The sequence below is a fragment of the Ceratotherium simum genome, chromosome 39 (genome assembly GCF_057802395.1).
Source record: "Ceratotherium simum simum isolate JZ-2026a chromosome 39, ASM5780239v1, whole genome shotgun sequence".
Taxonomy (NCBI): Eukaryota; Metazoa; Chordata; class Mammalia; order Perissodactyla; family Rhinocerotidae; genus Ceratotherium; species Ceratotherium simum.
In genome coordinates, this window is record NC_141938.1 from 4,892,430 (window position 1) to 4,964,518 (window position 72,089).

At 41.5% G+C, this 72,089-nt stretch overlaps 1 protein-coding gene and 2 pseudogenes across 1 annotated transcript; 1 reads left to right on the forward strand and 2 right to left on the reverse strand.

The window, feature by feature from the left end:
- Positions 1-3,959: 3,959 nt before the first annotated feature.
- Positions 3,960-43,452, reverse strand: LOC147912121 (uncharacterized). The gene is made up of 4 exons (XM_087425275.1): positions 43,386-43,452; positions 41,893-42,092; positions 33,529-33,652; positions 3,960-4,795 (listed from the first exon to the last, which is right to left on the reverse strand). The coding sequence occupies exons 1-4, from the start codon at positions 43,450-43,452 to the stop codon at positions 4,785-4,787; spliced, it is 402 nt and encodes a 133-aa protein (XP_087281401.1). The 3' UTR covers positions 3,960-4,784.
- Positions 31,118-32,608, reverse strand: LOC147912122 (uncharacterized; annotated as a pseudogene).
- On the forward strand, positions 36,132-37,152 carry LOC106800221 (single-stranded DNA-binding protein, mitochondrial pseudogene; annotated as a pseudogene).
- Positions 43,453-72,089: the final 28,637 nt, after the last annotated feature.

Here is a 72,089-nt window from a genome sequence, read left to right on the forward strand (position 1 = left end):
AGAAATAGGCCACCAGCCTAGAGGCTGGTCCAATTGTTGAGTTAATTCTCCCAGACTTATGCCTTGTCTCCCATGCACACGGAGGCTAAAGGGCTTGTCCAGGTTGACAGTCCTAAGGCCGGGGCTGGGGTCAGCTTGGCCTTAATAGTGTCAAATGCCAGCTGGCACTCTGTAGTCCAGTCCAAAGGTTCTGAATCTAAACCTTTCAGAGCCTCATACAGGAGTTTTACCGTGAGCCCATAATTAGGAGTCCAAAGTCAACAGAAGCCTGCCATTCCTGAAAAGCCTCGCAATTGTTGGTGAGTTTTGGGAGGACTCAGGCAGGCTATTGCCTTCTTCCAATCTGGCAGCAACTCTCTTTGTCCCTTGGAAATGGTAAATCCCAGCTGTGTGACCTTTTGTTTATAAATCTGGGCTATCTTCTGGGAGACCTTATATCCACATTCTGCTAAGAAATTCAAAATTTTAATTGTGTTGGCCATACACTGTTCATAAGTGGGGCCTGCTATCAGCAAGTCATCCACATATTGTAACAGTCCCTCCTGTAGTCTTAGGTGACTTAAATCTCTGGCCAATGCTTCCCCAAATAAAGTGGGGGAGCTCTTAAACCCCTTGGGGAGGACAGTCCAACAATATTGTTGAGTCGTCTGAGTGTCTGGATTATGCCATTCAAAGGCAAACAACTCTTGGGCCTCTTCTGCTAACGGTCTGCAAAAAAACACACCCTTTAAGTCCAATACTGAAAACCAACCATATTCTCCTGGTATATTTCTTAATATGGTGTAAGGACTGGGCCCCACAGGGTGCAAATCTTGAACCACCTCATTTATGGCACACAGATTTTTTGTGTGTGTGAGGAAGATTGGCCCTGAGCTAACATCCATTGCCAATCTTCCTCTTTTCCTGAGGGAGGTTGGCCCTGAGCTAACACCTGTGCCCATCTTCCTCTATGTTGTATGTGGGATGCAGCCACAGCATGGCTTGATGAGTGGTGCGTAGGTCCATGACTGGGATTCAAAACTGTGAACCCCAGGCTGCAAAGTGGAGCACGTGAACTTAACCACTATGCCACTGGGCTGGCCCCTATGGCACGCAGATCTTGAATGAAGTGATACTCATTAGAATTTGGCTTCTTCACTGGGAGAATAGGGGTGTCATATGGAGGCTGACAGGGTGTGATTAATCCTGCCTCTGAAAACCTTTTGAAGATAGGCTGTATGCCCTTTTGAGCCTCCTGTTTTAGCAGATACTGTTTCAGATGGGCTTTATTTTCTTTTCCTCTAAGGGTATCCGTACTGGCGGGGCATTCCTTGCTTTCCCCTGGGTCCCGTTTGCCCACACGTCGGGCCTTACCTTCTCGTAGATTTCAGTGGTAACAGTTCCAGTTCTGACTCCGAGGTCCCAGCGAAGCATCTGCAAACTCAGGGACTGCTCCGGAGAGGCTTGTGCACCACGTTGTCCTGGAGCGAAGGTTATTGTGCGTTCAGTTTACAGAGGTCTCGACCCAGAAGTGGGGTGGGGCATTCTGGCAAATACAGAAAACTGCTGCAGGGTTAAATCCCCCACCTGGCACTCTAGGGGTTCTAGAAATGAACGATCTTGGATTTCACCAGATACTCCACTGACTGGGGTCAATCTTGTCATTTTCTTTGCTAATTTAGTGTTCAGAACAGAATAGGTGGCACCAGCATCAAGAAGTCAATCAGCTCATTCCCCACTGTCGTTTGTACCCAGGGCTCCTGTGGGGAAATCAGGATGGAGTGTTTTAAGTCTGGAGGAGCCCCTGGGCCTCTTCAACCCTCATCAGAATAGTGCCCCCTCTCGACCATCTGGGCTACTTTTCTTGTACTGTTAGTACTTTCCTTTCCTTTCTTGGGCCATTCTTTTTTCTAGTGTGCTTTCTCTTTGCAATAAGCACATTGGTGTTTCCCCAGGGGATGCTTAGCTCCCAAAACCAAAGCCTGGTTTTGCTTTGAATTCCACCCACTCAAGGTGGCAGCCAGGAAAGCCGCATTCCTTTTGGCATCTTCTTGCTTCGTCCGACGTTCACTGTTGTTGTACACCTTAAAGGCAATATCTCTAAGCTGGGAAGGAGTCATCCCTAATGCTTTGCCGAGTTTTTGTAACTTTTTTTGATATCTGGAGCACTTTTTCTTATACGAGTCATGTTAACCATTCTAAGATTTTCAGGGTCTTCCAGATCTGCATCCGTATAGCGCCTATAAGCTTGATAAATCCTCTCCAAGAACTAAGAGGGGTCTTCAACTGATTTTTGCTGAATTTCTTGTATTTTATTTAGGCTCTTTTGCTTAGGGACCCCGGTTCTCAGGCCTGTGAAGATACATCGCTGTAGTGTTCTAGTCTGACTCTCCCTGCAGCCTCGCTAGGATCCTAGGCTGGTTCAAATATCGGGACAGCTGTGTTAGCCTCATGTACCAGCAGGGTCCTCTAGATGCAGCCAGTGAGCTTCTTCTCTGCTTTGTCTATTATCAATCTCTTTCCATGTCCTGTTAGGAGAATATTCATTAAAATATGAACATCTGTCCATGACAGGTGAGAGGTGGCACAAATGGAAGAGAACAGTTCTGTCATCCACAGGGGACCCTCCTGGTAAGGAGGATTATTATTTTTCCAATTAAATAAATCAGAGGTAGAGACGGGGCTGTGCATCCATATGAATCTGGCAGGTTGTCCCTGGGCATTAACCCCCACTGGCCACTGTCATAACGGATATCGCCCTGCTCCAGCGGGGGGTCCCTGGCCAAACTGGGTTCCCTGTCTAGTCAGGGAGGGTGAAATATAACCCAAGACTCTGCGGCCCATTTCAGTTCTCCCCTCATAGGAGGGGGGAGCATCTGCCTCAGGTACTGAGGGCGCCTCCAGGTGTGGTGGCACCAGGGGGGCGGCTGCAAGGGCTGATCCTGTGCAACGGAGGGGTTAAGGGTTTGTAACACATTACATCATCGTCTTCTCTAATGTCCTGTATAACAGACCCCTTTTGTTCCTTCCCTGCTCTAGTGTCCTGTATAACAGACCCTTTTTATTCCTCCTCTGCTCTCTGTACCATAAGGAAATCCTTCCCTTCCCTTGCCATTGGAGGAGAGGGTCAAGAAGGTTGTCCATCTGGCACCATAGACGGGGGGTCGCTACATTTCTAAGGAACTCAACACAGTTACTGTCTAATCGCAGCTGGGAGGTATAAAGCTAAGCAGGGGTCATAAGTCATAACGCATGCAGTTATATTTATGATTCAGTTATTATCTAGCTTACATGTAAGCCAGAGTACGTCCAGCTGGGTTAATTACTTAGAGGTTTTCCATAGTTACAATGTGGCTCCCTTTCTACAAAAATGGCTTCCCGTATGTCAAGCTCGTGTTGAGCCAGTATCAAAACCAATGACCCCCAAACAAGAGACTGATAGAGAAAAACCACTTACCCAGAATGGAAGCCACTGGAGCCGGCAACATCTAGGAACACATAAACTGTAATATGTGAATTGCTGGAGACACAGTATAAATTATCTTGAGAGTTAAATGCTCTTGGGGGGCCAGCCTTAGGGGGCCCCCACAATTCATGAACGTTTCCTTCAGCAGCCCAACCTGGTTCTCATAGTGAAGATGGGAATACATTGCCTCCTGCTTCATGGGGGAAATTGGGGGAAAACATTTTGAATATGCACACAAAGCATTTTCTTCTTTGTAACTTGGACCTTCCCTCAAAGGAAATTAATGTGTCAAAGTCTTATCTGATGGGCAAAGTGCAGACAGACACCTGCAACACCTGTAACACCATTACATTAACATTTAGGTTCATTTAGGTTTACAACATCATTACATCATTTAGGTTCCTCTCTGACAAAAGTGGAGGAAATATAAATGCTAAGAACCTGTTCTTGTCACCCCCCAACGTGGGGCCTTCTGCTCGCCGCAAGACATGCCAATAGTCAAGAGGCAAGGTGGTAGGAGAAAAACGACTTTATTATTACAGCTTGCCAGCAAGAGGGAAGATGGCTGACTCATGTCCAAAAGAACCATCTTAAGGGGGCACAAAATCTTACAGCAGTTATATATATATATATATAGCTATATATAATATAGCAGTTATTGGGGAGGGGGTTAGGAATGTCGACCTTCTGGTGTTACAGACTGGGAGTGCCACACCAGGTCTTTCAGTTTTCATTGATGATGGCTATCAGCATAGACTCTCTGTTCGGGCGTCATCACATTCCTAAGGAACTCAAAAAAGCAGTTATCATTTTACCGCAGCTGGGAGGCACATGGGCAAGCAGGGGTCATAAAATCTACAGAGCAGTTAGATCTCCTGGAGGGCACACATCCAGCTGGGTTAGTTTGTCAGAGGTCATTCAGAGTTACAATAGGGTTTTTCTTTTCTACAGTATGGCTTCTCTTATGTCAACCTTGTCTTGAGCCGGTATCATTCTGAAGTTCATAGTTGAGGAACTCTTTATCACCAAACATTGCAGGTTTCATCATAACAAAAGAGGACATTTTCCCTTCCAAATACCTGACACCATATCAGCAGGGTCCGAGGATAAAAACAGTGGATTAAAACAGAGAGCTGCAAGACACAGACTCTACTTAATAATGAGCTTCTAGGAAATCCAAACACACCAGGGAAATAAGTACAAGGACACTACAGACTATGAAGCCCCTGACACCTCCAGCTGCAGCAAACATTAAACATAGTCTGATACCCGTTCAAGAAATAACACTTCACTCTAAAGGCCTATTTACCTGAAATTCTTCATACATCATATCTGGGTTTCAATCAAAAACTAGAGGGCATATGAAAAGGAAAGAAAAAAACATTTTAAAGAGACAAAGCAATCATCAACACAAGATTCAGTACAACAGAGATTTTTGAATGACCAGACTGAATTTAAAATATTAATTTTACACAAAGCAGACTTCAGAACAAGGAATATATCTGAAAAGGCACATGTATTGAAAATATATAAAGACCTATTGTAACTAATAATAAAATGTCAAATAATTCAATTTAAAAATTGGAAAGGATCTGCATACACATTTTTCCGAGGAAGGTAGACAAATGACCAAAAGAATAAGAAAAAAAGCTGAACGTCATTAGTCATCAAGGAAAGGCAAATCAAAACCCCAATGAGATACCACTTCACAACCACTAGGATGGCTAGAATAAAAAAGTGAGATAATATCAAATCATGCTGAGGATACATGGAGAAATTGGTACGAATATAAAATGGTACAGACACTAGAAAACAGTCTGGCAGTTCCTCAAAACTTAAACCTATAATTCCCATATGACCCATCAATTCCTCTCCTAGGTATATGCCCAAGAGAAATGAAAACACATATTCTGACAAAAACTTGTACATGAATTTTTAGCAACTTTATGTATGGAAGCCAAAAGGTGAAAACAAATCCAAATATCCTTTAAAACATGAATAAACAAATGTGTTTTAGCCATACACTGGAATTATTCAGCCATAAAAATGAAGCAAGTATCGATACATCCTACAACATGGATGTGCTTTGAAAAATTGTGCTGTGATTGAAATCAATCACAAAGACCATATATTATATAATTCCATTCATGTGTAGGACCTGACTAGGGAAAACTATAGACAGAAAGTAGATGAGTGATTGTCTAGGGCTGGGATTGGAGGAGGAAGATGGGAAGATTGGGAGTGATGCCAAAGGGCAGAGGAGTTTTTTTCTTTCTTTCTTTTTCTTTTTTTTGTGAGGAAGATCGGCCCTGAGCTAACATCTGCCAATCCTCCTCTTTTTGCTGAGGAAGACTGGCCCTGGGCTAACAACCTACCCATCTTCCTCTACTTTATATGGGACGCCGCCACAGCATGGCTCGGACAAGCAGTGCGCCGGTGTGCCCGGATCCGAACTGGGAACCCCGGGCCAGGGCAGCGGAGCACGCGCACGCACTTAACCACTTGCGCCACCATGCCCGCCCCTGAAGTTTCTTTTCGAAGTGACAAAAATGTTTAAAAATTGCTGTGATGATGATCGCACATATCTGTGAACATACTGAAAACCATTGAACTGTACACTTTAACGGGCTGCACTGTACAGTACGTGCATTACATCTCAACAAAGCTGTTGAAGTAAATCAATAAATGCATTCAAGTTCTGCAATCCAGGCTTTTAGGCATATAAGAATTTCCAGGTTTATGAACACATCCCATTACCTCACAGTTACCTTGTGTGTGTATGTGCGTGTGTGTGTCTGTTGAGAATGACTGAGACATCCTCTTAGCTAATTTCAATTATACAGTACAGAATAAGTATATCAAATCACTCCGTTGTAATCTCTAAATACGGACACTAATACAGACGCTGTTAGTCAATTATACCTCATTAAAGCTGGGGGGAGAAGAGTTTCCAGTTGCATCCCATATTTACATAACAATATAGTAGTGAAAATGGGAATCAGCTGCCATAGGGATATTATACCATTTACATTTCAAACCTCTAGGGACGCACGAAAAAACTGATCCGAAATCAATCTCCTTCCAGTGTAAAACGTACACTTGAGAATTTGGTGAACACATCTCATTGCTTGTGGTTGGTGAGAAGAGACCCTGTACCCAGCTAGGGCTGTGAGGTTCCAACTTCCCACGCGAGTCAAGTGCCCCGGGATTCTTGATCTTGAGAACCAAATGAGTGGGGGTGGTGCAGGGACGGGTGGAAGGCTGAACGCTGGCAAGGAGGAAAGATCAAAATGGAGCCAGAGTCTTTGTTATAGATGGTAAGGTCACACTTAAGTGTCTGCGTTTCTAAACAAGGGTCAGTGTTCCACGAGTGGCCTCGCAGCCTTACCCCAAGCCCTTGACCCCTAGAGGACATAAGAGCCTCTTTTCCAGTCTGTCCTGGCCCGGGCACCGTCTTGTCTGCACTTGCTCCTTCTTGAAACTGAATCAGAAATTCCCAGTGCACACCTGTGACCACTTGTTTTGCAGAAGCTGCGGGAAGAGCGGAGTCAGCCCCAGGCCGGGAAGGTGTGACCCAGATGGGGGCAGATTCCGGCCCTCCTGGGGAAGGTGGTTCCCTGGAGCCGAGCGTCCTCGCTGTGTGATGTCACTCAGCGGCGAGGGGGCGCGGCCTTGGGAGCTGTCCAACTAGGGGCGGTGCTGGCGCTGTGGGCGGGGCGACGCAACGCACCTGCGTGGACGTCCGTATTCCGGCCTCGCTCACAGTCGCGCGTCGCCTGCCTTTCACAGTCCCTGGTGGCTCTGCTGCGGCCCCTGTCACGCTGTGATCTGCACTGGCCGTGGACGACATAGGAAGGACTCGGGGGACCCAGGAGACTAGAAATGGCGCGTGCGCGGCCCCGGTTGAGGAGACGGGGAGGAGGGCTGGGCGGGACCGGCTTCCCCGCGGTCACCTCCGAGTCTGCGGACCCGAGTCCGCGGGGGCGCCGCTCGGACCTCAGTCCCCTCCGGCCGCAGCGTGGGGGCCGGGCCAGCGGCCGGGAGCCCGGGCGTCCTGTGGTCACTGCGCGCGGCGACTTCGGCCCCGGAGCCTCTCTGGGCAGCTCTGCGCCCGCAGCCCCGCGTGTCCCCAGATGGTGCGGTGACCACGGGGAGGGTCATCGGGGACAGTCATGACTCGGTCTCCGGGGCTCCTGCGTGGGAGGAGCTGTGGTCCGTGGGGAGGGACCCAGTCCCTCCTTTCTCCCCAGGGGGAACCTTTTTCCCCTGAATTTTCCATATATTTTGAGAGTACAGTCTCAAATCCACGACCGTGTCCCCCAGTCCAGGTCTTCCTAGGGCTGACAACAAATGCCTAAATTTCCAGTCTCTCACCGCGTTCCCAAAGCCAATTTCCCGTCTCCAGTTCACAGCATCGTTATCGATTATTTGTCCTTCTTGGTGCATTTCGAACAGGCACAGTATTTTGTTTATCCTTTTCCCCCAGAGCCATGGCTGGCTCTTTTGTAAAGATAATGTTTGTGGATATTTTACACGAGAGAAAAGCAGCCTATAACCACCTGGAACTACGTTGTGTGAAACCCTTGTGCCCCTCCCCCCAGGGTCTTTCTGGGCGCAGACAGCCTCTGGGAAGTCCTTGGAGTGGAGGTTCCTTTTTGAAACTTTCCTGGGTGGTCTGCCCGGTCAGCCCTGCCCCTCCCTGGGTTTGTCATCTTGAAAAGATTTATTCACTTATTTAAGTCTCCGTTTTTCAATATGGGTAAAATGTATTTAATTGAGCTTGAAAGACAGTGTAAAATATTTCCAAACTGGCAAGAAAGAGGTGAATTTCAGAAAAAGTAAAATATTCCATTCCATTTGTTGAGAATTCTGCTTTCAGTCTTTCCTCGCTTGAGCGTATGTAGTTTCTGAGTTCTGTTCTTTACTTTTTGGTGTTTTAAAATGAAATTTCAGGGCTGGCCCCCTGGCTTAGCGGTTAAGTGCGCGCGCTCGGCTGTTTGCGGCCCAGGTTCGGATCCCGGGCGCGCACCAATGCACCGCTTGTCTGGCTATGCTGAGGCCGCGTCCCTCATACAGCAACTAGAAGGATGTGCAGCTATGACATACAACTATCTACTGGGGCTTTGGAGGAAAAATAAATAAATAAAATTATAAAAAAAAATAAAATAAAATGAAATTTCAGGGCTTAGATTTGCAGACCAGAAGTGTTCAAGTGATTAATATTTACAAAACTGCCTTGCCATGGAAATAATAATTAAAACTGACATCTTTTTTCCTGAAAGGAACAGATATTTGGGATTTTCTGGTTGAACTAGTGAAAGTGTGTTACAGTTTTCTTCCCTCCTTCCACATAAACAATGAGTTTGAGAGGTTTTGCTGGATTGCTCAAACACTAGGTTTGTATCATTTAAACAACAATGATGTTCCAAAGCATCTCCAGGGAGAGCAGAAGCTTGTGGTGGGTGACCCAAACTAAGGCCCCTTGGGCCTGCAAAGGGAAGGACTGGAAGGCCCAGTTGTTCTTCCTGGGGAGCCCCCCCTGCAGGTGTCCTACTGCTCACACCCCCCATGGAAGGAGCCTCTATACTGAGAGGAGCTGCAGAGCCCTGGAAAGCTGGGGGTGCACGTGCTCATGGAGAGGAGATGGATGCCCTTTCTGAGGTTGAGGTTTTCTTAGGCCTGAACATTTTTATTTTTTCTTCAGTTATTTTATTGAAATCATAAAGGTTGATAACTTTGTATAATTTTGAATGTACATTATTTATCAATTCCTTTATAAACTGTGTCGTGCTCACCACCATTAGTCTAATTTTTATCCATCACCATACATAGGTGCCCCTTTTCCCCTTTCACCCTCCCCCCAGCCCCCTTCCCCTCTGGTAACCACTAATCTGTTCTCTTTACCCATGTGTTTGTTTATCTTCCACATATGAGTGCAATTATGCAGTATTTGTCTTTCTCTGGCTTATTTTGCATAATATCATACCCTCAGGGTCCATTCATGTTGTTGCAAATGGGACAATTTTATCTTTTTATATAGCTGAGTAGTATTGCATTGTATATATACATACCACATCTTCTTTATCCATTCATTTGTAGCAGGGCACTTGGGTTGCTTCCACGTCTTGCCTATTTTGAATAATGCTGCAATGAATATATAGGTGCATAAGTCTCTTTTGATAAACACCTAGTAGTGGGATAGCTGGATCATATCATATTTCTATTTTTAATTATTTTTATGTGTGAGGAAGATTGCCCCTGAGCTAACAGCTGTGCCAGTCTTCCTCTGCTTTGTATGTGGGATGCTGCCAGAGTATGGATTGATGAGTGGTGTGTAAGCCCGTGCCTGTGATCCAAATCTGTGAACCCCGGGCTGCTGAAGTAGAGCACATGAATTTAACCACTATGCCACTGGGCTGGCCCTATTTTTAATTTTTTGAGGAATCTCCATACTGTTTTCCATAGAGGCTGCACCAGTTTGCCTTCCCACCAGCAGTGTATGAGGGTTCCCTTTTCTCCACATCCTCTCCAACATTTGTTATTTTTTATTTTGGTAATTAATCCATTCTGACAGGTGCAAGGTGGTATCTCATTCTAGTTTTGATTTGCATTTCCCTAGTAATTAGTGACGTTGAACATTTTTTCATGTGTGTCTTGGCCGTCTGTGAATCTTCTTTGGAGAACTGTCTGTTCATATCCTCTGCCCATTTTTTGATCAGGTTGTTTGTTTTTCTGTTGTTGAGTTGTATGGCTTCTTTTTACCTTTTAGAAATTAACCCCTTGTCAGATATATGATGTACAAATATTTTCTGCCAGTTGGTGGGTTGCCTTTTTTGTTGTTGTTCATGGTTTCCTTTGCCTTGCAGAAGCTTTTTAGTCTGATATATCCCATTTGTTAATTTTTTCTTTTGTTTCCCTTGCCTGAGTAGACATGATATTCAAAAAGATGCTGCTAAGACCGATATCAGAGAGTGTACTGCCCATATTTTCTTCTAGGAGTTTTATGGTTTCAGGCCTTACCTTGAAGTCTTTAATCCATTTTGAGAAAATTTTTGTGTATGTTGCATGATAATGGTCTACTTTCATTCTTTTGCATGTGGCTGTCCAGTTTTCCCAGCACCATTTATTGAAGAGACTTTCCTTTCTCCATTGTGTGTTCTTGGCTCCTTTGTCGAAGATTAGCTGTTGATAGATGTGTGGTTTTATTTCTGTGCTTTCAATTCTGTTCCATTGGTCCATTTGTCTATTTTTGTGCCAGTACCATGCTGTTTTGATTACTATAACTTTGTAGTACATTTTGAAGTCTGCGGTTGTGGTACCTCCAGCTTTGTTGTTTTTTCTCAGGATTGGTTTGGCTATTTGAGGTCTTTTGTTGTTCCATGTAAATTTTAGGATTCTTTGTTCTATTTCTGTGAAGAATGTCATTGGGATTCTGATTGGGATTGCATTGAATCTGTAGATTGCTTTAGGTAATATGGGCAATTTAACTGTTTATTCTTCCAATCTGTGATCATGGAATGTCTTTCCATTTCTTTATATCTTATTCAATTTCTTTCAATAATGTCTTATAGTTTTCAATGTATAGATATTTCACCTATGTGCTTTGGTTAAATTTATTCCTAGATATTTTATTCTTTTAGTTGTGATTATAAATGGGATTGTATCCTTGACTTCTCTTTCTGCTAGTTCATTATTAATTAATGTATAGAAATGCTACTGATTTTTGTAAGTAGATTTTGTACCCTGCATCTTTGTCGTAGTTGTGGATTATTTCTAATCATTTTCTGATGGGTTCTTTAGGGTTTTCTCTATATAAAATCATGTCTTCTTCCAACAGTGAGAGTTTCACTTCTTCCTTGCCAATTTTGATACTTTTTATTTCTTTTTCCTGCCTAATTGCTCTGGCCAAAACTTCCAGTACTTTGTTGAGTAAGAGTGGTGAAAGTGGGCATACTTGTCTTGTTCTTGTTCTCAAAGGGATGGCTTTTAGTTTTTCCCCATTAAGTATGATGTTGGCTGTGGGTTTGTCATATATGACCTTTATTAAGTTGAGGTACTTTCCTTCTATACCCGTTTTATTGAGAGTTTTTATCATAAATGGATGTTGGATCTTGTCATGCTTTCTCTGCATCTATTGAGATGATTATGTGGTTTTTATTAATGTGGTATATCACATTGATTGATTTGTGGATGTTGAACCACCCCTGTGACCCTGGGATAAATCCCACTTGGTCATGGTGTATGATCTTTTTAATGTATTGCTGTATTTGGTTTGCCAATATTTTGTTGAGGGTTTTTGTATTTATGTTTATCATCAATATTGGTCTGTAATTTTCCTTCTTTGTGCTGCCCTTGCCTGGTTTTGGTATCAGGGTAATGTTGGTCTCTTAGAATGAGTTAGGAAGTGTTCCATCTTCAATTTTTTAGAATAATTTGAGCAGGATAGGTATTAAATCTTCCTTAATTGTTTGGTAGAATTCTCCAGAGAAGCCATCTGGTCCTGGACTTTTGTTTTTTGGGAGGTTTTTGATTACTGTTTTGATCTCTTTACTTGTGATTGGTCTATTCAGATTCTCTATTTCTTGATTCAGTTTTGGGACGTTGTATGAGTCTAAGAATTTATCCATTTCTTCTAGGTTGTCCAATTTCTGGGCATACAGTTTTTCATAGTATTCTCTTATAATCCTTTGTATTTCTGCAATATCCATTGTAATTGCTCCTCTTTCATTTCTGATTTTATTTATTTGAGCCTTCTCTCTCTCTCTGTTTTTTAGTGGGTCTGGCTAAGGGTTTGACAATTTTGTTTATCTTTTCAAAGAACCAGCTCTCAGTTTCCTTGACCCTTTCTACTGTTTTTATGTTTCAATTTCATTTATTTCTGCTCTAATGTTTATTATTTCCCTCCTTCTGCTGACTTTGGGCTTTGTTCTTCTTTTTCTAATTCTGTTAGATGTAGTTTAAGATTATGTATTTGAGATTTTTCTTTTTTGTTGAGATGGGCCTGTTTTGCTATGAATTTCTCTCATAACTGCTTTTGCAGCATTCCACAATACTTTTTTTTTTTAATAATTTTATTTATTTTTCCCCCAAAGCCCCAGTAGATAGTTGTATGTCATAGCTGCACATCCTTCTAGTTGCTGTATGTGGGACGCGGCCTCAGCATGGCCAGACAAGCAGTGCGTCGGTGCGTGCCCGGGATCTGAACCCGGGCCGCCAGCAGTGGAGCACGGGTACCCAACCGCCAAGCCACGGGGCCGGCCCCATTCCACAATACTTGGTATGTTGTGTTTTCATTTGTCTCTGGATATTTTTTAATTTCTCGTTGGATTTCCTCATTGATTGAATGGTTGTTCAGTAGCATGGTATTTGGTCTCCACATATTTGTAAGTTTCTCACCTTTTTCTTGTAGTCGATTTGTAGTTTCACAGCATTGTAGTTGGAAAAGAGGATTGATATAATTTCAATCTTCTTAAATTTATTGAGGCTTGCCTTGTTTCCCAACCTATGGTCTATCTTTGAGCATGTTCCGTGTGCACTTGAAGAGAATGTATATTCCGCTGTTTTTGGATGGAATGCCTTATACAAAGTGCATCTGATCAAGTGTTTTATTTAACTCCACTATTTCCGTGTTGATTTTCTGTCTGGATGATCTATCCATTGATGTAAGTAGGGTGTTGAGGTCCCCTACTATTATTGTGCTGCTGTTAATTTCTCCCTTTAGGTCTGTTAATAGTTGCTTTATATGCTTTGGTGTTCCTATGTTAGGTGGCTATATATTTATAAGTGTTATGTCCTCTTGCTGAGAAGTCCCTTTTATTAACACATACTGCCCCTCTTTGTCTCCCATTGTCTTTTTTATCTTGAAGTCTGCTTTGTCTGATATAAGTTTGGCAACACCTGCTTTATTTTGTTTGCTATTAGCTTGAAGTATCATCTTCCATCCCTTCCCTCTGAGCCTATGTTTGTCTTTAGAGCTGAGATGTGTTTCCTGGAGGCAGCATATTGTTGGCTCTTGTTTTCTAATCCATCCAGCTACTCTGTGTCTTTTGATTGGAGAATTCAATCCATTTACATTTAGAGTGATTATTGAGATATGAGGGCTTAATATTGCCATCTTATCTCTCATTTTCTGGTTATTCTATATTTCCTTTGTTTCTTTTCCTTTGTATTTCTGACTGCCATTTCATTTTGGTGGTTTTCTGTGGAACTTTTCTCAGTTTTCTCTTTTTTATGAATTGTGGCTCTGCTCTGATTTTGGTTTAGTGGTTACCATCCAGTTTGTATAGAAGATCTCATAAATAGTACATTTTCTGATAGACTCTTATCTCCATTAGCCTAAGCAGTTTCCGTCCCTTTTCTCTTCCCCTTCTGAATTATTGTTGTCACAAAGTATTCTGGTTTGTGTTGTGAGTTGGTGACTAAGTTGAAGTATTTACAGTTACTTTTGATTCTTCCCTTCCCTTTATCTTTTAAGTTATAATTAAGTACTTACTACCCTTTTCTTAAAGAGAGCTGCAGTTTTCTTATTTTATCTATTTATCTCCTTGCTCAAAGCTTTGTAGACCTTTGCCTTTTTTTTCGGGTATGAGGGCATCCTTCATCATTTCTTGTAGGGGAGATCTAGTGGCAGTGACCTCCCTCAGCTTTTGTTTGTCTGGGAAAGCTTTTATTTCTCCCTCGTATCTGAAGGATAGTTTCTCTGGATAGAGTATTCTTGGCTGAAAGTTTCTGTCTTCTAGCATTTTGAATATGTCGTTCGATTCTCTCCTAGCCTGTAAGGTTTCTACCAAGAAATCCACTGAAAGTCTGATAGAGGTTCCTTTGTAGGTTATTTTCTTCTGCCTTGCTGCCCTTAATATTTTTTCTTTGTTGTTGACTTTTGCCAGTTTTGCTATTATATGTCTTGGAGAAGGTCTTTTAGCATTGATGTAATTAGGAGTTCTGTTGGCTTCATGAATATGTAAGTCTGGTTCTTTCCCCAGGTTTGGGGAGTTTTCAGCTATTATTTCTTTGAACAAGCTCTCTGCTCCTTTCTGCCTCACTTCTCGCTCTGGAATAGATATAATCCTTATGTTGCTTTTCCTAATTGAGTCAGATATTTCTCAAAGAATTCCTTCATTTTTTTTTTAATTAGTAGTTTTCTGTTCTCTGCGACCTGAAGCATTTCTATATTTCTATCCTCTAATTCACTAATTCTTTCCTCCATAACCTCAGCTCTATTTTTGAAGGATTCTAGATTATTTTTTATTTCATTAATTGTGTTTCTCACATCCAGAATTTCTGCTTGTTTTATTTTATAGTTTACATCTCTTTGGTGAAGTATTCCTTCTCATTAATTTTTTTCCAGAGCTCATTGAACTGTCTTTCTGAGTTTGCTTGTAACTTGTTGAGTTTCTTTATGACAGCTATTTTGAATTCTCTGTCGTTTACATTGTAAATTTCTGTGACTTTGGGGTTGGTTTCTGGAGATTTGTCCTTCTTCAGCTTGAATTGTTGCTGTAGTTTCTCATTGTGTTTGATGAATTAAACTTTTGCGGGGGAATCTATTGCAGTATCAGGTTACAGATTCCACCTGCAACCACTGGGGGGCGGCATTTGGAGCTGTGTTTCTGATTCCACTCTGTCTGCTGGAAGTTGTGCTGGTACGGTGGATGGTTCCACCAGCCAGTAAAGCATTCACATACAGGCGCAGGGCTTCCTCATGTCAAGGTACATTCCCACTTGTGGGGCCGCAGTAGAACTATGAGTGCTTGTGCCAGCTAGAAAAACTTTTGTGTGCATGTGTATTTGCTGCTGCTGCTCCTTACTGTCATGCCAGCCATTGTGCTTGGTGGGTGGGGCTTCTTCACAGGGTCTGAGCCCGGGCCACTTCTTGGGACTACAGCAGCAAGGCAGGCTCTCCCACCAACTAGGAAAGTGCTTGTAGGCTCTAGGCTGCCATCACCCCTTCCCACAGTCACGCCAAGGTGCACTCCCACTTTTGGGGCAGCAGCAGTAATATGGACGCTCGTGCCAGCTGGGAACGTATTCAGGCACATGCACAGGGCTGCTGAGGAAGGGAGGGCTGTGCTTACATCTCTCCACCACTTCCTGGAGGGACAGTCAATCCATCTTCGGATGTATAGCTGCCTGGGTCTCTCAGGTGTCCTGTTGTGCTGTGTGGGTATGCTCCATTGGTCAATGAATGTCCCTTTAGTTGTAATTCAAAGGGGGAGAGAAGAAGGGAACAGCTCACTCTGCCATGCCTCTCATGTCACTCCTAGGCCTGGACATTTTTAGATGTTATATTTGAGTTTTGCATCCACAGTGTAGGTGACTCAGAGCATGATTTGTGGACATTGAGGTCTATGAAGATCAGGTGTTCTGTCTCCTGGACAAAGGGTTAATGAACTTGGGAGTTCATTTGGATCAGAACCTGAAACTGAATCCAGCTGAGAGTTTCCTCACTTGTGAGAATGGAAGCCTGGGGGGAGGCAGTGCTTCCATGCTCACAGGAGAGGGGAGGGCGTGTGGAGCTCCCAGAGTTCACTCCTGTGGCTACTCAGGTGCCCCACCCTCCTTCACCATGGACTGACCCACTGCAGGGGTTCTTTCTCAACCAGGAGTGTGTATACTGCAAGTTTGGGAATATGTTCAACTTTCTGAATTTGGGTTTTCCTGTTCAACTGAGGAGAAGCTCGCTGATTATCCATTTTTATTCTAATATTTGTGTTTCATTCTTTTGGATTCCTTTACCAATTGAACATTGCAGCCCTTCGAATCTAATTTCTGTTAGCACTTGGGCCTTGAAACTGTAAGTTGTTTGAGAGATATGGTGTAAGGCAGGAATATTGTGGAACCAAGTAGCATTTTTGTTCCATTTAGGCAAGAGAACCTCAAGATGTGAGATGGGTGTATTTAAGCTCTTGGTGTTGGGCCAGCCCCGTGGCTTAGCTGTTGGGTGCGCACGCTCTGCTGCTGGCAGCCCGGGTTCGGATCTTGGGCGCGCACCGACGCACCGCTTCTCTGGCCATGCTGAGGCCACGTCCCACATACAGCAACTAGAAGGATGTGCAACTATGACATACAACTATCTACTGGGGCTTTGGGGAAAAAAAAGGAGGAGGATTGGCAATAGATGTTAGCTCAGAGCCGGTCTTCCTCAGCAAAAAGAGGAGGATTAGCATGGATGTTAGCTCAGGGCTGATCTTCCTCACACACACACAAAAAGAAAACTTATAAAAAAACTTATAAGCTCTTGGTGCATTTTCCATTGTTAGGTCCCTATTTGTATGTCCATGTCTCTAGAGATAGTTGACATTTTAATGGCTATACTGTCTCTAAGGCAAATGAATTTCTATTTTAATGGATATGAAGGAAAAACAATTGAGTTTCCATTTTAGTTGATGTGAAGAAAACACTGCAAAGCGTGTGTAAATCTCTCAAATTCCTATATATTTCAGGGCTTAATTTGCAAAACTCCTAATGTGCTACCCATTCCTGAAAATACCCAATTGTGAAATATAGTGGAGGGACAAACTGTAATACCCCTTGTCCTTTTAGTCAGAAAGGATTCGTGAATTTTTTATGGTTTACAGTTTTATGTCCGTTGGTGTTTAAAGGATTAAATCTTGGAGTGGTTTCCTATGTAGAACAGTGTAAATGAAGTTTGTTAATAATGCAAAAGTTAATTAAAAATAAAAACCATGCATAGAAAAACAAATGTATATGAATTTGTCTCATTTTAAATAATGCATGGGAAGGTTAAAAAATATTCCAGAGAGGAAACTAACTTAAGAAGATTCCCTGCCTGCATATCCTACCCCAGTCCTCTGCTCTCACTCCAGCCCCCCTCAAATGACCAGTTTTGATCACTGCTTCATCAATGTTTCTTTATGTAAAAACAAGCTGGTGCAAATGCCAATTTTTCTTACCTATGTCTGTTGTTGTAATGAGTGGCCAGGGTCCACATATTTGGTGTTTGGCTTCTGAAAACTTAAGCCTCACCCCTCCCTTCTCCCCTAGGCCTTCTTATCTGGACAGGCTGATGAGAAAGCCTGGAGGCTCCTGCACTGTGAGCTGCTGCTAGCTGGGCAGCTCCTCTTGTGAGCTGTGCTGCCCTGTGTTGCATTGGTGACCTACCAAGCCTGGTTCTATTATGTACAGAGGACTCTGAGTTGGCAGTTTCATTCCTTTGGGAGCAGGAGTCTGGGAATGGGGCCCTCCTTAATGTGACCCTGGGATATGTCTTGAGTTGAAACAATCTGTGTGTTTAGAGTGAAGGGGAGGCTGAGGTTGGGGTTGGCTTGACAATAGGGAGAGTGTGGGGATTTGAGAAGACTATATCCTGTGAAGGAGCTGAGCCCACCAGATGGACACTGGTTAAAGAGCAATTATTTCAGAGAGAAAGAAGAGAATGGAAAATGCAGCCAGTAGGTGGTGAGGCTACAGAGGGCTCACCAGGACCCCTAAGTAACTCCACTGCTGGTGCCCCTGCATCTATTACAACAAAGATCCTGACCCTCTGGGTTGTAGCGGACAACATCCTCAATCTGAGTTTGGCATAACAAATGAATTAGTTTAAACCCCACCTGAGCCGGGTACCTTAAACTCAGTAAAGCAAACACTTGTTATGGAGGAGGCCTCTAACATTGCTGATATGATTTTAGGCTCTCTGGAGGAGGGCCTTAAGTTATCCATAGGCTTCTGATGCAAGAAACTGCCCTAGCCCCACACTGTGAGCCCTTAGAGCTGTTTTTATCACCATGTATGAGACCTCTTGCAAATAGGGGCTCTCACAAGCACTAAGCATGTGACCCTCTACTGAGGTGACTGTTTTGCCTTTGGCTATGGAAACAGCCTCCCAGCAGCTCAGCCACTAACACCTACTTGTAATATGATGGAGCCTAACCTTGGCCCTGTAGCCTGAAGGGGAGGAAGACTATCCTCTGTTCACTCTGGGTCCTTTCTGGCTGGGCTACAAATGAAATTGACATGAGACTGAATAGCAGGAGAAAATCAAAGCTTTGTAACATATATACATGGGATAAACCAGAGAAACTGAGTTTCTCAACAAATGGCGGAGGTTTTTCACCTTAAATAGCATATTCATGTAGACAAAGGAGGATGTTGTGGGTAAGGGAGTCAGCTATGGGAGATTACCAGAAAGCACAGTAATCAAGTGTATGCAGATTTAAGTCCTCACCTTCCACACTGATAAGAGTTTCTAGAGATAAGGTCATCCCCCCTTCCTGGTACAGAGAGGAAAATACCTTTACGAGTGGAGATTTACCTTAAACAGAACTTTGATAAGAATGGGCTTAGCAAGGACCCTCCCAGTCTATCACTTTTAGGCAGTTTGAGGGAAGGTGGGAAGGTCAAATGTCCTTCAGAGAAAATAATCAAGGTGAAGAGACATATTTTGAGGTGGCCAATTCTGATCTCCCACAAGCCCATGCCACCTGTAGGAGGGGCATGGCCTTTCTTTTTTCAGTCCCTTTAAAGATGCTAGGTTGGTGGAGGAGGTCACCCCTCTCTCAGACACTTTGATTCCCTGGGTAGTTCCTTGGTATTGACTGAATGTACAGCACTGGGGAGTGCATAGACTTTAAGGACAGTACACATTTGTACATGAAGGAGCTCAGTGAAGAGTTGCTGGTCTTCATCCCTTCATTGGAATGTCCCTGGTGAAGAACCAAACCCAAGTGTCACTAGAGCTAACCAAACATCACACAGTCTTCTTACTACTGGCCTAAAACTGGCTCAACTGCGTATGTTCACAAACTCTTGGATGATTGTCTAAGAGATGCCCTTTGTGGTAAAGGAACTCTAGGAATCTCTTGACTCAGAGATAGCCAAAATAGAAATCAAAGTAACACTTGTCTGTACATTACTAGGTCTACAATACAAGGACTCAACAGGATGCTCATTATTCACCTTGGAGTTCTGACACTACTGAGTGTAACTGTACACTTCTCAGATTGTATAGTGGGCTGTTCTCCAGAAAGGCATTTGATGGAAGTTTCACCTCCCTTATGGGTCTCAGGCTCATAGAGCACCATACTGGCTTATTGGAATCTGTCGAATGAGATGTCCTGTTTCAGTCATCAGGGGTGAATTGTAATGAGTCTGTCTTCATCATGTTTTTGAAAGACTTCAGTGTTTTTAGAGCAGTTTTTGGTTTACAGAAAAATTGATCAGAATTGACAGTTCCCACATAAACCTTCCCTCTCCATCTATGTAGTTTCCATTCTTTTTCACATTTTGTAGTAATGTGGTAGATTTTTTACAATTTGCAAACCCATATTGATACATTACGGTGCACAGTGTACATTAGCATTAACTCTTTGTATTATATAATGTTTGGGTTTGGCAAATGTCTAATGACATGTATCCATCTTTTCTGTATCATAGAGAGTTGTTTCACTTCCCTAAAAGTCCTGTGTGCTCCACCTATTGATTAATTCCCCCCTCCAACCCTCAAATCTTTCACAACCAAAGATCTCTTTAGTAGCTCATACTTTTGTCTTTTCCAAAATGTCATATACTTGGAATCATACATTACGTAGCCTTGTCACATTGGCTTTTTTCCCTTAGCAATTTACCTTTAAGGTTCCTCCATATGTTTCATGGCTAGATACCTCATTCCTTTTATCACTGAACAGTATGTCCTTGTACGGATACCCCACTGTTTGTTTTTGTCTTTTGACTCTTGAAGGACATCTTGCTTAAAACTCTTAACTCTTGCCAATTATGAATAAAGTGCCTATAAACATTCGTGTGTAGTTTTGTGTGAACATAAGGTTTCAATTCATTTGGAAAAATACCAAGGAGTGTGATTGCTGGATCTCACTCTATGTAGTAACGGTGTATTTTGTTTAAAGAAAGTTCCTGTCTTCCATTGTAGGCATACCAAATTTCATTTCCACCAGCAATGAATGAGGATTACCTGTAGCTTTGCTTCTTCACCAATATTAGTGTTCTGAGTGTTTTGAGTTTTATCCATTTAATAAGTTTTTAATGATACCTCATTGTTTTATTTACAATTTCCCAATGATATTTGATGTGGAGCCTGTTTTCATATTGCTTATTTCCCATCTGTATATCTTCTTCAGTGAGCTGTCTGTTCAGATCTTTTGCCCATTTTTTAATTTAGTGGTTTGTCTTCTGACTGTTGAATTTTAAGTGTTTCTTGGATATTTCTGATACCACTCATTTATCAGACAAGATTTTCTCTTACTCTGTAACTTATGTTTTTATTCTCTTAATACTGTCTTCCTCAGAGCAGAAGTTTTTCATTTTAAGTAAATTTTTTTTTCTTTTGTGAACTTCACATTTTGATTTTGTATGTAAACACTCAACTGCAAACCAATGGTCATCTAGATTTTCTCCTCCGTTATCTTCTAGGAATTTAGTCCTTTGTCATTTTACATGTAGATCTGTGATGTGTTTTGACTTAATTTTTGTGAATGGTGTAAGGCCTGTGTCTACATTTGTTTTGTCTTGGTGTGTGTTTGCATGTGGATATTCATTATTTCTACCACTATTTGTTTAAAAGACTTTATTTTTCAATTTAATTGCCTTTCCTTCTTTGTTAAAGATCACTTGAGTATATTTGTGTGTGTCTATATATAAAGCAGTTGACTCATGCATCTTCAACCTTGCTACACTCTCCTGTTAATTCCAGGAGTTATTTCTGTTGTGAATTCTTTCAGAGGTTTCACAGAGACAATCATGTCATGTGGAACAAATGTTATAAATTTTGCTGCAGCATTCATAAAGATGTCCTTAAGATATGGAAGTTCCCCTCTATTACTGGTTGATTATCATAAATGGATGTTGTATTTTATTTATTTATAAATTTATCTATAAATTATTTATTAAATTCTTATTTATTTTCATTTCCTGCTCCTTTCTTTTTGGTAGTAGTAATTTCTGTCTTTACTGTTTTCTTTATTATCTTGACTAGAAGTTTACTGTTTTCTTTATTATCTTGACTAGAAGTTTATCAATTTTATTAGTCTTGTCAAAGAACCAGGCTTTTTTGTTTTAATATTCCCCATTGATTTCCACAATGACATTGATTTCTCTTCTGACTTTTATTATTTCTTTTATTGTGCTTACCTTGGGTTTAATTTGCTCTTCTTTTTATTGTTTTCTAAGGTAGATGCTTACGTTATTGATTATAGATCTTTGGTTTTTCCAGTGTATTTGTTCGATGGCATAAATTTCACTCTAGGCACTGCTTTTGTTGCATCCAAGAACCTTTTGTATGTTGTGGTTTTATTTCCTTTAGTTCAAAATAATTTTTAGTTCTATTGAGACTTTTTCTTTGATCTGATGTATTATTTAGAAATGTGTTGTTTAATCTCCACATATTTTGGGGTTTTCCAAATATCATGCTGTTCTTGACTTCTAGATGAATGCCTGTAAGTCTGAGAGCATACTTGGTGTAATTTCTGTTCTTTCAAATTTGTTAAGGTGTGCTTTATGTCCCAGAATGTGGTTTGTCCAGGTGAATGTTCCGTGTGAACATGAGAAGAATGTATATTCTGCTGTTGTGTATGAAGTATTCCATAGACTACAATGAAATCTAGTTGTTTCATGGTGCTGTTCAGTTCACCTCTGTCCTTTCTCATCTCCTGCCTACTGGAATTTATAATTCATGATAACAGGATGTTGAGTTATACAGGTGTGGTACTGGATTCATCTGTTTCTCTCGGCATTGTATCAGTTCTAGCCTCCTGTATTTTGTCCCTCTGTTGTTATGCAGGTACAGGTGAAGGATTGCTGTGCCTTCTTGGAGAATGGACCTCTTTAGCAGTATCTAATGCCGCTCTCTATCTCTGAATTTTCCTTGGTTTGAAATCTGCATTGTCTGGAGTGGCATAATATCTGACTTTGCCTGCTACTAAAACATTGGGGAATACCCCCAGAAAAGCTGGTTCACAAAGAAATGAAAACCAGTTCTTAAAGGGCCCACACGCAAACTCACCCGTTTCAGAAAGCAACCTAAAATCACCAGAAAGAAAGGTGCACAGTGCTTTGGTGAAAAGAGACTCACCTAATACGCCCCGTGTGCATCTCGGTGAGAGGTGAGACCTCTCCAGGGACTGGGACATTGGCAGCGGCCACTGTTGTGGCCTGGTGTGGGTGTGCTGACACAGATGCCATTGGAGTTCTCCCTGAGGCCTGCTAGCCCAGGGTCTGCCCCACCCGCTAGAGCACTGATTTAATCCAGTTCAGCCAGGGCAGGCAGCCCACCCTAGAGACTGGCCCCACCCAACAACAAGCCCTCAGGCAACTTGTGGGCTTGCATTGTGACTGGATTCTCTGCAGCCTGGCAAATGAGCCCACTTCAGTGGGGCAGGGCATGCACAAGGAGTGGGTGGAGAGTGTGGGGCGGTGGTGGAGTGTGTGGGGCTCCCGCCGTGGAGAGACTGGGTCCACTTCGTGAGGTCGGGGCGCACACCTGGGGCAGGACTGTGTTAACTATGTGTGTGGACCTGTGGGCGGCAGGGCTTGTCAGCTGCAGAAGACTTGTGCTTCTCAAAGACCCACATAGGGGGTTTACTCCACCTTCCAAAGCCTGAAACAATTGGGTGCTCCCGTGCCTGAGGCCAGCCCCACCCAGCTGCAATCCTCAGAGAGCTGACAAGAGACCTAAAGGCTGGAGGCTTATAGCAATTGTAAGGCCCTGAGCCTAACAACCTGCCACACTGGGGGCCTACTCACTTAAAAGAAATACTGCAACACAAATGTGGTATTAGAACTTGCAGCCAACTGTGCTGGGGCTCCCCACACCTGATAAAGAGACTAAAGGGCCCACAACAACTACAAGCAGCTGAGCATTACAACAGCTGGCTAGGAACATAACTTGGCCAACCTGGGCACCTACAGGGAGAGCAAACAGGCCACAACAGAAGGACACACGTAGCCCACATAGGGGTCACCCCTGGAACATTGAGAACTGAGGGAAGCACACGGCAGGCCTCCTAAGCCATCGCTTACATAAGGTCACCTATCCAAGAGCAGGAGACGTAGCTGACCTACCTAATACATAGTCACAAGCACAGGGAAAGAGGCAAAATGAGGAGGCAAAGGAATACATTCCAAGTAAGGGAACAGGACAAAACTCCAGAAAAGGAACTAAGTGAAACAGAAATGAGCAACCTACCTGACAGAGAGTTCAAACTAAGAGCGTTAAGGATGCTCACTGATGTGGGGAGAAGAATAGATGAACTCAGTGAGAATGTCAACAAAGAAATGGAAGATATAAAAAAGAACCAATCAGGGCCGGCCCCGTGGCTTAGCGGTTAAGTGCGTGCACTCCGCTGCTGGTGACCCGGGTTCAGATCCCAGGCGAGCACCTACGCACCGCTTCTCCGGCCATGCTGAGGCCGCATCTCACATACAGCAACTAGAAGGATGTGCAGCTATGACATACAACTATCTACTGGGGCTTTGGGGGAAAAAAATAAATAAATCAAAATCAAAAAAAAAAAAGAACCAATCAGAAATGAAGGATACAATACTGGAAATGAAAAATTCACTAGAGGGACTCAAAAGCAGAGTAGAGGATACAGAAGAACAGATCTGTGAGCTGGATGAAAGACTAGAAGAAATTACCCAAGCTGAACAGGTAAAAGAGAAAAGAATTAAAAAGAGTGAGGACAGTCTAAGGGACCTCTGGGACAACATCAAGCACGCTAACATCCGTGTTATAGGTGTCCCGGAAGGAGAAGAGCAAGACAAAGGGGCAGAGAATCTATTTCAAGAAATAATAGCTGAAAACTTCCCTAACCTAAGGAAGGAAACAGACATCCAGGTACAGGAATCACAGAGAGCCCCAAACAAGATAAACCCAAAGAGGCCCACACCAAGACACATCATAATCAAAATGTCCAGAATTAAAGATAAAGAGAGAATCCTAAAAGCTGCAAGATAAAGTCAAGTTACATACAAAGGAAACCCCATAAGGCTATCAGCTGACTTCTCAGCAGAAACCTTACAGGCTAGAAGAGAATAGCATGATATATTTAAGTGCTAAAAGGAAAAAACTTACAGCCAAGAATACTCTACCCAGCAAGGTTATCATTCAAAATGGAAGGAGAGATCAAAAATTTCCCAGACAAGCAAAAATTAAAGGAGTTTGTCACCATGAAACCAGTGCTACAAGAAATGTTAAACGGACTGATTTAAGGGGAAAAGAGAAGACCACAAATAGGAAAAATTATCTATTTCCATGATAAGAGGGTAATGGATACAAATGCACAAAAATGAGGTTAGATATGATATCAAAAACATAAAATGAGGGAGGAGGGGAGTTAAAGAGTAGAGCTTTCAGACAGAGGTCAAACTAAAGAGACAATCGATTCTGTATAGAAGAAGAAAGGAACAGAGAAGGACTACTAAAACACTGAGAAAAACAAAAGTTAAAAAATGGCAGTAAGTACATACTTATCAATAGCTACTTTAAATGTCAATGGACTAAAAGCTCCAATTAAAAGGCATAAGTTGGCTGATTGGATAAACAAACAAGAACCATATATATGCTGCATACAAGAGACACACTTCAGACCTAAAGACACTCACAAAGTGAAAGTGAAGGGATGGAAAAAGATACTCCATGCAAATGGCAATGAAAAGAAAACTGGGGTAGCAGTACTCATATCAGACAAAATAGACTTTAAAACAAAAACTGTAAAAAGAGACAAAGAAGGGCATTACATAATGATCAAGGGAACAATCCAACAAGAGGATATAACACTTGTAAATATCTATGCACCCAATGTAGGTGCACCTAAATATATAAAGCAATTATTAACAGACATAAAAAGAGAAATAGACAGTAACACAATAATAGTTGGGGACTTTAACACTCCACTTACACCAAGTGATAGATCATCCAAACAGAAGATCAATAAGGAAACATTGGCCTTAAATGATACACTAGAACAGATGGACCTAGTAGATATATACAGAGCATTCCATTCAAAAACCGAAGAATACACGTTCTTTTCAAATGCACATGGAACATTCTCCAGGATTGATCACATATTAGGCCACAAAACAAGTCTCCATAAATTTAAGAAGATTGAAATAATACCAAGCATCTTTTCTGATCACAACGGTATGAAACTAGAAATCAACTATAGGAAGAAAATCAGGGCCGGCCCTGTGGCTTGGTGGTTAAGTGCGCGCGCTGCGATGCTGGTGGTCCGGGTTCGGATCCCGGGTGCGCATCGAGGCACCACTTCTCCGTTCATCCTGAGCCCGAGTCCCGCATACAGCAACTAGAAGGATGTGCAGCTACGACATACAACTATCCACTGGGGCTTTGGGGGAAAAAATAAAATAAATAAAATCTTTAAAAAAAAAAAAAAAAAGAAAATCAGAAAAGCCACAAATACGCGGAGATTAAACAAAATGCTACTGAACAACGACTGGGTCAACGAAGAAATCAAAGAAGAAATCAAAAAATACCTGGAGACAAATGAAAATGAAAATACGACATGCCAGAATTTATGGGATACAGCAAAAGCGGTTCTAAGAGGGAAGTTTATAGCAATACAGGCCTATCTCAACAAACAAGAAAAATCTCAAATAAACAATCTAACAATGCACCTAAAGGAACTGGGAAAATAAGAACAAACCAAGCCCAAAATCAGTAGAAGAAGAGAAATAATAAAAACCAGAGCAGAAATCAATAGAAACCAAAAAATCAATAGAAAAAATTAATAAAACCAAGATCTGGTTCTTTGAAAAGATAAATAAAATTGACAAAACTTTAGCTAGACTCACCAAGAAAAAAAGAGAGAAGGCTCAAATAAGTAAAATCAGAAATGAAAGAGAAGAAATTACAACCGACACCTCAGAAATACAGAAATTATAAGAGAATACTATGAAAAGCTATATGCCAACCAATTGGACAATCTGGAAGAAATGGATAAATTCTTAGAATCATACAACCTTCCAAAACTGGATCAAGAAGAAGTAGAGAATTTGAATAGACCAATCACCAGTAAGGAGCTCAAAACAGTAATCAAAAACCTCCCCCAAAATAAAAGTCCAGGACCAGACGGCTTCCCTGGTGAATTCTACCAAACATTCAAAGAAGACTTAATACCTATCCTTCTCAAACTCTTCCAAAAAATGGAGGAGGGGAGGAAGCTCCCTAACTCATTCTATGAAGCCGACATTACCCTGATACCAAAACCAGACAAGGACAGCACAAAAAAAGAAAACTACAGGCCAATATCACTGATGAACATCAATGCTAAAATCCTCAACAAAATACTAGCAAATCGCATACGACAATACGTTAAAAAGATTATACACCATGATCAAGTGGGATTTATTCCAGGTATGCAGGGATGGTTTAACATTCGCAAATCAATCAACATGATACACCACATTAATAAAATGAAGAATAAAAATCGCATGATCATCTCAATAGATGCAGAGAAAGCATTTGACAAGATACAGCATCCATTTATGATAAAATCTCTGAGTAAAATGGGTATAGAAGGAAAGTACCTCAACATAATAAAGGCCATATATGAGAAACCCACAGCTAATATCATCCTCAATTGTGAAAAACTGAAAGCTATCCCTCTAAGAACAGAAACCAGACAAGGATGCCCACTGTCACCACTCCTATTTAACATAGTACTGGAAGTTCTAGCCAGAGTAATCAGGCAAGAAAAAGAAATAAAAGGGATCCAAACTGGAAAGGAAGAAGTGAAACTCTCACTATTTGCAAATGACATGATTTTATATATAGAAAACCCTAAAGAATCCACCAGAAAACTTTTAGAAGTAATAAACGAATATGGTAAAGTTGCAGGATACAAAATCAACATACAAAAATCAGTTGCATTTCTGTACACTAACAACGAAGTAGCAGAAGGAGAAATTAAGAATACCATCCCATTTACAATTGCAACAAAAAGAATAAAATACCTAGGAATAAACTTAACCAAAGAGGTGAAACATCTGTACACGGAAAACTATAAAACATTGCTGAAAGAAATTGAAGAAGACACAAAGAAATGGAAAGATATTCCGTGCTCTTGGATTGGAAGAATTAACATAGTTAAGATATCCATACTTCCTAAAGCAATCTATAGATTCAATATAATCCCTATCAAAGTTCCAACAACATTTTTCACAAAAATAGAACAAAGAATCCTAAAATTTACATGGAACAACAAAAGACCCTGAATAGCTAAAGGAATCCTGAGAAAAAAGAACAAAGCTGGAGGTATCACACTCCCTGATTTCAAAATATACTACAAAGCTATAGTAACCAAAACAGCATGGTACTGGCACAAAAACAGACACACAGATCAATGGAATAGAATCAAAAGCCCAGAAATAAACCCACACATCTATGGACTGCTAATCTTCCACAAAGGAGCCAAGAACATACAATGGAGAAAAGAAAGTCTCTTTGACAAATGGTGTTGGGAAAACTGGATAGCCACATGCAAAAAAATGAAAGTAGACCCTTACCTTACACCATACACAAAAATTAACTCAAACTGGATTAAAGACTTGAATGTAAGACCTGAAACTATGAAACTTCTAGAAGAAAACATAGGCAGTACACTCTTCGACATCGGTCTTAGAACATATTTTCAAGCACCATGTCTGACCGGGCAAGAGAAACAATAGAAAAAATAAACAAATGGGACTACATCAAACAAAAAACCTTCTGCACAGCAAAGAAAACCATCAACAAAACGAAAAGACAACCTAACAATTTGGAGAAGATGTTTGCAAACCATACATCTGATAAGGGGTTAATCTCCAAAATATATAAAGAACTCGTGTGTCTCAACAGCAAAAACACTAACAACCCAATTAAAAAATGGGCAAAAGACCTGAACCGACATTTCTCCAAAGAAGACATGCAGATGGCCAACAGACACATGAAAAGATGTTCAAAATCACTATCAGGGAAATGAAAATCAAAACTACAATGAGATATCACCTCACGCCCATCAGAATGGCTATAATTAACAAGACAGGAAACAACATGTGGTGGAGAGGATGTGGAGAGAAGGGAACTCTCATACACTGCTGGTGGGAGTGCAAACTGGTGCAGCAGCCACTAGGGAAAACAGTATGGAGAGTCCTCAAAAAATTAAGGATAGAACTACCATATGATCCAGCTATTCCACTGCTGGGTATTTATCCAAAGAACTTGAAAACAGCAATGCGTAAAGATACATGCACCCCTGTGTTCATTGCAGCGTTATTCACAATAGCCAAGACTTGGAAGCAACCTAAGTGCCCATCAAGGGATGAATGGATAAAGAAGCTGTGGTATATATACACAATGGAATGCTATTCAGCCATAAGAAACGATGAAATCCAGCCATTTTCTGACAACATGCATGGACACTGAGGGTATTATGCAAAGTGAAATAAGTCAGAGGGAGAAGGTCAAACACCATATGATCTCACTCATTAAGTAGTAGATAATAACAACAACAAACAAACACATAGAGACAGAGATTGGATTGGTGGTTACCAGAGGGGAAGGGGGGAGGGAGGAGAGCGAAAGAGATCATTGATTGTTGAAGAGAACTTATGTAAGCTTGTGGTTTTGCCTTTGTAAACCCCTGCTGCCTCCTTTGTCCACTTCGGAGCACATTTGAGTTTCTACTCAAATCAGTGTCTCCTGAATTGCAATTCCCAGGACCCCAAATAAACCTCTTACTTCTCTTGCACTTCATGACCTTTTTTAATTGACATCACCAGTGTCCTGGGAGCATAACTTACTCTACTGATTAACCCAGTGAAAATTTCTCCTTTTTAGAAATAATTTCTGAGGTCGCTCTTTGATTTTTTGTGTGTGTATGTGAGGAAGATCAGCCCTGAGCTAACATCCATGCTAATCCTCCTCTTTTTGCTGAGGAAGACCGGCTCTGAGCTAACATCTATTGCCAATCCTCCTCCTTTTTTTTCCCCCAAAGCCCCAGTAGATAGTTGTATGTCATAGCTGCACATCCTTCCAGTTGCTGTATGTGGGACGCGGCCTCGGCATGGCCGGAGAAGCAGTGCGTCCGTGTGCGCCCGGGATCCGAACCCAGGCCGCCAGCAGCAGAGCGCGAGCACTTAACCGCTAAGCCACGGGGCCGGCCCCATACTGGGATCTCTGCCTTTGTTTACCTTATCCTCGTCTTCTAAAAATTCCACACCATGAAAATGTGTTCATGACCCAAAAGACATTTTTGATGGGTTACCTTCTGCTTTCTCATAGCCCTTTTGGGGGAAAGATTAACACCCTACCCAAAATGGGGTTGCATGGCAAGACTTATGTCACCACATGCATCATGTGAATAGAAAAATATTCATTACTCAAAGGTACTTTTTAGTGAGAGTAGGGGAAGTGTAGGCTGGTTCAGGTGGTTTGTGCAAAAAAGAATGGGTTGGATCTTTAAGGTGTGTAGATGTAGATGGAGAAGGTTTTCAAGGTTTGACCCTCCTACTAATGACACAAAAAGAAAAGGGTCATATGTCAGCCTTCATAACATTACACCCCTCTCTTTGACTACAGATGTAATTCTGCAGATCACTTGCAAAAGGGAACTTTAAAAACCATAAGTTAAGTTTTTGGTATTAAGAATGGATGAGACATTCATTTCATGACAAAAATTATAATGATAAAAGAGTTAAAAATAAAATTTGCCTGAGGAAAAACCTGAACTTGTATGCACATGATAATACTGACTCATAATGTACGATAATTAAATGAAGAAAACTGCAGTTTTTCTGAAAATCAACAATTATAATGGGATATTTTAACATATCTTCTGAAGAAATAAAAAATAATATTTTTTAGCATGAGAGCTTAGAAAACAGACGATAAAATATTTCTTTGAATGAACTACAGAAATGTTTCACAAAAAAATGCACATACTTTTCATCAAATAAAATCAAACATAATTGAAAACATATTGAGGGATTACATTCAGCTACAAGTAACAGGAAACACCCACAGTCTTCCTGACATGAGGAAGGTGCTTATTCTTATATGGAAGGATTAGGTCAAGGCACAATGAGGCAGGGAAACGAACTCCAATGTTGTTCTTTTTGATGACACCATTGTGGATGTCGCAGTCAATAAGAAATAGTCTCTAACATTATTAACAGCATAAGATATTTCCTATCCAAATTAAATCTTATGCAGATATAATCTAGAGAAGAAGGGAATGAGAATAATCCCAATCATGAAAGTCTGAATTAGTTTCCTGGTCAACACAAGAAGGCTTACAGAAAAATCCAACTATCGTGTCTCTTTGATGTGGAACTTATAAAGACATCAGTGGAAACCTACATCTCTAAGAAAATGGAAATCAAACAGTTGGGTTTTGTTTGAAGATACTCTTGACTGGAAGGGCATGGAATCTGTAAAATGGGCTGGAACATGATTTCCTCTAAGCTCCTATGTATCTGTCTCTCTCCCTGTATGGTGGTTCCAAAATTTGAAAAATGCCTTCTTCACTTCTGACTTCAAAATGTCTTGCAAGTTAGGCTATTGGTGAATTCCAACATGGAGCCATATAGGGGATGGATAATGAAAAATCTAGTTCCTAACATTCCACACAGGGAGGATATCTCCAACTCTAGATTTCTTGTCCTATCTTAGGGCTGTCTTCTTAATTCAAGGTCTATTCACCAAACCTAGTCAGAAGGAAAGACAACAAGCAAAAGTTCAAATACGAAAAAAATAATTCACATGAAACTATACTCTTTGACAAACTTGCCATACAGAAAAAATTATTTCAACTTGTTTAATACTATAGAAAATGGCAAAAAGATCCTATGTCCACCCACACCAAAAAAAAGGAGCTTTCTCAATAAGAAAAGTAGAAGCTATCTAATAGACTAGGGATATCCAGGAATTGTCACATGACCAGTAGGAAAATCTTAACAAATACCAAACTGTCAATTTTCAGTTGCTCCTTAACATAGAACAAATAAAACATTATAAAAATATTAAACCTAACCGTGAATTATGTATACACTTCAATTCACCCATGGATCCAACTGGCTTCTAAATGGAAAGAGAAATATCATTAACTGGTTTAAGGAAAAATCACTACCTATTAATTTTATATATTACTGTTCAAAGATGACTTGAAGAACTACCTCACCTCAATATTCATTTGTGAATGTAATTAGTAGAAATCCACAGTCCAATGATATACTTTAAGAAGGAAGCTTAGTAAAACCCTTTCATATTGAAAGTTTTCTGGAACATTATACATACATTAATTCCCAGCAAGCTTTCTCATGTTACTTACATTGATATTTCTTATTGGTAGGATTTTTCATATTTTAGGATGTGAGCCAATTAAAGTCTTTCCCACATTATTTACATTCAAGAGGTTTTATCCAGTGAGTTCTTGCATGCTTTTGGACAAAACTGGGATGACAGAGGGCTTTCCCACATTCTTCAAATTTATATGGTTTCTCTCCAGTGTGCACTCTCATGTGTCTTCAAAAGAATGTGTGACAAATGAAGGCTTTCCCACATTCATGACATTCATAGGGTTTGTCTCCAGTATTAGTTCTTTTGTGTACTTGGAAATAACTAGAACAAGTGAAGGCTTTACCACATATTTTACATTCACAGGGTTTCTCTTCAGTGTGAGTTCTTTCATGTATTTGGAAACCTAGATGAGATCTGAATGATTTACCACATTGTTTACATTCATAGGGTTTCTCTCCTGAGTCCTTTCTTGTCTCTGTAAAGAACTATAATATCCATAGGCTTTCCCACGTTCCTTACATTCATAAGGTTTCTCCCTAGTATGAGTGCTTCCATGGTTTTGAAGAGAATTGGAAGAACTGAAGGCTTTACAGCATTTTTTATATTTATAGAGTTTCTCTGCTGTGTGAGTCCTTTCATATTTTTTAAAATAATAATAATATATAATGGCTTTTCAACATTGTTTACATTGATAGGGTTTCTCTTCAGATTGAGCTCTTTCATGTATTTGAAGTGAACTGGAACAAGTAAAGCCTTTCCTACATTCCTTACCTGTATAAGGAGCATTTCCAGTGTGCATTATCATGTGTCGTCAAAGGGTTTGAGCCACATGAAGGCTTTCCCAGGTTCCTTACATTTATAGGTTTTCTTTTATGATTTCCTTCATGTTTTTCACAAAATTGGAGATAACAGAAGGCTTTCCTATATACCTTGCATTTATATGGCTTCTTTGCATATTTTTGAAACTCATATGGTTTGTGTCCAGTGTGACATCTGATGTGCCTGTAAAGGGATGAATGACGCATGAAGCCTTTTCCACATGTACTGCATTCATGTGGTTTAACCCCAGTAATTTTCTTGTTCAGACAGATTTGGAGTAAGGCTGATATTTTCTTCATATTGACTACTTCTTTACTTTCACAGATTCTCTCTGGCATATGACTTCTATAAAAACTGAGAAGCACATTATTGATGATTTCTTTATTAATAATTTTATATTTATTATATTTATTACAATTTATAGGAAAAGTGTAGGTTTTCTGCCTTGTCTGAATTCTCTGAAGTTGGAACATACTGAATGCTCTGCAAGAGGACTTCACCCTTGCTATTATCCAAACAGTGATATTCATATAAAGGTTCACTGTTTCCTAGTGAACTATTTTGCAAACATCGAGAGTCTATGTCACATTTAAAAAAGAATTTATGGTGAAAATTTTCTACGAACAAATACGTTTTAAGCAGGGGTTATTTATTCTGTTTGGTGCTTTTCAAAAGTTTATAATATACAAGGATTCTCACAGGAGATGCTATTTTCTATTGTGAGTGTGACTCACCTTAGTTTTTTCCCCTGGTTTTTGTACTGATATTTAATGCCCTGATCATCCCTTTTTTCATAAAATGCAGACCCAAAAAAAGATTCCAAAGTATTAGAAATTATAGAAAAATAATTAGATTCTAGGTCCGTGATGAGCTGTGACCATGCCAAGTTTATTTACCAGCATCCTCCCTTTCCACATTCCACATCTAGGAACAATATTAATAAGAAAGAAACACTTGTTCTCTAATTGACCAAGTGAAGAAAACTTGTCATCCTTACCTATTGAGGCCAGGTTCCTGAAGGTTTCCCACATCACATCTCCATAATGTTTCTCCTGTGAAGAATCCAGTAAAGCCCACTCCAGGGTCAAGTTAACAACCAAATCCTCAATGGCCACTGAGTCCTAAAAAATCCCAAATATGTGTAGAGTAGGATGCATGAAACTGACAGCACTAGACATCTCTGCTCCATTTATAGAAAGGTTGTGATGATTCTGTCATCTCCAAGCATTTATTCTATGACTTGATTATCAGAAACTTACTCTCTGTCCACACTTACTTTCTCATAAATTTAACACCATCATTAAAGCGTGAAAATTATTTACATATTTTTACTGTGATCACATTACATCTTATTTTTCTCTAATGTCAGGGTCCAGAGCATGTTGGGAAATGACAGAAATGCTCTACAAATTAAAAAAAAAAGTCATTGTAAGACCATCAATACTTCGTGACAAAAATTATTTCATCTTCTTCTTCATTACCCACCATTTACAACACTCCATGAGGCAGTGGGTCAAATCTGCATGAGATTTTAATAAATAAAAACATAGTGAAGAACTGGAATAATTTTCTTCTATTCCCATCACCAAAGATGAAAGTCCATGAGGCCTTTGGAAATCAAGCTTCCAGCAAAGGCAGCTGACCATATCATCCTAAAGTACTCCAGGCCATTACAAGTATCAAAAGCCACTGGCTGAATGTAAATATTTTTGTTAAGAAGCATTGCTTTAAACATGTGAAGTATTTACCATAGACTCAGTTCTTCCTTTCTGTCTCTATATGATTTGTTGGGGCTAGAAAATTATTTGGAACTTAGAGCTCACACCTGAGGAAGAAAGCATGACAACTTAAGACTAAAAAATCACTATACTCATGTGCTTCAAGACTGCTTCCAGCCAGGGCCAGCCTGGTGGTGCAAGCAGTTAAGTATGCGCGCTCCACCGCGGCGGCCCGGGGTTCGCTGGTTCGGATCCCGGGCGCGCACTGACGCACTGCTTGGCAAGCTATGCTGTGGTGGCGTCCCATATAAAGTGGAGGAAGATGGGCATGTATGTTAGCCCAGGGCCAGTCTTCCTCAGGAAAAAAAAAAAACAGGGAGGATTGGCAGATGTTAGCATAGTGCTGATCTCCTCACAAAAAAAAAAATAAATAAATAAAGACTGCTTCCAGCCAAATTTTAGAACACACAGTGAGATAACAATGTGCCATAAGAGCTCTTTGTGGTCAAAACCTAACAGTGTATCTTGGGACTTGCTGCCATTGAGGAACAGGTTAAGAGCTGCAGATCTCAAGGGAGTTCATTGAAGTCCACAATGGTTTAATGGTCAATTTGGCCTTGATTACAGAATACCTATAGGATTCAAAAGTATTTCCTCCAAAAGAATATAAAATCTCCATTCTCCAACTTCAACAGGAAGTTTTTCCTGACCAGCAACTCTAGATGATGCCCTGCCAACTTCTGATCCAGCACTCAAGGAACTTAGAAGCTGTCATCCTTGGTCTCACGTGAAGAAAATGAACAAACTTGAAAGAAACAACTCTTCTTAGGTGTATGAGAGCCTTGAGGTCATAGGGCAAACCAGTGTCTCCAAAATTTGGAAAGAGAAAAGAAACACAGCATTTTGAAATACGCCCCAAATATTCTGTTCTTAACAAGGTCTGTACTCAAAAAAATCTATTTCACCAGAGGCTAATGCATAGACAAAAAGAACAAAAAAGATAGCACAATATCCATGAAGCCTAGAACAACCTTCTTTGATAGAAGGTTTAAAATCCACATAATGGGAATACCTAAAGGAAAAGAAAGATAGAAAGAAACAGAAGTAGGTAATAGTCACTGAAATTTTCTAAAATTTATAACAGACAACAACTATAGATCTAGGAAGCTAGAAAATACCAAACATAAAAACACTAAAAATGCAAACCCAAGTACATCATATTCAAATTAGACAAAAATAAAAGACAAAACGAATATATTGAAAGAAGTCAGAGGGGAAAACAGACCTCAGGTATAGAAAAACCAAGATTATGGGCCGGCCAGGTGGCATAGTGGTTAAGTGCGTGCACTCTTCTTTGGCGGCCCGGGGTTCGCAAGTTCAGGTCCCGAGCGCGGAATGACGCACCACTTGTCAAGCCATGCTCTGGCCGCGTCTCATATAAAGTAGAGGAAGATGGGCACGGATGTTGGCCCAGGGCCAATCTTCCTCAGCAACAAGAGGAGGCTTGGCATCGGATGTTAGCTCAGAGCTAATCTTCCTCACCAAAAAAAAAAAAAAAGAAAAAGAAGAAAAAAACAAAGATTAGAATTAAATAGGACTTCTTTTCAGAAACCATGGAATCAAGAATAAAATATTTAAAGTTTTGAAATTAAAGAACTACTCACCTAGAATATGTCAAGCAAAATTATCCTTCAAAAGTAAAGGAGAAATAATAACTTTCTGAGACAAAAATGGAGAAAATTTGTCTCTAGTACATCTACTGTAAATAGAATGTTCAAAAATTAATCGGAAAGAATGTAAATAATAAAAGTTTAGTATTAGAAAAGGAATAAATGAAGGTAAAATATCTTATCATAATATGACACAAAAAATATTAGCAACAATGTATTTGGCAATTAAAAGCTTAGGAATAATTGAAATAAACAATGATGTCAGAAAGGTAGTGGCCTCCTGTTTATGAAATAATTAAAAAAAATGTAACCAAGGTGTCAGGACCTCATACTATGTGTAGGGCAATGGCCCATCCACTGTTTGCGAGCCCCTTTATTCAATATATGTGTGTCCTGTATGTCAAATGAATGTCCAGAAAGGAGAATGTAGTTAATGTAACATCACACCTGGGCCCCTGGTGCAAGGTAGATGCAGTTCAGGTTTTGCCCACAGACACTGTGTACGGTGGCAATGGTGTTGAGGTTCCTTGAGGGTAAACAGATACAGGCATTCCTCAGAGATATTGTGGGTTGTGTTCCAGACCATCACAATACAGGAAATATTGCAAAAAAGCAAGTCACACAAATTTTTTCGTTTCCCAGTGTAAATAAAAGTTATGTTTAGGGGCTAGAGTGTCAGGAAAGACTAAAGACTAGATTATAAGAAGAGAAAATAGAAGTCAGTTTCAAAGACCTGTATTGCAGGGACTTCCTCCGTTCGTAAGATGAGTCTGAAGTAGCGAGCAGCTTGATTCTCACAGGATCTCTGAATCGTGTGCAGTTGCTTGGACGAGTGGGTCAGGACCCTGTCATGGGACAGGCGGAAGGAAAAAACCCAGTGACAGTATTTTCTCCAGCAACAAATGAGATGTGGCGATCAGGGGAAAGTGAAGCTCACCAAATGGGTGATGTCAGTCAAAGGACAATATGGCCGAGAATTTCAGTATTCCAGCCAGGCCTCGGAGATGTGGCATATGTGAGAAAGGGGTCTCAGACTGATGTGGAGGGAAAGGAGACTGTGGAGAACACAAGGATAAAAATAATGTGAGGTGACAAGCAACAACAATCAGAGGTGATAACATTCTATTTCTGAGAGACCAGACAGAAGAGAAGGCATGGAGTGGACGATTCTTCTTTGGCCTTTGTTTAGTACAGTCTCGTATACAAATCATGTATAGTCTTTATAGTTTCTAAGGACAAGAATTAAAATATTCTTTTATATATAAAGAAGTTATGTTTACACTATCCTGTAGTCTATTATGTGTGCAATAACATTATCTGTAGAAAACAATGCACATTCCTTAATTAAAAAATGCATTATTACTAAAAAATGCTAACCACCATCTGAGCCTTCAGTAAGTCATAATCATTTTGCTATGGAGGGTCTTGTACAAAATGAAATGTCTGCAAAGCACAATGTCGTATTGCAGGAAGTGCAATACGACAAGGTCACCTGTAAAGGTGTGTCATGTCCCTTCAGAGGGGAAGGCCAACTGCAGCTGAGAGGCCGTGGACACAGCACTGAACAGAACAGACTGAGCCGAATCTGTGAGAGCAGAATGTTTACCAGGTGCTGACTGGGTGGAGTCAGTAATTTCCATAATGTTGGGGACAGGGTATAGGGCTCTATTTGCTGTGACCACAGCCTCCAGGTTGCAGTAATCCACTGTGAGGTGTCATTCGTTCTTTCCAGACTTAAGAACAGGCCAAGTTCAGCTGTTCAAAGTAGAAACACTGGGGCTAATCACTTCTTCCCAAATAGGTTTCTTAGAACAGTTTTCAATCCTTGAAGGCTCTGTTTAATCTCCACTGGGCCATATTAACTAATGGAACTAAGGGGTGAAGACCAAGGAGTCCCGTTTTGGGAAGCCAATTTGGAAGGAGTGAAGACTTAATTTAACTGAATTTTAATTTATGAATTATTGACTCAGAGCTTTCCTGCTCGCTATGGGATATTTTAGGACAAAGGGTCCTGACTGTGGGGCATTGCAAAGAGTTCTGATGGTTAAGGTGAAGAATACCAATCTGGCCTCTGCATTATATTCGGGAATTTCCCTAAGATTGTGAGGTCCCTTGCTTAAATTTACTGAGATCCCAGCCAGGTGTAACTGTAATTTGAGACCTAGAACTGAGTAATTGCATGAAGAGTCGTGAATCATGGCCTTACAGGAGATAGTAAGATGAATTCAAAATATATGTTTTAGAGGCTCGGAAGTCAAAGAGCTCCCTTTTATCTTTGTTGTTGTGTAAATTCTTTTAGCATATTTTGGATTTCCAATTGGGTCAAATTGTGGACCTCTTCTTCAGTACCTTTTTCCTCTTGTTCCCTCTCTGCTATCCTTCCCTGTTTTGTATTTCAGGTCACTGGACATACTTTGCAGGATGGGGTGTCCTCTCTATCCTGGTATTTATACATTTTTCTTCCAGAGCACCTCACATCACTGTCATCAGAGTTAGGAGCCTCCATCATAACAACTAGTTGCTTTATAGAGTTCAAGGACTCCAGTCTTCAATCTGGTTTGACTAATCCCTTGGCTGTGCCACACAGGTGCCATGGCTGTTGTCCCCTATAATCCCAAAGGTCATGGTCTTTGTTGCAGGAGAGGCAGGGGCAGCAGCAGCAGAGGTCCTTAAGGGTCCTGGGGAGCCCTCTGCCATCAGGATTGAGGACTCCACCCATGATCTACCAGCTGCCTTTCCCTGTCTCTTTTCTTCCTCAATTTCTCTCTGAAATAACTGCTCTTTAAGGAGTGACTATCTGATGGGCTCACCTCATTCACAGGGTATAGCCACCCTCTTAGCCCCCTAAGACATGCCCCTAATGATGCAGCAAACCCGGCCTCAGTGACATCTTCACTCTAAACACAGAGAGGTTTCAGCTAAGACATCAACTCAGGACCACTGTAACAAGGGCCCTTTCTCATACTCCTGCTCCCAAAGGACAAGGAGTTACCAAAACTAGCATGTCAGAGTCCTCTGTACACAGAGCCAGGCGTGGTGGGTGAACAGTGCACACAGGGCAGCACAGCTCACAGGAGGAGCTGCCCAGCAAGCAGCAGCTCACAGTGCAGGAGCCTCCAGGCTTTCTCATCAGCCCGTCCAGACAAGAAGGCCTAGGGGAAAGGGAGGGGTGAGGCTTAAGTGTTCAGAAGCCAAACACCAAATATGTGGACCCTGCACACTCATTACAAGAACAAACATGGGTGAGAAAAATAGGCATTCACACTGGCTTGTTTTTACATAAACACTAACAGGAGGATGAAGCAGTGATCAAAACTGGTCATTTGAGGGGGGCTGGAGTGAGAGCAGAGGAGGGGGGCAGGACGCGCAGGCAGGGAGTCTCCTTAAGTTAGTTTCCTTACTTAGGAATTTTTAAACCTTCCCATGCATTATTTATTTAAAATAAGGAGAGAAATTTATATACACTATTTTTTCTTATGCTTGGCCATTATTTTTAATTAACTTCTGCTTTATAGAATTAATTTTAACATTTCTACTAGGAGAACATGCCAAGATATAATCCTTTAAACACTAATGGACATAAAACTACAGACAATACAAAATTTACCAATCCCTTTCTAACAAAAAGGGCAAGGGGCATGATAGTTTGTCCCTCCACTATATTGCACACTGGGGATATTTTCAGGAAGGAGTAATGTATTATAAGACATTAGGGGTTTGCAATTAAGCCCTGCAATAAACTAGGAATTCCAAAGAGTTGCATAAGCTTTGATCTGTTTCCTCATATCACTGAAAACAGAAATTCAAGTGCTTTTTCCTCACATCCATTAAAATAGGAATTCATCTGCCTTAGGAATGAAACTGAAAACCCCAAGTGCTAATGGAAACTAGAATCAAAGGGCTGCCATCTTCAACTGATAAAGGAATCTAAGAACAGAAACACAAATATTACGAATCAGCTCACAGAAGCAGCCTGCTTGCCCAGAGTTCAGAAGGAAAACCCACACTCAGAAAGTTGACCATATTCCCAAAATTTAGGGTCTAAACACTGCCGGTTGAGATGTAACCTCTAGAGTGGGTCAGTCCCTGGTGAAGGAGGGTGGGGCACCTGAGCAGCCACAGGAGTGAACTCTGGGAGCTCCACACGCCCTCCCCTCCCCAGGGAATAATGCACGTGCTCCCTCTCTCAGGCTTCCCTTCTCACAATGAGGAAAACTCAGCTGGATTCAGATTAAAGTTCTGACACAAATCAACTTCCAAATTAACGAACCCTACTCCGGGACGCAGAACTCTGACTTTCAAAGTTGAGTTACACTGTGAACAAGTTACACTCTGAGTGCATCTACACTGTGGATGCAAAACTCCAACTTATGTCTAGAAACAGGCCCAAGGAAACCACAGTTACAACCTCAGAAAGGGCATCACTCCCCACCCCCATGTGCACGTGCACGTGCACCCCCAGCTTTCCAGGGCTCTGCAGCTCCTCTCAGTATAGAGGCTCCTTCCATGGGGGGTGTGAGCAGGACACCTGCAGGGTGGGCTCCCCAGGAAGAACAACTGGGCCTTCAAGTCCTTCCCTGTGCAGGCCCAAGGGGGCCTTAGCTTAGATCCACTGCCCTCAGGCCTCTGTCCCCACTGGAGACTTTCTGGACCACTATTGATATTTTAAATACCCAGTGTTTGATCAATCCAGCTAAAACACTCAAACCAGACTTTATGTGGAAATGAGGGAAGACAATTGTATGGCATTTTGCTGGCACAAGAAGAAACCCCACAAGAAGGTATTGCATTCTGGGGGAAAAAATGATGTTAATATAGTATTATTTCCACGACAGGAAACTGCTTTTTTGGTTTTTTGTGTATGGAAGATCGGCCCTGGGCTAACATCCGTGCCAACCCTCCTCTTTTTGCTGAGGAAGACTGGCCCTGGGCTAACATCTGTGCCCATCTTCCTCCACTTTATATGGGACGCCGCCACAGCATGGCCTGCCAAGCGGTGCGTAGGTGCGCGCCGGGATCAGAACCAGCGAACCCCGGGCCGCTGCAGGGGAGCGCGTGCACTTAACCGCTTCTGCCACCGGGCCGGCCCCAGGAAATTGTTTTATAAACTATTAATCCTACTTGAGCACTTCAGATCTGCAAGTATAAGGAAATCCATTTGAAGTCACCCAAAATAAAAGAACAGACCTTACTCCCCACGACGGGAGGAAAAAAGGGAAAGAAGAATTTCGTACATGCAAGGTAAAACTGGAATATTTCATTTTTCCTGAAATTCACCTCTTTCTTTCCTCTTTGGAAATACTTTATATTGTGTTTCATGTCGTATCCACACCCATAAAATCAATCTTTTACAAACAGCCACCCATTGACTGTGAGAAAATGATAAACAGCTAAAATACTGAATCTGTTTCCAATCCAACCAGGAGGACAAACAGTTGATAATAATGCTGTGAATCGGAGGCAGGAAGTTTGCACTGCGGAATGTGGCGAGATTTTGGAAATTTAGGAGTTTGTGCCAGCCCTAGGAAGACCTAGACTGGGGGGACAATGTCGTGGATTTGAGACAGTGCTCTCCAAATATACGGAAAATTCAGAAGAAAACGGATGCCACCTGAGAAGAAAGAAGGACTGGGACCCCACAGACCGCAGCTTCTGCGACACATGATCCCCAGAGACTGAATCATGACTGTCCCTGATGACCCTCCCCGTGGTCACCGCACCATCTGGGGACACGCGGGGCTGCGGGCGCAGAGCTGCCCAGAGAGGCTCCGGGGCCGCAGTCGCCGCGCGCAGTGACCACAGGACGCCCGGGGTCCCGGCCGCTGGCCCCGCCCCCACGCTGCGGCCGGAGGGGACTGAGGTCCGAGCGGCGCCCCCGCGGACTCGGGTCCGCAGACTCGGAGGCGACCGCGGGGAGGCCGGTCCCGCCACGGCCGGTTCCGACCACCCCTCCGCCCCTCCTCTCACACTCACCATTCCTACATTTCCTGGGTCCCCTGCGTCCTTCCTGTGACTCCCACGATCGGTACAGGTCACAACCCGACAAAATAGGCGGCAGAGCCACGCAGAGCCTTTAACGGCGGGGAGACGCGACCCGCAGCGTGGCTGCTGCGAGCAACAACTTCCGGGATGGGTGGGGAGCTTCGTCCCACCCACCTGCCCCGGCGCCGCCTCTGATTGGACAGTTCAAAAGACTCGCCCTCTTGTGTCTGAGTGACAGCCCCCTGAGTTGAGGTGTCTGAGCAGAATGCCAGCCAGAACTCGTCCCCTGCAGGGACATTTGCGTTGAATGGTAGTGTTGGGAGGCGACTCCTGGAGCTGTGATCCCTCTTTACAAACACACAAAAAAGAAAGTCGCCTCACCATAGGCAATAATTAGTCTCTCCCTTTTGATCTTTGTTTTGAAGAATAGGTACACAGTCACAGACACTGTGACCAGGGAACTAGGCAAAGAAAGGAGTATTCAGGATCTCATAAAAGCTAACATTATCTGTTGAGTGTTTGCAGAGGGAAAGTTTTAGGAAAAGCCTAACCATAGAACGTTCCCACAAACAAGCTAGCTGCAGCCAGTTCTAGCTGTCTCAAACTGCTCTTAGTGAAGTGAAGTGAACTGTCCCCATTACAATTTTATTAATATATTAAATTCTCCTCCTCTGGCAGAGACCAAGCAGCCATATCTGGATCATATGATGTATGTAGTAGCATGTGTACATTCTACCAATGAGACTGAAAGGAACATGACTGTTAGGAAATAACTCCTGATCTCCTGCCTTTTCCTTAACCGAATATTCATGAACTGTACTATGACCTAACAGTAAAAGGACTCCCCAAATCCTTGTTCTGGGAAACAATCCTTTGGGAGGGAACTCCAGTGTTCTCCATCGCTTGTGCAATTAATTAACCTTTCTTCACCTACTTCTGACTTACTTGTGCTTTTTGGCTTCACAATCACCAAGAGTTGAACCCATTGAGTTCAGTTACAGAACCAGGGATGCATTAGGTGGGCCTCCTCCCAACACTTCAGTCAGATTCACAATACGAGCATTGGGAGCAAAAACAAGCCATCATTTTAGAAGAAAATTGACTTCTGGGTTTTCAGAATGGTTAACTTTAGAAAATATTTCTGATGTTAACATTTTTGTATCCTATAAAAAATGTAAGCAGAGACTCTTTCTCACCGTGGTTAAATCACTCTCCATGGTCATGACCTACCTGTTTCTTGTGGTTATACTATTTAATCCACCTATAATGTGACTTATGAGAAAACTGGGTTTCATCAAAATAATCATTCTGCTGATTGGTGAGTCTATGATACTAGAGAGTAACATTCATTCCGATAGTGTTGGAATCACACCGAGAGGCAACCTCTCCATTCAGTATGCACACATACCTTATCTGATCATTTCCTCTCCCAATTGGCTGGGGAAATTCTTACCTTTGATATCATCTGTGTCAAACAGCCCCACCTAAGTCCCCTTGAACTTCAGCAATAAATCCACCACACCCAGGGACAGAACTATTCCTGAAGGCCATCTGACGGATGGAAACTGGGGCAGAGAGCCAAAGAAACACAAGTGATCTCAAGGAAAACAGAAAAGGAAGGCCCAGTTTGCAACCAGGACTCATCATACAAGGGGAATACTGCTGGACAGCAGCATCATTGATCAGTCACCCATCAGATGTAGGAAGAAAAGGTCCATGGATACTCAGCATCAAGCATTGAGAGATGGAGAAGATATTTCCATTTCATTATCTGTTTTTCACCTTCCCTTTAAGAACCATCTGTAAAATAAAAGTCTAGAAGCAGGTTTCCTGGAAATCACTCTGATTTAACCCATCAGGAATGCCTCTGTATTTTTTGTTTTATGTCCTAACTCCTCATCTGCACCTCAAAAAAGGACACACCATCCTAAGAATATGCACTACCTGGGAAGATGCATAAGTCTGGCTGCACTCTCACACACTGTCAGAAACACGGTGCTGAGGAAACCACATTTCATCACTGCCCTTCCCCACCCTACTTTCTTTTTTTTTTTCTCTCTCTCTTTTTTTTTATTTTTTTTAAATTTTTTGTTTATTGCAGTAACATTGGTTTATAACATTGTAAAAATTTCAGGTGTACATCATTATACTTCTATTTCTGCATAGATTACATCATGTTCACCACCCAAATACTAATTACAACCCATCACCACACACATGTACCGAATTATCCCTTTCGCCCTCCTCCCTCCCCCCTTCCCCTCTGGTAACCACCAATCCAATCTCTGTCCCTATGTGTTTGTTTATTGTTGTTATTATCTACTACTTAATGAAGGAAATCATACGGTATTTGACCTTCTCCCTCTGACTTATTTCACTTTGCATTATACCCTCAATGTCCATCCATGTTGTCACAAATGGCTGGATTTCATCGTTTCTTGTGGCTGAGTAGTATTCCATTGTGTATATATACCACGGCTTCTTCATCCATTCGTCCCTTGATGGGCACTTAGGTTGCTTCCAAGTCTTGGCTATTGTGAATAACGCTGCAATGAACACAGGGGTGCATGTACCTTTACAAATTGGTGTTTTCAAGTTCTTTGGATAAATACCCAACAGTGGAATAGCTGGATCATATGGTAGTTCTATCCATGATTTTTTGAGGAATCTCCATACTGTTTTCCATAGTGGCTGCACCAGTTTGCACTGCCACCAGCAGTGTATGAGAGTTCCCTTCTCTCCACATCCTCTCCAACACATGTTGTTTCCTGTCTTGTTAATTATAGCCATTCTGATGGGCGTGAGGTGATATGTCATTGTAGTTTTGATTTGGATTTCCCTGATAGTTAGTGATTTTGAACATCTTTTCATGTGTCTGTTGGCCATCTGTATATCTTCTTTGGAGAAATGTCTGTTCAGATCTTTTGCCCATTTTTTAATTGGGTTGGTAGTTTTTTTGTTGGTGAGATGCATGAGTTCTTTATATATTTTGGAGATTAAGCCCTTATCAGATGTATGGTTTGCAAATATCTTCTCCCAATTGTTAGGTTGTCTTTTCGTTTTGTTGATGGTTTCCTTTGCTGTGCAGAAGCTTTTTAGTTTGATGTAGTCCCATTTGTTTATTTTTTCTATTGTTTCTCTTGCCCGGTCAGATGTGGTGCTTGAAAAGATGTTGCTAAGACCGATGTCGAACAGCGTACTGCCTATGTTTTCTTCTAGAATTTTCACAGTTTCAGGTCTTACGTTCAAGTCTTTAATCCATTTGGAGTTAATTTTTGTGTATGGTGTAAGGTAAGGGTCTACTTTCATTTTTTTGCTTGTGGCTGTCCAGTTTTCCCAACACCATTTGTTGAAGAGACTTTCTTTTCTCCATTGTATGTTCTTGGCTCCTTTGTCAAAGATTAGCTGTCCATAGATGTGTGGGTTTGTTTCTGGGCTTTCGATTCTATTCCGTTGATCTGTGTGTCTGTTTTTGTGCCAGTACCATGCTGTTTTGGTTACTATAGCTTTGTAGTATATTTTGAAATCAGGGAGTGTGATACCTCCAGCTTTGTTCTTTTTCCTCAAGATTCTTTTATCTATTCAGGGTCTTTTGTTGTTCCATATAAATTTTAGGATTCTTTGTTCTCTTTCTGTGAAAAATGTTGTTGGAACTTTGATAGGGATTACATTGAATCTATCGATGGCTTTAGGAAGTATGGGCATCTTAACTATGTTAATTCTTCAAATCCAAGAGCACGGAATATCTTTCCATTTCTTTGTGTCTTCTTCAATTTCTTTCAGCAATGTTTTATAGTTTTCAGTGTACAGATCTTTCACCTCTTTGGTTAAGTTTATTCCTAGGTATTTTATTCTTTTTGTTGAAATTGTAAATGGGATTGTATTCTTAATTTCTCTTTCTGCTACTTCGTTGTTAGTGTATAGAAATGCAACTATTTTTGTATGTTGATTTTGTATCCTGCAACTTTACCATATTCGTTTATTACTTCTAAAAGTTTTTTGGTGGATTCTCTAGGCTTTTCTATTTATAAAATCATGTCATCTGCAAATAGTGAGAGTTTCACTTCTTCCTTTCCAGTTTGGATCCCTTTTATTTCTTTTTCTTGCCTGATTTCTCTGGCTAGGACTTCCAGTACTATGTTAAATATGAGTGGTGAGTGTGGGCATTCTTGCCTGGTTCCTGTACTTACAGGAATAACTTTCAGTTTTTCACCATTGAGGATGATATTAGCTGTGGGTTTCTCATATATGGCCTTTATTATGTTGAGGTACTTTCCTTCTACACCCATTTTATTCAGAGTTTTTATCATAAATGGATGCTGTATCTTGTCAAATGCTTTCTCTGAATCTATTGAGATGATCATGTGATTTTTATTCTTCAGTTTATTAATGTGGTGTATCACGTTGATTGATTTGCGAATGTTGAACCATCCCTGCATACTTGGAATAAATCCCACTTGATCATGGTGTATAATCTTTTTAACATATTGTTGTATGCGATTTGCTAGTATTTTGTTGAGGATTTTTGCATCAATGTTCATCAGTGATATTGGCCTGTAATTTTCTTTTTTTTGTGTTGTCCTTGTCTGGTTTTGGTATCAGGGTAATGTCAGCTTCGTAGAATGAGTTAGGGAGCTTCCCCCCCTCCTCAATTTTTTGGAAGAGTTTGAGAAGGATAGGTATTAAGTCTTCTTTGAATGTTTGGTAGAATTCACCAGGGAAGCCGTCTGGTCCTGGACTTTTACTTTTGGGGAGGTTTTTGATTACTGTTTCAATCTCCTTACTGGTGATTGGTCTATTCAAATTCTCTATTTCTTCTTGATCCAGTTTTGGAAGGTTGTATGATTCTAAGAATTTATCCATTTCTTCCATATTGTCAAATTTGTTGGCATATAGCTTTTCATAGTAATCTCTTATAATCTTTTGTATTTCTGAGGTGTCTGTTGTAATTTCTCATCTTTCATTTCTTTTTTTTTGGAGGGGGGTAAGATCAGCCCTGAGCTAACATCCGTGCTAATCCTCCTCTTTTTCCTGAGGAAGACCGGCTCTGAGCTAACATCCATTGCCAATCCTCCTCCTTTTTTTTTCCCCCCAAAGCCCCAGTAGATAGTTGTATGTCATAGTTGCACATCCTTTAGTTGCTGTATGTGGGACGCGGCCTCAGCATGGCCAGAGAAGTGGTGCATCGGTGTGCGCCAGGGATCTGAACCCGGGCCACCAGTAGCGGAGCGTGCGCACTTAACCGCTAAGCCACAGGGCCGGCCCTCATCTTTCATTTCTGATTTTATTTATTTGAGCCTTCTCTCTTTTTTTCTTGGTGAGTCTAGCTAAAGGTTTGTCAATTTTATTTATCTTTTCAAAGAACCAGCTCTTGGTTTTATTAATTTTTTCTATTGTTTTTTTAGTCTCTATTTCATTTATTTCTGCTCTCATTTTTATTATTTCCCTTCTTCTACTGGTTTTGAGCTTTGTTTGTTCTTCTTTTTCCAGTTCCTTTAGATGCATTGTTAGATTGTTTATTTGAGATTTTTCTTTTTGGTTGAGATAGGCCTGTATTGGTATAAACTTCCCTTTTAGAACCACTTTTGCTGTATCCCATAAATTCTGATGTCATATTTTCATTTTCATTTGTCTCCAGGTATTTTTTTATTTCTCCTTGGATTTCTTCATTGACCCAATGGTTGTTCAGTAGCATTTTGTTTAATCTCCATGTATTTGTGGCTTTTCCGATTTTCTTCCTATAGTTGATTTCTAGTTTCATACCACTGTGGTCAGAAAAGATGCTTGGTATTATTTCAATCTTCTTAAATTTATGGAGACTTGTTTTGTGGCCTAATGTGTGATCAATCCTGGAGAATGTTCCATGTGCCTTTGAAAAGAACGTGTATTCTTCGGTTTTTAGATGGAATGCTCTGTATATATCTACTAGGTCCCTCTGTTCAAGTGTGTCATTTAAGGCCAATGTTTCCTTATTGATTTTCTGTTTGGATGATCTATCCATTGGTATCCATTGGTGTTACTGTCTACTTCTGTTTTTATGTTAATGATTGCTTTATATATTTAGGTGCTCCTACGTTGTGTGTGTAGATATTTACAAGTGTTATATCCTCTTGTTGGATTGTTCCCTTGATCATTATGTAATGCCCTTGTTTGTCTCTTTTTACACTTTTTGTTTTAAAGTCTATTTTGTCTGATATGAGTATTGCTACCCCAGCTTTCTTTTCATTGCCATTTGCATGGAGTATATTTTCCATCCTTTCACTTTCAGTTTGTGAGTGTCTTTAGGTCTGAAGCATGTCTCTTGTATGCAGCATACATATGGGTCTTGATTTTATCCAATCAGCCACCCTATGCCTTTTAATTGGAGCATTTAGTCCATTGATATTTAAAGTAGCTATTGATAAGTATGTACTTACCGCCATTTTTTAACTTTTTTTTCTCAGTGTTTTAGTAGTCCTCTATCAGAATCGATGGTCTCTTTAGTTTGACCTCTGTCTGAAAGCTCTACTCTTTAACTCCCTCCCTCCCTCATTTTATGTTTTTGATACATATCTAACCTCTTTTTTGTGCATTTTTATCTATTGCCCTCTTATCATGGAAATAGATAATTTTTCCTATTTGTGGTCATCTCTTTTCCCCTTAAATCAGTCCCTTTAACATTTCTTGTAGCACTGGTTTCTTGGTGAAAAACTCCTTTAATTTTGGCTTGTCTGGGAAACTTTCTCTCTCCTTCCATTTTGAATGATAACCTTGCTGGGTAGAGTATTCTTGGCTGTAAGTTTTTTCCTTTTAGCACTTTAAATATATCGTGCCACTCTCTTCTAGCGTGTAAGGTTTCTGCTGAGAAGTCAGCTGATAGCCTTATGGGGTTTCCTTTGTATGTAACTTGTCTTTCTCTTGTGGCTTTTAGGATTCTCTCTTTATCTTTAATTCTGCACATCTTGATTATGATGTGTCTTCGTGTGGCCTCTTTGGGTTTATCTTGTTTGGTGCTCTCTGTGCTTCCTGTACCTGGATGTCTGTTTCCTTCCTTAGGTTAGGGAAGTTTTCAGCTATTATTTCTTGAAATAGATTCTCTGCCCCTTTGTCTCGCTCTTCTCCTTCTGGGACACCTATAACACGATGTTAGTGCGCTTGATGTTGTCCCAGAGGTCCCTTAGACTGTCCTCACTCTTTTTAATTCTTTTTTCTTTTACCTGTTCAGCTTGGGTAATTTCTTCTAGTGTTTCGTCCAGGTCACAGATACTTTCTTCTGTATCCTCTACTCTGCTTTTGAGTCCCTCTAGTGAATTTTTCATTTCCAGTATTGTATTCTTCATTTCTGATTGGTTCTTTTTTATATCTTCCAGTTCTTTGTCAATGTTCTCACTGAGTTCATCTATTCTTCTCCCCAGATCAGTGAGCATCCTTAACACTCTTTGTTTGAAGTCTCTGTTGGGCAGGTTGCTCATTTCTGTTTCACTTAGTTTCTTTTCTGGGGTTCTGTCCTGTTCCCTTACTTGGAATGTATACCTTTGCCTTCTCATTTTGCCTCTTTCCCTGTGCTTGTGTCTATGTATTAGGTAGGTCAGCTACGTCTCCTGCTCTTGGATAGGTGACCTTATATAAGTGATGCCTTAGGAGGCCTGCAGTGTGCTTCCCTCAGTTCTCAATGTTCCAGGAGTGACCCCTATGTGGGCTATGTGTGTTCCTCTGTTGTGGCGTGTTTGTTCTCCCTGTAGGTGCCCAGGGAGGCCGAGTTATGCTCCTGGCCAGCTTTTGTAATGCTCAGCTGCTTGTAGTTGTTGTGAGCCCTTCAGTCTCTTTATAAGGTGTGGGAAGCCCCAGCACAGTTGGCTGCAAGTTCTAATACCACATTTGTGTTGTAGTATTTCTTTAAGTGAGTAGACCCCCAGCGTGGCAGGTTGTTAGGCTCAGGGGCTTACAAGTGCTATAAGCCTCCAGGCTTTAGGTCTCTTGTCAGCTCTCTGAGGATTGCAGCTGGGTGGGGCTGGCCTCAGGCACGGGAGCACCCAATTGTTTCAGGATTTGGAGGGTGGGGTAAACTCCCTATGTGGGTCTTTGAGAAGCACAAGTCTTCTGCAGCTGACAAGCCCCACCACCCACAGGTCCACACACACAGTCAACACAGTCCTGCCCTCTGTGTGCGCCCCGACCTCCTGAAGTGGACCCAGTCTCTCCACGGCAGGAGCCCCACACACTCCATCACTGCCCCACACTCTCCACCCACTCCTTGTGCACACCCTGCCCCACTGAAGTGGGCTCAGTCGCCAGGCTGCAGAGAATCCAGTCACCAATCTATGCAGGCCCACAAGTTGCCTGAGGGCTTGTTGTTGGGTGGGGCCAGTCCCTAGGGTGGGCTGCCTGCCCTGGCTGAGCTGGATTAAATCAGTGCTCTAGTGGGTGGGGCAGACCCTGGGCTAGCAGGCCCCAGGGAGAACTCCAATGGCGTCTGCCAGCGTCTGTGTCAGCACGCCCACACCAGGCCACAACAATGGCCGCTGCCAATGTCCCAGTCCCTGGTGAGGTCTCACTTCTCAATGCGACGCACTCAGAGCCTATCAGGTGAGTCTCTTTTCACCAAAGCACTGTGCACCTTTCTTTCTGGTGATTTTATGTTGCTTTCTGAAACGGGTGAGTTTGCGTGTGGGCCCTTTAAAAGACAGTTTTAATTTCTTTGTGAACCAGCTTTTCTGGGGGTACTCCCCAATGTTTTAGTAGCAGGCAAAGTCAGATATTATGCCACTCGTCTCTATTGTGCTGGGTCCACAAAATGCCCACAGTGGGACCGCTCCCCGGCTCATGGCCCCGCTCCTCCAGGGAGGCCTGCGGACCTTTGGGCTGTTCCCGGCGGCCGTGAGGCGCTGCAGCTTGTGAAGGTGGTGTTTTTTCTCTCCAGAACGGAGTTTCTGCCTCTTCCACCTCAATTAGGATTGTTCTTTGTTGCAGGAGTTCCTCTTATCCAGTTTTCAGTTCTCTCTCAGGGGTAATCTTTCCACAAGTAGTTGCAAATTGGCTGTGTCCCCGGGAGGAGGTGAGTTCAGAGTCTGCTTATGCCACCATCTTGACTTCTCTGAAAAATTGTTCTAATGCAATGAGTTACTCAAGGTTCCAGAAGCTGCTCTGTTGGAGGAGGTCACTGTGAGGACATGACTACTGGTTGACCCTCCAGCTGGACTCAGGCAACCAGAGGCTTCTTAACCACACCACTGTGCTTGGAATATACATTCCACCCACTGTTCCTGAACTAAGAGCCATTTCAAGGATGCAGCCTGGAGAGAATAATGTGCTGTTGAGACCATCTGGACCGTAGACCTTAGTAGACCCTGTCAAAGCTTCTATATAAGTTTTAAGATTCTGGTGGGCAGGTGTGGAGATCTACTCATCTTGCCCCACCTAAGACGAGCCTCATATATAAGTTCCCTTGCTTATTAAAACTGCTGTCTCCCAGTCTGGAGTTGTCTGCCTCATTCTTCAGTCTCTCCGTGCCTCCATGTTTCACCCAGAGAACTCTTGAAGTTGTGACCAACATGCTCTTAGCTCTGAATGAAAACAAGAGAGCAATTGATCCTTCTTGTGCTGAGAAGCATAGAGTACTTTAAATGGTACAACATCAAGATATATGTTTGTACTTTAAAAATATTTCTTCTTCATGGTCTGACTGAAATATGACATGGCACCGAAGGCATGAATTACCAAAAACTAATTATGACAGCATTTATTTAGTGAAGAGTTCAAAGTATGGGAAAGTAAGCACCCATAGAAGAAATCAAATAATCATCACAGAACTTTTTTAAAGGCATTAGTTCTCAGTAGTTGTACAGGCCAGTTGCAATCTTACATGTCAAGGAATGATTGAGTCATCTGCAGGGTAAAATGATTCCATTGAGAGAACTTCTGCTTTCTAAGACTTTATAAAGATGATGATGACAATGACAGTGAGAATAGTAACAGGAATGCTGACACTAACATTAAAGGGACTTCAGGGGGGCTTACTAAGTGTAAGGCACTGCACTCAGCACCATAGCTGGATTGGCTCATGACTTTTCATCTTCACAGACGTCTAACAGGGAAGCACTAATACAATCCCATTGGATAAGAGAGGGAAATGAGACTTAGGGGAGCTAAGTGACTTGTCTGACTTTACACAGGTGCTCCAATTCATCACCATGATGCCTGACTCACACCAAGCTTTGCTACTGAGCACACTTCACGTCTTATTACGAAATTAGGACAAATGGTTCATTGACTAGGACAGACGCCTTCGTGCCAATCAGAAACAACTTTATCCTTCCCCACTAACCTTATTAAAATCTCCACTATTGATTAGATTGCTCTCGTCTTTGGTTGAAATCTGAAGATGGTGCTACAGTATTTTTAGTCACTTTTTGGTACTAAAATCCCATGGTCACTCTCTGGCACAATGACTGTCAGGCCAGCCTGGTACTCATAGAAGATGTTTGGGGCAGAGCATGATGAGGAACTGCTTTGTGAGAGGAAGCCCATTAAAAGAAGGAACCAATTCAAACAACCACCAAAGATGTTTCTTTTCACTCCAAGTATTTATCATTGCTTTCATCTCTAACTTCATGTCAGAAAACACAATGATCAATCTGATGAATAAGGTGGAAGAAGCAAATACTGTTATTGGAGATGACAGCATTGTTTATTTGACAAGTGAAAGAGAAAGTAACTGGAAAATTACTACAACTGAAGAAGGAGTCAGTTTGCTGAACATTGGGTAAATACCTACCGTATACATAACAACATGTATTATAAAATTAAAATCACATGTCCTGCAAAATATATATGAAATTTGGAGGTTTAGGGTTAATGGCACATGTGGGATCTATATGCAGAGAAGTCTGAGTGTTTCCTGATGAGGTGACAGAGGCATCACCTCCATGGAAACATAATCAACTTTGGTGCATGGAAGACTCCTGAAGTCAAAGACGTAGATCTCTCTAGGTGCAGCTACATTTTTAAAGACATTTCCATCAGGATGATTGTTTCTGCCTCAAAGTACACTAATTCTAAAGTACATCTCTGAAAAGAGCTCCAAAGGGTATTCGGGAAATGATTGCAAATAAAGAATAAAGAAAAACAAGTTTAGGGCCGGCCCTGTGGCTTAGCGGTTAAGTGCGCGTGCTCCGCTGCTGGCAGCCCTGGTTGGGATCCCGGGCACTCACCGACGCACCGCTTCTCCGGCCATGCTGAGGCCGCGTCCCACATACAGCAACTAGAAGGATGTGCAACTATGACACAACTATCTACTGGAGCTTTGGGGGAAAATAAATAAATAAATAAAATTATAAAGAAGAACAAGTTTTCACCAGATGCACTAATTACAAAATTAATGAGGAGTGATATTTAATGGTCTGTTGCCACCATAAGAACTGACCAGTCGTTTATCATAGGGATGATTTTGCCTCTCAGGGCACACTTGGCAATATCTGGGGGCATTTTGGGTGTCATGACTGTGGGAGGTGGGGAGCACTGCTACAGACATCTAGGGATCCTATGACGGACAAAATAATCCCCTTGACAAAGAGTATTATCTTGTTGAAAATGTCAGTAGTGTCAATGTTGAGAAACTGGACTAGTCAGATGAACCTTTGATAGTGTACGAACAGATAGAAGGATGTAACAAAATAGATGATGAATTGTGGCAGTCTGTAACTGTCCTGTCTCCTCCATCCAAATAAATTCTCTATGGAGTAAAGAGCAAAACAGTAAAAAATATAAAATGAAAATACTGAAAGTAAACATCACAATGTATTTCTGTATACTTAGGCAGTTAGAAGGCACAACATCCCAAGAAAAATGTAAATAAAAGTTACATAGATTTGATAAACTAAAAATGTGAATATATCATTGATAATAATAAAAGATATAGAAACACCACCTGGGAAATTGTTTTTGATAATAATATAGAGAAAAAGATAATATTACTAACATTTTAAAGATTTTATTTATTTATTTTTCCCCCAAAGCCCCGGTAGACAGTTGTATGTTGTAGTTGCACATCCATTCTAGTTGCTGTATGTGGGACGCGGCCTCAGCATGGCCGGAGAAGCAGTGTGTCGATGCTCGCCTGGGATCCGAACCCGGGCCGCCAGCAGCGGAGCGCGGGCACTTAACCGCTAAGCCACGGGGCCGGCCCATTATTACTAACATTTTAAATAGCTCTTAGTAACATAAACAAACAATGAACATTCCAATAGGCATGTTCAAAGGCCATGAACAAACCTTACAAAATGATAAATGATAAATGCCTAACAAAGTTATGAAAATAGATGAGCTCATTAGGCCTAACATATAATGAAAATAGATGTACTTATTAATGCACAAAATACCTACCTATGTTCGTTTCCTAACAGTTTTAGTGAGGCATATTCTGGTGGGAAAGGCCAAGTGAGTGCTTCTTGATCTGTTCCCCAACAAAGACAGCAACCTGGAAGGAACACCTTGTCCATGGAGGAATGGCAGAGGTAAGTTCTATCATCAAAGACATGAGATATATGGGGGCACTTTTAACCATCTTCGTGTTTAATTTGCAAGTTTGTTTGTTATAAAACTATGGAGACTGAGTTTAGAATATCACAAACTTAAAGAGATTGGGATGTCAATTACAGCTATTTTCCAAATGTGGAATCATTACTGGGGCATATGAACAAGGGTTTTGGCATCTGGTGTGCAACTTCTTACACAACAGAATACATATTCCTCTCAACCACACATGGACCTTTTTCTATGGTAGATCAAATTCTCACCATAAAAAAAAAAAAAACTCATTAAATTTAAAATGCCTGGAAATTTAAAATGTAAAATTAAAATACAGAGTAAGATCTCTGACCACAATGGAATGAAAGCAGAAATCAGCATATTGTGATAGTTGAGGAAACTCACAAATAGGAAGAAATTAAACAAGACACTCCTAAATAACCAATGGGTCAAAGAAATCAATAGGGAAAATACAACCCATTTTTAATGAATGAAAATGAGGATCCAATATACCAAAGTTTATGGGCTACATGGAAAACACTATACAGATAAAATATATACCAATATATGCCTAAACTAACAAAGAAGAAAGATCTCAAATCAATAACAACATTTAATCTAATACATTGGAAAGGATGAGAAACCAAACCAAAAGTAAGGAGACAAGGAAATAATAAAAATTATAGCAGAGATGAAGAAAAGAGAGAATAGGAAACCCGTAAAGAAAATCGATGAAACCAAAAGTGGCTTTTATGAAAAGATCAACAAGATTGACAACAGAGAAGGAATAGACAATTTAGCTGGATTGACCTGAAGAAAAAGAGAGCCAAGTCAAATTCGTAGAAGCAGAATGAGAGAGAAGATATTACTACTGAGATTATAGAAACAAAAAGGATTATAAAGGAGGTCAATGAACAATTGCATGCAAAGAAATTAGATAATTTAGATGAAATGGACAAATTTCTAGAAATACACAAACTACCAAAGGTGACTATGGAAAAGCAGAAAATCTGAATGGAATAATCAGAAGTGAAGTGGTTGAATTAGTAAACAAAAAAACTACCTATAGGGGCCACCAGTGGTGTAGCAGTTGAATTCATGCGTTCTGCTTCAGTGGCCCCTGGTTCGCCAGTTCGCATCCTGGGCACGGACCTAGTCACCGCTTGTCAAGCCATGCTGGGGGGTGTCCCGCATAGAAGAACTAGAAGGATCTGCAACTAGAACATACAACTATGTACTGGGGCTTTGGGAAGAAAAAAGAAAAAAAAAGAGGAAGATTGGCAACAGATGTTAGTGCAGGGCCAATCTTCCTAAAAAACAAAAACAAAAACTACCCATAAAGAGGGCCAGCCCCATGGCTTAGCGGTTAAGTGCACGCACTCCGCTACTGGCGGCCCGGGGTTCGGATCCCGGGCGTGCACCAAGGCACCGCTTCTCCAGCCATGCCGAGGCCGCGTCCCACATAAAGCAAGTAGAAGGATGTGCCAGTATGACATACAACTATCTACTGGGGCTTTGGGGGAAAACAAACAAACAAATAAAAAAAAAAAACTACCCATAAAGAAAAGCTGAGGCCCAGAGGGTTTCACAGCAGGATCCTCCAAAACATCCAATTAAGATTTAATAGTGGTTCTTCACAAAGTCTCTCCCAAAACAGAATCAACATAACACTTCAAACTCATTTGTGAAGTCAGTGTTATACTTATACCAAAATCAGAAAAAAATATCACCAAAAAAAAACCCTACAGACATATTTCCTTTGTGAATATGGATCCAAAACATCTCAACTAATACTAGTACCTAATCCAGCAAAAACTTAAAAGAATTAAATACCATGACCAGGTGGGATTTATTCCAGGGATACAGGGTTGGGTTAACCTCTCAAAATCCATTAATGTGAGACATCATATTAATAGAATAAAAAGCAAAAATGACCTGATCATCTCAATAGACTCAGAGGAAATACTTGACAAAATCCAACAGCCTTTCATGATAGAAAAACTCAGCAAACCAGGATTTGAAGGAAATTTCCTGAACCTGATAAGGAGCAAGTGTGGGACACCTATAGCTAATATTATACTTAATGGTGAAAGGCTGGAGATTTTCTCCTAAAAATGAGGAATAAAACAAGAATGTCTGCTCTTGCCACTTCTACTTGACAATGTACTGGAGATTTTAGCCAGAACTGTTTTGCAAGAAAAGGAAATAAAAAGCATCCAGACTGGGTAGGAAGATGTAAAACTATCTCCACTTGCATACAACTTACCTTGTAATAGAAAACTCTAAGGAATCCACTAAAAAAATCTATTAGAACTGATCATCGAGTACAGCAAATTTGTATGATACAAGATATGAATATAAAAATAAATTGTATTTTATACACTGCAATGAACCATCTGATAATGAATTTAACAAATCTATTCATGACAGCATCAAAAAGGAATAAATTTAATAAAAGAAGTAGAAAATACTCTGAAAACTGCAAAACATCATTTAAAAATTAATAAAGATTTACAAGTGTGAAATAACAGATGTGGGCGAGGATGTGAGAAAAAGGAACCCTTGTGTACTGTTGGTGGGAATATAAATTGGGCAACCACAATGGAAAACAGTATGGAGGTTCATCAAAAAATTAAAATAGCCCTACCATATGATTTAGCAATTCCATTTCTGAGTATTTACCCAAAAGAATAAAAAACATGTACTCAAACAGATATTTGTATACCTGTGGTCATAGGAGCATTATTCACAGGAGCCAAAAGGTGGAAACAACCTGTGTCCATCAACAGATGAATGGATCAACAAAATGTGATATACACATAGAACAGGATATTATTCTTTCTCCTGTGTTATCTTTTAGGAGTCTTGCAGTTTTACATTTTACACTAAGATCATTGATCCATTTTGAGTTAATTTTTATTAAAAGTATAAAGTCTGTGCCTAGATTCTTTTTTTTTTTTTTTGCATGTGGATGGCCAGTTTTTCTGACGTTATTTGTTGAAAAAATTATGTTTCCCCACTGAATTGCCTTTCTCCTTTGTCAAAGATGAGTTCACTATATTTGTGTGGATCTACAAGAAACAATTGACTTTTGTATATTAACATTTTACCCATCTTCCTTCCTCTACTCTCTTATTAGTTCAAGGGGTTTTCTTTGTTATTGGGAATTCTTTGAGACTTTCTCCATAAACAATCTTGTCATATGCCACAAAGATATTTTTATCTCTTGCTTCCTAATCTGTATATCTCTTATTATTATGTGTGTCTAATTGCGTTAGCTAAGATTTCAGTAAAGGGTTGACTAGGAGTGGGGAGAGGTGACATCCGTGCCTTCCTCCTGACGTTACCAGAAAGCATCTAGTCCTTTCAGTGTAGTCCACTAACATTAAAGAAGAGCCCAGTTGATGTAGAGGTGGGTGTGGGCAGAGGGGAAGCATTCTCTAGTCCAGTGATTGGGTCTCTGTGAGCCTGTGTCTCTGGACTTGACCTTCTGTGATACAATAAAAAACATATTTGGTCTTTGTCCTCAGTTCCTAGCAAAAACCTCTGGAAGCCCTTGGAATTACTTGAGTGATAAGGGTGACAGAGTGTCTTTTGTTTTAATGAGGCAACCCTTGGCCAGCTCCTAGATGGCTTCAGGTTAGACACCAGAAACACCAAGCCTTGATTAGAGACTTGGAACAGCCCCAGCTCCCAGCCTCTGTGGAAAGGAGAGGGGCTGGAGACTAGTTAATCACCAATGGCTAATGATTTGAATGCCCATGTAATGAAACCTCCATCAGAACCTTAAAGAGAGAATTCAGAAAGCTTCTGGGTTGGTGAGCACATCCAGGTCCTGGAAGGGTGGAGTGTCCAGAGAGGATGTGGAATCTCTGCATCCCCCTCCACCTCCACTCCCCTCACCCATACCACCACCCTACTTTGCCCTGTGCATCTCTACCTTTTGACTGTTCCTGAGTGGTATCCTTTATATCTATCATAATAGTAAGCAAAGTGCTTTGCTAAGTTCTCAGAATCATTTCAGTAAATTACCAAGAGTGACAGGCTGTCAAGGGAATCTGTGAATTTGTAGATGGCTGAGTAGAATGTCAGTAGCCCAGACACTCCATTTGTGGATGGCATCTGAAGCAGGGTCAGTGTGTGGGACTGAGCTCTTAGCCTGTGGGGTCTGATGCAAACTCTGGGTAGTAGGTGTTGGATGCTTAATAGGTCAATTCAAATCTATCTGGTGACATAGAGTTGGAGAAGTGGCGTTGGAACAGACACCACATACCTGATGTCTGGAGAGGGAAAGGTACCCTCTCATCCTCACAAGTGCCCCACCTTTGAGAGCAGAAAAGACTAGAAGAGATTCAAGTGGGCTCCTTCCCTCCCCCAGGTCAGTTAGGCTCTGGAAAAGTCCCAGTCAGTTATGCTCTTGTGAAATAGATTGTTTTGAGGACGTGCCTTGTTGAGAACAGAATATTCTGGGCATATTCTAAAATAGCTACTTTTTGGTCTAATTTGGGGGACAGCAGTTTACCCTGTGACCTCATTCCTCTAATGGAAGAACTGATTTTAAGTTTCTCGGCTTTTCTCTTCTGAGGACTGGAAGCTGGCTTCTAAGCTCCTTACATGCCAGACCAGAGACCAGAAGTCTCTGACTCCTTTTTTGATGTTTGACTGCTGACAGCTTTAAACTTTCATCCCCCTTCATTCCCTGTGCCCACATCTGCACATGGTGATGAGAAAGCCTGGGTGCTCGTTCCTTTAGTTCCCACAAATGATTCAATCCACAGAAGGCCCTGCCCCTGTGCCTGAACTCTCAGCCTAGCCCACCCCCTCACCTCAATAAGAACCCAGGCCAGCCTCCTCTCCTTGCTCTCTCAAGGCATTTCCCACCTGCCTGAGAGGCCTGCCCTGCCCTCCCCTGACAGTGTCATTATGGAAGTAATAGACCCTCTCAGGCATGTGTGTTATCATCAGTGTAGACACCTGAACCAGATCTCGACTGGGGGTCCACCTGCCTCTGCAAGGTGACGTAACACTTATAGAATGGGTAACATGCTGCATATTTTGCAATATTCTGCTTTATCGTTCTGTTGACAAATCTTCCAGATCATTTGTTATTAGCACATGCCACCCTTATATGAGTCTCCAAGTGCAAATACATAGTAAATTCTGTGGACATTGTTGAAAACTTGCTGGGCTGTAAACAGTGATCAAGTTCAAACTTACAGGAAATAGCAATGGAGTGTACGACTTGAGCCTCCATCCGCGCATAATTTATTGATTTGTTAACAATGGTCTTCAATACTTGGGATTATTAAATTGACTAATTTTTGTTCTAATTACTGTGAAATGGGATCTACTGGATATCTTATTTTCCGTTTACATCATTGCCAAGTGAATAGACATTTCCTATATAGTTGGCCCTTCATATCTGCAGCTTTCGCAGCCGTGGAATCAACCAACCGTGAATCAAAACCTATGGATAGGCAGGGCCAAGTGTGTGATCTTCCATCTTCTCTTAAGTATATTTTGCTTCTTTCCCAGTTTTACTCTGGAAAGTAAAATGAAAGTCTCTTCATTTTTACTCTGGAAAGTAACTCTTTTATGTTATATGTATTGATGATATTTTTCTTCCCCTTGATGTTTACATTTTACGTACCTTAATTTCAATATATTTGAATTTGTCAGTCTCTGGCTTTGTGGCTTACTCTTTTTCACATATGAGAATGTTCTCCTATTCTTGTGCCAATAAAATATTTACCTGTGACTTCTAAAGGTGGCCCAGTTTTATCTTTCACATTTAAATCTACAATGAACTGGCTATTGTCCACGGAGTAGAGGGGAATACAGGGCATTTCTCACTTAGACAGCAGTTTGTCCCTGCCCCGGGTGCTAGTGTCATGACATTTGCCACTGCTCTACAATGCCCCCTCTGCCCTTGACCAACTCTCCATATTAAATCCCAACCCACAGAAGACGCTTTTCCTTTCCCTTCGTCTGTTTTTCTCTCTGCTACTACTGTGTCATGTGGAACACTATAGCTTAAAAATACTTGATGGATGTTAGGTAGACCAGGACTTTGTTCTTCAGAAGACTTTGTTCACTTTTTGACAATTTTTCATCTTAGGTTTGGAGGAATAGTTTTTGTTGGCTCCTAAAGAGTCTCTTTTGGGGCTTTCTGGAATGTTATAAAGATATCATTTGGGAGAGAGGACATCTGGGTGACTCTGAGTTTTATCTAAGAGTACTTGAAGTCCTTCCACTTTTTACATTCTGCTTTGATATTTCTCAATAAAACTTTTAAAATTCTTCTGTGAGGATCATTAAATATCCTTTATTAGTCTTGTTTAGTATTGAATTAAATTTTGTTTGGAGGAAACCAGGAGCAAGCTTCCAAATGTTGTCTCAGTGTAATCACATAGGCTGGGCTCAGTTCTCCAAGGAACAAGCTATGAGTACAAGTGTGAATTATTGTCCACCAGGGAAGCTCAGTAGAGACTCAGAGCCCGGAGTGGTTCTGGGAGCTGGTTATAAAGACATCATCTGCCAAACATGTAAGAAAATTACAGACTCTCAAAAGCACAACAGGAGTTTCCTATATACCATATTGTTTGCATAAATACATTAGGCACTGAGGCACTCTTACCTGTAAGGTTGGTGGAGTCACTTCCAGAATCCCATTTCCCAGATACCAGTGAAGGACAAACTTTGTGAGCAAGAATTTCTAAGGATAAAGAATCTCTAGCCTGTTAATGTTCACTCTTCTGCACACCAGGTAGTAAGACTTGTTATGAGCAAGTGCTAGAGATCTGATGTAGAAAGAGAAATGAGGGCTGACCCAGGCAGCTCATCTTACTTCCTGGACCCACAATGAGAGAGCTGTTCCTATTTTGCTGTTGCTCTACTGAATAGGTCAATTGTACCATCAGAATTGCTGGTGGGAGCCTTTTCTCAGCTCCCTGCACATGAGCATCAATGGGTTACTGATCTCTTTCAGGAACCAATACGTAGGGGAATTATGCCACTGAGGGATTCCTATCCTGGGATGGGCTGTCAAGCTGCTGTGCCCCACATGGGAACTCAGAAATGAGAGAAGTTGGGGGTCAGCCTCTAGAGTGGTTGGTAGGGTATCACTTGCTGCTGAAATTAGAGAAAGGGGATTTTATGTTTTTTTGGAGGAAAGCAATATTGAACTCTATGTGTTTTGTAATCATATCCAAATTCACCATGAAATCTTGTGGATTTTGATGAAGGCCCCTGCAAATTCCAAGTGTTAACCTGTTCCTCAAGGTCATCATGGGCTAGGTTACAGTTTTATGATTCTGCCAGGAAAAGCTCTTCTGTGACCTTAGCATCCCAGTATGCATGCCCGTGTGTCCTAAGCATTGGTGGGAAGTAATCCTGAGGCTCATGAGTATATTGATTTTGTGGAGGTCTAAGTTGTCATGCCTTCTTCCTCAAGCCTGAGCTCTAACTGAATAACTTCCTACCTCCATGAAATGAGACAGAGAAAAGAAGATAAAACTGAGTCTGTGATAAACATAACACAAACAAATTATAACTCCTACTCCTTGTCTTGACATGAGTGCAGCCATGTTTGGCCGCTCCATTGACCTACAGCCACCAGCACAAAAAGAAACATAAAAGCTGCTTTCTGCGTGGTGGGAACTGGCCCTTCTCCCATGGAGATAGTTGCAATGTGTAAAAATTTGAAGGCCCTTTGGGCGCCGCAGCCTGGGACAGACTGGCCATCTGTGCCGGGCTGGGATGATAACCAGGGTAAACAATGCACGTACACAACTACTGGGCTGGGATGATAGCCAGGGGGCTCAGTGCACATACACCACTGATAACCATTTGTGCATGGGAACACAAAATGCTTGCTCTGTCAACTCTGTAACTGCTTATATAAACTGCTGGAAACCGAGGCCTGGTGAGAGTTCCACCTGTGGAAGGGACACCTTGCCCAGGACATGTGATTCGCACCCAGCCGTGTCAATTGAAGGGACTCTCCTGGCAGTGGGGCGTGGATGTTGTAACAGATCTGATGTGATCTCTTTTCGGTCAACCTGGTCTTTCTCTTTCCGGTTGATTTGTGTCATTTCCCTTCAGTCGATCTGGTGTTTCCCTTTCCGATCGATCTGATGTTTTTCCCTCTTATTATATGACCTATTCGAATCTTCCACTATCTCAGCCCATCTGGTGTTTCCCTTTCCGATCGAGCTGATGTTTTTCCCTCTTAATATTTGACCTGTTCAGATCTGTTTGCAGACTATCGCCTTTACTATCCTCTATATAATAAAATATACCTTCAGTCCATTTGTTTGGAGTGGAAAGTCTCCGATCGAATCCCCCGAACCTCTAACACTCCTCACAGGAATATTTCCATTCAGCCAGCTGGATCTGACTTGGCCTGGAGTACTTCAGGACAACATGGCCAGATGGATCTTGTTACAAGTCAGATCCCACAGGCCTCCTTGCCCATAACGTTTCATGATGGGAAGAGAATAAAGAGTTTCCACGGGCCGGCCCTGTGGCTTGGTGGTTAAGTACGCGCGCTGCGATGCTGGTGGCCCGGGTTCGGATCCCGGGTGCGCATCGAGGCACCACTTCTCCGTTCATCCTGAGGCCGAGTCCCGCATACAGCAACTAGAAGGATGTGCAGCTACGACATACAACTATCCACTGGGGCTTTGGGGGGAAAAAATAAAATAAATAAAATCTTTAAAAAAAAAAAAAAAAGAGTTTCCACTTCTTCACTGGAAGTTTCATTAAAACTTCAAGCAAACATGATGCTGTGCTTCATGGGGTACTGCATCATATGGTGGTATTAAGAAGGAAATAGAGTTTTCTCACAAGGAATTGATGTGCTTAAAATAGAAGCATTTCTTTCATTGGTACAGCATTTCTCTGAGGTATTCTGCACCCTGACATTAGAGAGCAATGAAGACTTGAAGTAATCACAATAAAAATATACCACTAAATCCCATGTTTCCACGATGCTGTAAAATTTATGAGGAAGTGAGTATGGGCAGAGTAATACTTCTGATGACCGAGTCATAGAATAAATGTTGTGAGACCACAGAGTCAAATGTGAACCTCTTATGAATTGAATATAAATCCCCAGTGCTTGTCCATCTTACCCATCCTCCTATATACACAAAGTGGCCTTTGAGGATGGGATTGTGAAGTTCACTATGGAGGAGTGGGGTCTGCTGGATCCATCCCAGAAGAAACTCTACAGTGATGGGATAATGTCCCTAAGGTAACTGAATCCCTATTTTCACTGATATAAGAAAAACAATAAATCATTTTGTAAATATGGGATGCAGTTAGCAACAACTTTCTCCCCAGCTTTATTGAATTGACTAATAAAATTTATTTAAAAGTTACAACATGATCACGGCCGGCCCAGTGGCTCAGCAGTTAACTTCCTGTGCTCTGCTTCGGTGGCCCGGGGTTCATGGGTTCAGATCCCAGGCGTGGACCAATGCACCACTTATCAAGCCACACTGTGGCAGGCGTCCCACATAAAGTAGAGGAAGATGGGCACGGATGTTAGCCCAGGGCCGGTCTTCCTCAGCAAAAAGAGGAAGATTGGCAACGGATGTTAGCACAGGGCTAATCTTCCTCAAAAAGAAAAATTACAACATGATCATTTGTTATACATATACTATATAATTGTAATTTGTTAAGAGAGTAGATCTTCAGCATCCTCGCACTGCACACACCCACACACACACGATAACATTGTGAGGTGATGGATGTGTTGATTAACCTGGGAAATCATATGCCTAAGAAGCTTTTGCATTGCAAAACTCTTAAGGCATTTCTTAATTTTTTTGAATATTTATTAAGATGTAATTTACATACTGTACAGTGCACCTCATTAAACTGTATATTTTAATGGTTTTCAGTGTATTTGTAGAAATGTGAAATCATCACCACAATCAATTTTTGAACATTTTAATCATCTCAAAAAGGAACTCCTCTGCCCTTTAGCTATCACTCCCAGTCTTCTCATCTTCCTCCTCCCATCCCAGCCCTAGACAACCACTAATGTACTTTCTGTCTCTATGGCTCTCCCTACTTGGGCCTTTCCTATGAATGGAATAATGAAATATATGGTGTTTGGGATTGATTTCAGTCACTTAGCATAATGTTTTCAAGCTACATCCATGTTGGAGCATGTATCAATACATCACTTATTATTATGGCCAAATAATATTCCATTGGATGGAAAAAACATGTGTTTATCTAGTCACCCATTCATGGACATTTGGATTGTCTCCACCTTTTGGCTATTAGAAATAATGTTACTATAAAATTCATGTATAAGTTTTGTACCAACAGGTATTTTCATTTTACTTGGACATATACCTACGAAAGGTATTGATGGATCATACAGTAATTCTAGGTTTAATTTTTGAGGAACTCCCAGACTGTTTACCATTTTATATTCATACCACCCATGTATGAGGGTTGAAATTTATCCATATATCCTCAACAAGATTTGATATGATCTCATTTTTTATTCTAGCCATCCTAATGGTTGTGAAGTGGTATCTCATTGAGGTCTCGATTTGTTTTTCCTTGATGACTAATGATGTGCAGCATTTTTTCATATACTCTTGGCAATTTATCTATCTCTCTTGGAAAAATATGTGTGCACGTCCTTTGACATTTTTAAATTATTTGACTTTTTATTATTATATCAGGTGTTTATATATATATATACATATATACATGTATATATATACATGTATATATACAAATACATACATATATAATTTTTTTTGGTGAGGAAGATTAGCCCTCAGCTAACATCCAATGCCAATCCTCCTCTTCTTGCTGAGGAAGATTGACCCTGGGCTAACATCCATGCCCATCTTCCTCTACTTTATATGGGATGCCACCACAGCATGGCTTGACAAGCAGTGTGTGGGTGTGTGCCCGAGATCCAAACCTGTGAACCCTGGGCCGCCGAAGTGGAGCTCGTGAACTTAACGACCACGCCACCAGGCCGGCCCCAGGTGTTTATATATTTTTAATACAAGTATGCAAATGCCATGAGGTATGTATACTAGCTGAGGAATTCAAACTCTCTACAATGGAACCAATAGCACAAATGCTTAAACACCACCAACCCTGTTCAAATGGTCACCAAATTTGTGACCTCTGGGCACTGGGCATTACATACTTGAATTTTAACCTTAATGTCTGATAGGCTTATGCAGATCAATCAATATATACTATCTCTGGTAATAGAGGGCCAAACATTAAATAGTTGGGAGCATACGACTAAATTTTCCTTAAACCAAGGCTACCCATGTGCCTCCAACCTTTACTATTTATGGATGGAGACCTCCACGCCTCAGAGGAGAGCACTGCCCAATTATTTGCAAGGTACACACTAAGAACCCTCAAAATTTACTGACAATTTTTGATACCATTAGATGTTCCTGATGGTGAAAGCAAACCTTAATCAGGGCATCCCAAATCTATAAAAACCTGATAGGTCCTTTGGCCCCTTAGTTTCCCTCCTAGGTGGCCACTTGGGAGAGCTATCTCCCATGGGATGGCTCCCTCCACCTGCAAAATGCTGGAGATGACCATCCCCAGCACATGACATGGTGGGACACAACTCCATCCTGAATGCAGCATAAACTACTTTCCACTACAGCAGAGATGACACCAAGGAAGACATGGCAGCTGATGATGGCGAGCACTCCCTGGGACTCGGTTGCTGAACTGAAAGCTTGTTTATCTAAATTCCTCGCTGATGACCCAAGTAGTGGCATTTTCAGAATTAACTATGCGTTTACCCTAAGGCCCTCCTGCTCACTACAATGCTTGCTGCTCAAGGGTGAGGAGGTACTCTGCCTGCCAGGTTGCCCTCATCTACACCTTTGAGCTTTGAAAGGCCAAGATATGTGTCAAGTCTTACAACTTTACAGGGGCCCCTTGAAACATTTCAGTCAGTTGCTTGCCTTCACCACAAACTATACTGCGGTCCATACTGAGTCCTCCCAGGAGTTAGTGAAATTAATTGCTGAACCCTCCCCAGCTTCGGATGCTACCACCACCCCAGCATCCCCCCACGTCCTCGAGGACCACAGGCACAGCGTCACCTCCCTACACTACCTGAAAGGACCCTGCCCCACGGTCACCACTCAGGGCTCCTCAGGCATCCCATTCAAGCCCTCCAATAGTCTATATATTTTTATACAATGGCTAGAAATCAGAGCTCATTTGGGGGTCCCCTGCAATTGCTAGGCATGCTACCTGGCTCAACAAAGACGTTTTCCAAAGTTAGTGGCCCACCCAGATGATTTATTTACCCTGCCCCGTTTGCCCATAAGAAGGCACCCACACACCCCTGTGGCTTGCCTGGCTGCTCTATACAGTTCTCATGTGCAACCAGGCAGGTCACTTTGCAAAACAGTATGTGGCACCTGGCAGGAACACCAACATGCCCTTTATAACCCCCCATATCTGCCCAGGACCAACACCACATGGATGAATATGACCTACACCTCCTCCCCAGGACCACAATCCCCATGGTCTTGGTCCTTGAGGCCCTGCCATCTGGGGGAACCCCCATCTACTTCATCTTCCCCAATCAAGCAGTTGGTGTCTACTGGGGGTCCAGTGCCCTGGGTCCATCACACATACGTGGTTCTCCATGTGTGCACTTCTCCCTCCCTCCACCTCCAACATCAGACCCCAGGGAGTCCTGTTTGTTCACACCAATTTACTTTAGTTTTGTTAAAATGAAAAACAGAGACCAACCTTGAAAATGCCCTGAGCAGACAAAACCAGTTTAGTCAAACAAGGAAAGCTTAATTTAGCTCATTTTGCAAAAGAAACTTGACCCGGGTCCCTTCTTGCTCATGCCTCTGAACATCATAAGAAAACTGAAACTGTTTCCCAAGGTTCATATCAGATAATCATTGACCAATTCCTTACCATTCAAGAAAATTCTAATATAACCAATCACTATGACGAATAAACAGTCCCTGCTGTCTCTCTCTATAAGCTGCTTTATAGCAATGCACCCCTCAGCCTTCTTCCACGTTTTAGTTTGAGTGCTCCCCGTTTCCAAGCTGTCTTTGATGTGTGCACAATAAACGTTTATTAATTACTACTTTGGTGATTCGTTGGTTTTACTTCTGTTATTTCCGAACTTTTGACAGTCTCTCTAGGACTACTCTCACAAAATAATAAACAGGACCCCCAATTCATCTTTTTGTGTGTGTGTGAGGGAGATCAGCCCTGAGCTAACATCCGTGCTAATCTTCCTCTTTTTGCTGAGGAAGACCGGCTCTGAGCTAACATCTATTGCCAATCTTCCTCCTTTTTTTCCTTCCCCAAAGCCCCAGTGGATAGTTGTATCTCATAGTAGCACATCCTTCTAGTTGCTGTATGGGGGACGCGGCCTCAGCATGGCCGGAGAAGCGGTGCGTCTGTGCGTGCCCGGGATCCGAACCAGGGCTGCCAGTAGCAGAGCGCGTGCACTTAACCGCTAAGCCAGCGGGCCGGCCCCCCCCAATTCATCTTTATTTCTGCCCCCTCATATCAAAGGCATGGGGTATTCATCCCCGTTATGTTGGGAGTAGGGCTGCTACTATCCCTCACCCGCAAGGGGCTAGGTGCAGCAACACTGGGCTCACAACACATTATTAAGGCAAACACCAGCCCGTCAGCCACCTGGCTGAACACATTGGGCTATTACACCAAATTCAGTACTTAGTGAAACATAGTGCAGATGGTTTTGCATAACTGTTTAGCTGTAGATCACTTATTGGCCAAGGAAGGAGGGGTATATGCTATAAAGGGCACCACTTGCTCCATGTATATTAAAAATTTTGGACAAATTCAGACTAATTGGTAAAAGATGGCCAAACAAGTGCAAGGATTCCCTAATCTCACCCAAGTGTTTCATCAAATACTTACCTAAACTTTACGTGAGAATATACTGAACCGTTGAATTGTACACTTTAATGGGTGCACAGTGTAATATGTTGTGTTGAGAAATTGGAGCTGGTGTATTAAATTCAGTGTAGGCAAATTATGACCTGATGAATGAGGAGATACCAGTCCCCCACACGGAGTCAGTAGGTGGATCCCTCAGCATCTGAGCTCCCATTTTGTGGAAGTGAAAAACCACGGGGATATTGATTGAAGACCCAACACAATACACCAACACAAAACAAGTAAAGTCACAAGATTTGTTACTTACCGATTGTAGAAATGGGGCGGAGGCACAATGAGCTGGGGAATGGATAGTCCTCTGTCCCAGGTCATGAGCCAGCAGAAGAGAGAGAGCAGAGTAGCAAGCATTCATTACTCATCAGGTGGCTGGGGCAGAGGTCACTAACTTTTCATGGGCTCAACTCTCAGTAGTTATTTTAAAAGGTGCCCTGGGAAAAGCAAAGTGGGGACTTATGGCAGGAATTCTAAGCACAAGTCCTTACCTAACCATCCAGATTTTGGGTATGAGCAGGGTGGTCAGACTCTCAAATTTCTAGGTAGTAACCCCAAATAGTTGTTTTATACTTCAAAATTGACCCCAAAATACCTAGGCATTAGTCTTTAGGGAAAATCATGGGCACTGTCTGGACAGTGGAGATATTAAAAGCCAATTGCAGGGGCCAGCCCCGTGGCTTAGCAGTTAAGTGTGCGTGATCCGCTACTGGCGGCCCGGGTTCGGATCCTGGGCGTGCACCGACGCACAGATTCTCCGGCCATGCTGAGTCCGCATCCCACATACAGCAACTAGAAGGATGTGCAACTGTGACATAAAACTATTTTCTGGGGCTTTGGGGAAAAAAAAAGAGGAGGATTGGCAATAGATGTTAGCCCAGGGCTGGTCTTCCTCAGCAAAAAGGGGAGGATTGGCATGGATGTTAGCTCAGGGCTGATCTTCCTCACAAAAAAATAAATAAACAAAGCCAAGTGCCGAATTTTGATCCACTCAACTGTAGAAGGGCACTTGGGTTACTTCCACTTTTCGGCTATTGTAGATAATGCTAATATGAACATGAGTGGACATATGTGTTTGAGTCTCTGCTTTCAAATCTTTTGGGTACTTACCCAGAAATAGAACTGGTAGATCAGATGGTAACTCAATTTGTACTATTTTAGGAACTAGCATATTATTTTTCATAACCGGAATATGATTTTCTATTCCCAGCAATAGTGCAGAAGTGTTCCAAAGGGTGTTTTCATTTCCTTTCTCTTTTTTTGTGTTTTTGCTGAGGAAGACTCGCTCTGAGCTAACATCTGTTGCCAATCCTCCCCCCCCTTTTTTTTTTGCTTGAGGAATATTAGCCTTGAGCTAATATCTGTGCCAATCATCCTTTAGTTTGTATGTGGGTCACTGCCACAGCATGGCTGATGAGTGGTGTAGGTCCACACCCAGGGTCCAAACCCATGAACCTGGGCCACTGAAGCAGAGTGCACAGAACTTAACCACTACACCACGGGGCCGGCCTCTGTTTTCACTTTCTTGATGATGTCCTTTGAGGCACAAAAGTGATTAAATTTCCATTTTGTCCTATTTTTCCTCTTAGTGTTATATCTAACAGTTCTTTGCCAAATTCAAGGTCTGGAAGTTTTTCCTATATTTTATTAAGAGTGTTATAGTTTTATTCTTACATTTAGGTCTTTGATTCTTCTTGGTAAATTACTGTATGTGGTATGATATAAGTGTACAACCTCTTTCTTTTCATATGGCTATCCACATGGCCCAGCATCAATTTATGAAATGAACATCCTTTCTCCATTTCTGGCACTTTTTTACAAAATCAATTGACCAGAGATGTGTGAGTTTATTTCTCAAATGTCACTCTATTCCACAGATTTGTATGTCTAAACTTGTGTCAGTATCACATTATCTTTTTTTTTTAATAATTTTATTTTTTTTTTCCCCCAAAGCCCCAGTAGATAGTTGTGTGTCATAGCTGCACATCCTTCTAGTTGCTGTATGTGGGACACGGCCTCAGCATGGCCAGAGAAGCAGTGCGTCGGTGTGTGCCCGGGATCCAAACCCAGGCCGCCAGCAGCGGAGCGTGCGCACCTAACCGCTAAGCCACGGAGCCGGCCCTAGTACCACATTATCTTGATGACTATTGTTTAGTAGAAAGTTTTGAAATCAGGAAATGTTATTCCAACCAATTTGTTTTTCTTTTCAAAAATGGTTTGGCTATTCTGCTTCCCTGCAATATCTCATAAATTTATGAGCCAACTCCCCAATTTTGATAAAGAAATCAGCAGGGATTATGACAAGTGTTGTGTTGGCTCTTCAGATTATGTTGGGAAGCTATGCTATGTCAACAGTAAGTATTCTGATCCATGAAATTGGGATATTTTCCAATTTATTTATAACTATTTTGCTAATGTTTTTAGGTTTCATAGTATTCATTTTGTACTTTCTTTGTTAAACTTACTCCTAAGCATCTTATTCTTTTTGATGCTATTGTAAATGCATTTATTTTCTTAATTTCATTATCTGATTGTTCATTGCAAGTATATAGAAATACAATTTATAGTTTGATCTTGTACCCCACAACATTGCAGAATTCAACATCAGTTCTAATAGCTTTTTGGTGGACTTCTCAGAGCTTTCTATATGCAAGTCTAGGGGTGGAAAATTTCCCCTTCTTCCCTTCTAGGTTCTTTGGCTGGTCTAAGAATCAAAGTGATGTAAGACAAATTAACAGAAGAAAAACAAAATTAATTACCTAGTTCTTTGGCTGGTCTAAGAATAAAAGTGATGTAAGACAAATTAACAGAAGAAAAACAAAATTAATTACCTAGTATGGGAGCCACTTAAAAAGATGAGACTCAAAGAAGTAATCAGAGGAGGAAGCTTTTATGCCTTTTAGAGAAAGAAACAATAAATTTGGGAAGAATTGACAAGGCAATGGGTTTGGGTTAGGGGTAGTAAATAGTGAAGAAAAACCAGTTTGTGTATCCAGACTTCTCAGCCCTAAATTCCCTGTCTCTGATGATAAGGTTGCCTTCTCCCCTCCTCGTTCAAGGAGGGTACTGTTCACATGGGAAATTCATCTCCTGTCTTCAGGGGGACAAAGGAGGGAAAGAGTGTCTTTCTGGCAATGGCTGTTTCTCAACTACCTTTTACTCAAAATAATCAATATGCCAATGTGCCATATTTTTTTTATTTTTTATTTTGATGAGGAAGATTAGTCCCAAGCTAACATCTGTTGCCAATCCTCCTCTTTTTGCTGAGGAAGACTGGCCCTGCGCTAACATCCGTGCCCTTCCCCGTCTACTCTACATGTTGGATGCCTGTCACAGCATGGCTTGATAAGTGGTGCTTAGGTCCATGCCTGGGATCCAAACCCGTGAACCCCGGGCCACCGAAGCAGAGCATGTAAACTTCACCACCACGCCAGAGGGCCAGCCTCAACAACGTGTCATATTTTGAGGTGACATATTTCAAACCTTCACACAAGATACCTCATTTGGATCTAGAGAGAGTTTTACATCTTCCCAACCAATCTGCAGGCATTTTATTTCCTTTTCTTGCCTAATCGTTCTGGCTAAAATCTCCAGTAGATTCTAGAATAGAAGTGGCAAGAGCAGACATCCATCTTTGGTTCCTTATCTTCAGGGGAAAGCTTTCCAGTTTTTCACCATTAAATATAATATTAGCTTTGGGTTTTCCA

Excerpts from the sequence above, each read along its gene's own strand:
- LOC147912121 (XM_087425275.1), bottom strand. The coding sequence starts at position 43,452 with ATGGCCTTCAGGAATAGTTCTGTCCCTGGGTGTGGTGGATTTATTGCT. Across the intron at positions 42,093-43,385 it reads TGAAGTTCAAGGGGACTTAG|AGGCGGCGCCGGGGCAGGTG; the intron begins GTGGGGCTGTTT and ends CTGTCCAATCAG. Across the intron at positions 33,653-41,892 it reads ACCCAGGAAATGTAGGAATG|GACTCAGTGGCCATTGAGGA; the intron begins GTGAGTGTGAGA and ends GGGATTTTTTAG.